The 72,089-nt window shown below is 35.7% G+C and overlaps 2 protein-coding genes across 3 annotated transcripts; one reads left to right on the top strand and one right to left on the bottom strand.

The window, feature by feature from the left end:
- The first annotated feature begins 13,142 nt into the window (after positions 1–13,142).
- FAM162B (family with sequence similarity 162 member B) lies at positions 13,143–20,527 on the top strand. The gene is made up of 4 exons (XM_049114787.1): positions 13,143–13,314; positions 13,490–13,598; positions 17,401–17,509; positions 20,340–20,527. Exons 1-4 carry the CDS (start codon positions 13,143–13,145, stop codon positions 20,436–20,438), a joined length of 489 nt encoding a protein of 162 aa, XP_048970744.1. The 3' UTR covers positions 20,439–20,527.
- Positions 20,528–27,778: 7,251 nt separating this feature from the next.
- KPNA5 (karyopherin subunit alpha 5) lies at positions 27,779–70,759 on the bottom strand. 2 transcript variants are annotated; one of them, XM_025422824.3, is made up of 14 exons: positions 70,505–70,759; positions 64,807–64,940; positions 63,298–63,399; positions 63,079–63,178; positions 61,580–61,674; positions 58,257–58,388; positions 56,507–56,595; positions 50,529–50,628; positions 41,924–42,087; positions 39,902–39,980; positions 38,011–38,136; positions 37,279–37,406; positions 34,105–34,283; positions 27,779–31,249 (listed from the first exon to the last, which is right to left on the bottom strand). In XM_025422824.3, the coding sequence occupies exons 1-14, from the start codon at positions 70,506–70,508 to the stop codon at positions 31,062–31,064; spliced, it is 1,620 nt and encodes a 539-aa protein (XP_025278609.1). In that variant the 5' UTR covers positions 70,509–70,759; the 3' UTR covers positions 27,779–31,061. The 2 variants fall into 2 exon arrangements, with proteins under 2 accessions (XP_025278609.1, XP_025278610.1); XM_025422825.3 differs by lacking the exon at positions 70,505–70,759 and adding an exon at positions 69,876–69,897.
- Between the last annotated feature and the right edge of the window lie 1,330 nt (positions 70,760–72,089).

Here is a 72,089-nt window from a genome sequence, read left to right as displayed (position 1 = left end):
AATATTCTAAAAAAGAATAATGATAAAGGTGGGAGAAGTGCCACGCATCACTAGTCCTTCCAGATAATGAATGTAACAATAATTAAATGATGCAATATTGACACAAAAACAAATCTAAGTAAATTAGAATTTTAAAACCCAGATAAGCCAATTTGTATATTATGTTTAAGTGTTCAGTGAAATAAGAATCACATAATTCAGGGTGCCTATGTGGCTCAATCAGGTAAGTCTTGATTTAGGCTCAGGTCATGATCTCAGGGTTGTGAGATCAAGCCCCATGTCAGGCTCAGCACTGGACATGAAGCCTGCTTAGGATTTTCTCTCTCCTTCTCTCTCTGTCTCTCCCCACCCCCTCTCTCCCTCTCAAAAAAAAAAAAAACACCCACATAATTTCAGGCAAGTGAATATTATTTAATAAATAGAGAGGGATAATTATAGTACAATATAGAGAAATTGATTTAGATATAAAACTTATACCCCAAGTGAACTCCCTGTCGATTATTTGGTTATAGAAATGTAGAAAGAAAAAAAAAGAAAAACATTAGTTACAAAAAATAAAGTCATGCTAACATTCCTAGAATTTCAATAAAGTATGAAGAAACATTGTAACATAAAACTCATACTTTTAAGTTTGTTTGAAATATTTCCTTAAGTCAATTTCCCAGAATAAAATTCTTGGCAAACACACACACACACACACACACACATACACATTTACATGGTTCTTGACAGGTGTTGGGAATCAAATTCAGAACATGTTTTGACAAATATGAGAGTATTTACAGATGGAATTAAACAAGATATCTGACCTCAAGCCCATCCAGAACATCACACATTCTAGAAACTACAACATATAAAGTAAATACAATCTGTATCCATCACTGAAATAAAATAAAGTATGGCATGTCTTTATAACTAAATATTAAGATACCACATAAAAGGAGAAATATAAAGATGAGACTAAAAATAAAAATGGTTTATCAAGTGAAATGATACTAATTATGAGTACTCTAATTAGAACTTTGTATACAAAGCCTACAAAGATAGATAAAGATTCTCAGAAAGCACAGAGAGGTAGAAAATATTTGTGTTGAGAATGTGAGAATATGGGATAATTTTGTGTTAACTTTCATATTATTATAAATATATATAAAATATTTAAATTATCTCATGGGGTATATCAAAATGTACAGATGATAAGAGTAAGACTGCTCCCTCCAACTTGCAGCTCTATTGCCACTAGTTAGGATGTGACTGGATGTCTTGCATATACAAAAATATCATAAATATGAGTTTCAATTGTCTAGAGGCTAAGGAATAACATGAAAAAGGCACAATGCCTAAAACCACATATATTTTTAATGGAAATACTATCACATTTACTATCTAATGTCTATTAGATTAATTTGGGGGCAAAAGAGGAGTGACACTACACTCATAATTTAATTCCAGGAATGTCACAAAACCACTTGGTAGCTCAGGCTCCCCACTAGCAAAATAGCCTCACTTTTTCTTCTAACATATGAGAATAGTCTGTATTTAAAGTTTTACTACCAAAAGAAAAAGAGACTCAAAGTACATATATTTGAGCTGCAGAACAGACCATGAGTTAGCTGAGGACAGGGACAGAATTCAATTTCTTTATATCTTCAAGAATTTAGTAGTGCCCCTACTTTGAGGATGTGTGTTTGTAGAACAATTTGACATACTCCTGCCACCTGGTGGACAATTATGTGTTTCCTTTTTATTTATAGACCATAGAGTAACTGGAACGGAGATGCTCATGAACACTTTTTTTTTTTAATTCCTACATAATTTATTCTTTTTAATGTTATTATAAATGGAATTGTTTTCTTAATTTATTTTTAATTGATTTTATGTAAATCAATTAGTTAACATATGCCATACCATTACATTCAGACGTAGAGTTCAGTAATTCATCAGTTGCATGTAACACCCATTGTCCATGACATCACATGCCTTCCTTCATGCCCATCACCCAGGTACCCCATCTTCCACTCACCTCACCTCCAGCACCCCTCAGTTTGTTTCCTATAGTTAAGACTCTCTTATGGTTTGTCTCCCTCTCTGATTTTGTCTTTGTTTTTATTTTATTTAAATTGAATTAATGTATAATGTATTATTGATTTCAGAGGTAGAGTTCAGTGATTCATCAGTCTTACATAATACTCAGTGTTCATTGCATCACATGCCTCTTTAACATTCATCACCCCGGTTATCCCGTCCTTTTCCCCTCACCACCCCCTTCTCACCATAGAACACTTTTAGATAAACATTAGTAATGATGTTTCCACTTAGACCAATACTGATTAATATAGCCATTAAACTATATATTTTAGTAATTTACCAAATATAAGTAATTAAAAAATAGTAATGTAAAGATATATTCTTAGAAGCAAAGAATTTGCTTTTAAATTGATTCTTTGAGGAAAAAATACAATTTTAAATATTGGCAGGATAATAATTCTTCATTTTCAACTTTTACACATTTTTCGTCCTTAGGGAGAAGTCGTTATAGGATTTGTCCTTTCTCCCCAAATATTCTAATTTTAATGCCTATAAACAAAGTTCGTTCTCATTGAAAAAATTTAAACTTCACCATTTATTCATGCACCATTTTCCAGTGCTTACAATATTCACCCCTGATGCAAGTAACAAGAAAATTATTTCTAAATAGTTCAAATATGTTCTATATATCATACTCTGGCTCATTGATTATTATAATAAGCATTAAACACCATCAGGTATTCCTAGCTTAACTCTGTGCTAACTCAATACTAAACTCAAGTATTTCTTTGATGCTAAAGAAGTCCTTGTGTTGTCAACATATAAACGAAACAAAATTTAAAGCAGTACAATTTTAAACAATCTTTATTAGAATTTTTTGCATCATGTAAGCTTGATTTACTGGGGTAAAGCCTTCATTGCCCCATCCTGATCATAGCTATGATTTACTTCTAGGAATTATATGAGCTGCTGGAGCATCAGAAACAAGTAAGACCTGGTGAGAAACACAAGTTTCTTTAACATCAGGCCAAAAACATGCTACAGATGCCATGGCATTGGTTACCGGGCATGGATCTACAGTTAGCCATGACCAGCATTGCTGATGATACGGACACCGCAGGAGAATCTGCAGTCTCCCAGATGCAAGCTCTGTTCTTCCTGGAGTATTGGAAGATGAGATAGATGAGGCATAGGGAATAATCAAATAGACTAAATGTGTCTGAAGTATGTATTCTCAAGTGATTTGCAGCTCAGTTCTTGGTGAGCTAAAAACATCTTACTATTTGTCCCAGACAAAAGGAGAAAAGGAGAAAACTGCTAAGTTGGACATTCATTAATCCTTATGTACTAAAGTTTAAAAGTAAAAACAAAGTAACAGTTGCTTCTTTAATGTCTGACGGGTTTTTTGCTCTATCACCTCTATTTCAAATTTCCTTTTAAGAGATATTTATATTCCTTGTCTCCAATTTCTCTCTTCTGGGGACATATATTTTATCATCCAAACAGGAACATTTTGGGAATGAAAGAAAGCACCAATAATAATTATGCAAGGACAATGGGCATCCCAGCCCCTTCAGGGATTCCCACCCTTTCCTAAACCCACTTCCGTCAGACTCTATCCCTAACCACTACACCAAAAGTGCTCTCGGTAAGGTGCCATGTCGCTAACGACTGGAATCACCAATTCTTAGTCTCTACTTTACTGACCTTCAGTAGTATTGAATACAATTGATCACACTTCCTCCTTAATACTTTCTTTACTTGGGTTCAGAAACACTGCACTCCTTTTTCCTTCTTCCAATCAAAGTAGATGCTTGTTTCACTCTCCTTTGCTGATTCTTCCTCTAATCCTTGGTCTTCTAATGTTGTCCTGCTCCAGAACACAGTCCTTGGTCCTTTTTGCTATCTACATTCACTCTCTTAGTGATCTCAACTGACCCGTGATTTGTCAGACGAGATGGGGCCCGTTCAGGGTGGTACAGCCCTAAATCTCTGATTTGTAAAACCATTCATACACTGAAAGGTCTCTCATTCATGTCCTAAACTCTAGACTTGTATGCCGACTTCTCATCTCTGCTTGTCTAATAGACATCCGTGATGGTTAATTTTATGTGTCAACTTAGCTAAGCCATGAAACCCAGGTAGTTGGCCAAACACTAGTCTAGCTTTTGCAGTAAAGGTATTTTTTAGATGAAATTAACATTTAAATCAATCGACTTTGAGTAAAGCAGGTTACTCTCCATAATGTGGATGGGCTTCATCCAAGCAGGTGATGGTCTTAAGAGAAAAAGACTGAAGTACCCTAAAGAAGATGGAACTCTGCCCCCAAGACTGTCTTTGGACTTAAGCTGCAACACCAACTCTTCCCTGGGTTTCCAGTCTACTGATCTTCCCTGCCAACTTTGAATTTGTCAGTTCCCACAATCCCATAAACCACAAGCAATTTCCTTAAAATCTGTCACTCTTTCACTTTCTCTCTGTCTGCCTCTGTCTTTCTCCATATACACATATATTTTGAGGAGACAGTAAAGATATAGATATAGATACAGAAAGATATAGATATATAGATAGAAAGAGATGCATAGATATACATTCATATGTATTTTGTTTCTCTGAAGAACTCCAATACATATTAAACTCAAAATATACAAAACTGAACTACATAATTTTTCCCTCAAACCCTTTCCAACCTACAGTCCTATATTTTTCTCCGTTTAATGACAACTATGCCTTTCAAGGTTCCTGAATTGAGTCTTTTCTTTATCTCATACTCAACCATCATTCCCTGCAGAAATGCGGTTGACTGAACATTCAAAATATATGTACCTTATATAAAATGCAATCTGTCTTCTATCCTGGTATTCTGAATCCTCCTTACATTATTTTTTTAATTTTTTTGTGCAACTTTTAACATACTAATTTTCCTATTTACAATGTTTAGTTTTTACTCTGTTTCCTCCAAACAGAGTAAGAATTTCAAAAGAGTAGAGATCTTCATTTTAGTCATTGACATTATCACGGTGCTTAGGATTGTTTTGTCACAGAGGAGACAATCAAAATATATGTTAAAATAAACAATAGAGTTGAAAAATAAGCTTGAGAAAAAATCTCTAAAAAGTAAGTTAAAAGAAAAAGAGATTGAAAATAGTAGAAAAAAATCAGAAGACTCTAAGAGACCACATCTAAATAGTTTCCAGAAATAGAGTACAGAGAAAATGATGACTGGAATTTATCAGAGAAATATTTCAAGAAATCACTCATTACTCTCATTAGTAAGTAACATGAGTTTTTGAAAACAGAATCCAAAAAATGCCAAGTGTTTTGGATGAGAAGAGATCCACGCCAAAACACCTCATTTTGAAATTTTAAATCAGTAGAGCCAGAGAGAAGATTCCAAAAAATTTTTAAGGGGGAAAAAGAAAGGGTTTACTTCTGAAGATTAAGAATCTGAATAACACCATGCTTCTCAACAGCAGTACTGGTGCCAGAGTTCAATGGAACAATATTTAAAATTGCTAATTTTTTTGGTCTTTGAATTTTATTCTCAATCAAGCTTTTAATTAAGGATGAGAATTCTTTTTAAAAATCTGCTGGTTAAATGAAATTCGTCAGTACATAATAAATAATATAACAAGCAGATTTTTTTTAACAAGCAGATTTTAATCCAAGCATCCAAAGTCTTATGATGGCATACTTATGAGAAGGAAATTTGGACACAGAGACAAACACACAGGGGAGAAGCCCATGTGAAGACAGAAACAGAGATTGCAGAGATGCATCTATAAGTCAAGGAACACCAAGCATTGATGGCACCCATCAGAAGCTAGCAGAGGCAAGGAAGGATACTTCCCTAGAGCCTTGAGAGGAGCATGAACCTACCAACACCTCAATTTAGAGTTCCTAGCCTCCAGAGCTCAGAGAACAAATTTCTGTTGTTTTAAGGCATTCAGTTTGTGGTAATTTGTTATGGGAGCCCTTGGAAACTAATACACCACCCAACCTTTAAAAAAAAAAAAAGATTTTATTTATTTATTCATGAGAGAGAGAGGCAAAGACATAGGCAGAGGGAGAATCAGGCTCCCTGGAGGGAGCCTGATGCAGAATTTGATTCCAGGACCCTGGGATCACACCCTGAGCCAAAGGCAGATGTTCAACCACTGAACCACCCAGGTATCCCTACACCATCCAAACTTTAAAGACAATTGTCTTAGTCCATTCAGGCTGCTACAACAAAAATACCATAAACTCAGTGTGTTACAAACAACAAACATTTATTTATTGTAATTCTGGGTGCTTGGAAGATCCAGTTGTTGGCAGAGTCCCTGTTTGTTAAGGGCCCGCCTCCTAGAAGACCATCTTTTCACTGTAGCCCCACATGGCAGAAAAGACAAGGGTACTTTCTTGGGCCTTTCTAAAAAAAAAGCTACTAGTTCCATTCATGAGGGCTTCACCCTAATGACCTAATGACCTCCTAAAGGCCCCACCTCATAATACTGCCACCGTGGTTGTCAGGATTTCAAGAAACGAATCTCGGGGGGATCCAGATATTTAGACCATAGCACCAATACTAGATTTCATGGTGAAAGTATTCCCATCAAAGTCAGGGACAAAATCCACTACCATGCTTTCCTATAAATGTTGTTCTGGAGGACATAGCCAATGATTACAAGGAGGGAAAGGAGTGGGAAAGAAACAACTCAAATGCCTTATTTTTTTGATAATATAACTAAATAAATAGAAAATTCAACAATATGTACAAAATTATAAATATATGTAACCCACCGAATTATAATTAAGTTCATCAGGATCAAAGGATACAGATCAGCATACAAAATTCAACAGTGGAGCACCTGGGTGGCTCAACCGGTGAAGCATCTGCCTTGGGCTCAGATTATGATCTCCGGATCCTGAGATGGAGCCCCAGATCTGGCTCCTTGCTCTGTGGGCAGCCTGCTTCTCCCTCTCCCTCTGCCTACCTGTTGAAGCGCTTTGGAATTTCCCTCATTCCCATAGGGGATTGGCAGGAGGGGGGCGGAGGAGAAATTCTTTTCTCCCACTTCAAACCCAAGGAGAGAAGTTTTGGAAGAACCTCTTGGAGAACTTGACACACGTACTCTGGAGTTTGATCCACGACTAAGACATTTAAAGACAAAAGGTTGTGACTAAAGCCATCTGTCCAGCAGCAGGGAAGAGAGGTGGCTGCATCAGGAGCAAGCCCTCACTCCACTGATACCATGGTGGGCTTGCACGTGTGTCTCAGGAACCTATAAAAAGACCCCGCCCACACCAAGAAAAAGGGTCAGCTTCTGACAGCCATCAAAGACAGAGACTGCCTACATCAGATCACAAAAATCTGTGAAACAAGACCTTTCTCTTCCCTTTCTTCTCCTCCTCCCCTTTCTCCTTTCCAGATTTGAGGGAGCCCTGGGGGACCTGTGAAGGGGATGAGAGGTAGGGCCAATTAGATGTTGAAGAGAAGCATAAAGCAGGGAGGTGATAGATAGGAAACTGACCACACACTCCCATCTTCATGGCAGTCTGCCAGCCTAAAGCAGACCTGAGCTCAGAGAGGGAGGCCAGTTTTGTTTTAAATAAATCCCAGAATATTTATCATTACATTCAATTCAACATTTAATTTCTAAAATGAGACTATTCCCAGATTCAGAAACTTCATTTCTGGTAAATACCCCAGAACAACCTATTACACATGCACCCAAGGACATGTGTCAGGAATACTCATTGCAGCATAGTTTATAATAATGAAAATGCAAAAAACAGGAGATTAGATGAAGAAATTAATGAACAAACAAAATAGCTGATTTTTCACCTCTATAACACTCTCTTAGGTTGATTATGCAGTTTCAACCTTAAAAAATTTCCCTAGATTTTGGTTCTTCAACCCAAGCCAAACCTCTTGTTGGAGAGCTCCCATAATTTAAATGATTTGTGCTAATCATCTGTAACAGGTTCTTTTGTAAATCCTTTTTATCATGATCATAAATAATAATTGTTTCCATTTGTAGATGGTGGTATACTGAGAGGTATGGAAAACAAAACAAAACCCTTAGTCCCTGCCCTTTTAATTAGCTCTGCCTAGATATGACAACTATACTTCTCACTGGAAATCAGAAATCTGTATGAGTAGCCCCAAGTAAAAAGGTTGAAAGAGAAAAAAAAAATTATTTGATAACTTGATTTTTTTATCCCTGAATAGCCAAAACACTCAAACAGGTCAGTTCACAATTTCTGAGAAAACATGACCTCATAAATCAAGAGAGAGACAAGCAGCTGAAAGGAGTTAAGATCTGTACAAATGCAAGTAGGACAAGAGGTAATTATCTTATGGGAATTTGGGGTGGCGTCATTCACATTATGATTATGAGCAGCCTTCTTTAATTGTAATCATATAGGAAAGGTATTATGCTGGACATTTATATTGGGTCTGGTTCATTCTGCAAGACCGCTTCTCTATATGTGTCTGAAGAGGGTGGTGTGGGACAGGAAGCTGGAGAAGCACTAGTAAGTCAATCTAAAATTCTAGCCAAGCCTAAGATTTGAATTACATAAAGTCATTATTGTGCCTCAAGAGGGAGAAGTCTGAAGCAGATTTAGCCCTTGGGACCATAAAATGCTAATTTTGTCACATGAGATTGTTACCAGGAATTTTGGAGTTTGAAATTGAGCACGGGGGTAGGACCAGAGGCTGCTTCCTATAAAGTGATTGGGAAATTGTGCACAACTGACACATGAAAGAGCCTTAACAGACATCGAAGTCGACTACAAAAATAACCTTTCAGCCCAAGAATGTGAGAGACGTGGCCAATGCAGATGCCCCTTCACCGTCCGGGGGGCAATCTGCACAGACTTGTACTTAATAAACACGAATGTATTTCAGATTTGCTATTTCCAGAATAAAAGCTATGTACTATTGAACAGTGCAGGAGCGGTTAATCCAACCTGCTATATTCTGAATGTATTTCTCAGACTCCTATTGAGAGCAATAGGACCCCAAACAACTCATCCAGTCAGAAGCCTGCCATGCCCTGATGAGAACTGGTTACACATACCATGCCTACCAGCCTTCCAAGCCAGAAGTAAACTGTGATGTTAACCGGTAGCTGTTGTGCCTCAGTAATAGCACACAACAATTCTATGTGACCTACCTACCTGCGGTTAGTGACATTTTAAATGTCTAGGGATATGACAAAGGCAGAGAATTTGAACCAGACTACCCAAGATATCCAAGCAGGAGACTTTCAAAGAGTCCTCCTGCCACATTAAGATTTCTTTCAGGATCATCTTCATGGAAAGGGATGTGGAGTGAAAAATTAGAGAGGGAATAGGGAAAAAATGGGGCCCACGAAAGATTTACATGATTGCATCCATGCCTTAGAAAAGCTATCTCCCAGAGGCTGGGCAGAGGAACAACAAGAGAGAGAACAGACTAGAGATGGGGAAAATGCTTTGGGGGGCCATTACAATGGCATGTTTGAGAGAGAATGAAAGATTGAACTGCTGAAATGAAAATGGGAATGAATAGGAATAACAAGAAGATCTGCACGTGGGATCCCTGGGTGGTGCAGCGGTTTGGCGCCTGCCTTTGGCCCAGGGCGCGATCCTGGAGACCCAGTATCAAGCCCCACGTCGGGCTCCTGGTGCATGGAGCCTGCTTCTCCCTCTGTCTGTGTCTCTGCCTCTCTCTCTCTCTCTGTGACTATCATAAATAAATAAAAAATTAAAAAAAAAAAGATCTGCACGTAGGAGCTCATGAATGGTTTTTCAGATCTCATTTTTAGCTTCTGCCTGTGTTGTCAACCTATGCTTCATTCCTATTGGGTGACTGGGCTGTCGCCTGGACCAGCTACTTCATTGAAGTTGCCCGAAGCAACCAATTGGAGACTACATTGAGCAGGATCGGCAGGTAAGCTGTCACCTTAGAACTTTCCCCACAGAGAGGCTAGTAGGGGATTGGAAAACAAACTAGTTAAAGTTCCCTCCCAACCCCTCTTTAGGAAGAAAGGCATTTCCTGATGACGGACTATCATCTGAGTCAGAGTGGGAGCCTCTCAGGGACAGCTCTGCAGCAATCTTGGCTTCTCCTGCCTTAGCCCAGTGGTGAGCACACAATGGCTCTTGATAATAGATAATAATAATAATAAAATAATTTAAAATTTACCCACACTTTCCACTCAGTCTATATAATAGCGTTATTTAAAATGGATTCATAGGGATGCCTGGGTGGCTCAGTAGGTTAAGCATCTGCCTTTTGCTCCGGTCATGATCTTGGTGTCCTGGGATCCAGCCCTGCATTGGGCTTCCTGTCCAGGAGGGAGTTGGCTTCTCCCTCTCTCTGCTCATTCTCTCTCTCTGTCTCTCTCAAATAAATCAATAAGATCTTTTAAAAAAAAATAAAAATTAAATAAAATGTATTCCTACTTTTAACAGTGTATCTTAAGAAGTAACTAAAGTAACCATAAGGAATGGAAACATGAATCATACTAAGAAATGGAAAGGTAAACCATGCTAATCAAAATCAAGCCTGGAAGGAACAAAACTGAAAATAGTATATACAAATCAGATGAACCATGGGATTGAAAAATAATATAATATAGTACACAATAAAACTGCCACATATTAGTAATAAGCTCTGTGAGGGGCAAAGAGTTGCATTTGCTTGCCTACTGCAACCTCAGATCCTTGAACAGTGCCCGGCATACAGGAGGCACTCAGGAAATACTTATCGAAAAAATAAATAAGCTGTCCTTGTTGGGAAAAAAAAAAAGGAAGGAAGGAAGGAATATAATTAGCTTTTTCTTCTGTTAGAAGATGATTTGAGTATTTTTTTAATTTAGTCCAATTCTAGAACTAAAGAAAACATCTCTCACGCAGCTGTACTTTTTTTATGTAGACCACTGCCAAATAGTGACATTTTAATCCCATAAGGAATAGAAAATAGAATGCAGATTGTTCTTTTTCTCATGATAGAAGCTCTTATTCAATCACATTGTCATTCTGCAACTCTAGAGAAGCTTGGGATAGAAAATCATGTGTAGATGTTTGACATTTAGTTCTTTCCAGGGAAATAAACTTACTTGGCTAGTTTAATACTCCTTGGTGAACTATTAATGATGGGCTGTTTCCCAGAGATGTTTTTCTCAGAAACATGAAGAAAAATAAAATCTTAAAAGGAAAAGGAACACATCTGAACAACAGGAGAATTTTCAAGCAGCAAATTCCTGAAACAATCAAATATTACCTATGGCAACATACTTCATCAAACAGGAATTCCTTCAGTTCATCATGTGGCACATCCTCAAATACTTCAGTCTTTTCTTAAACTAGCCCAGACCGAGTCTATTTTATTATTGAAGACTTGCACTCATTTATTCATTTAACAAATACTTATAAGGGATCTACGAAGTGTCAAATTTTTCAGCTACATCCTAAGGATACAGTGTTGAATGAAACATAACCTTTACCTTTTGGGAGGTCATAGCCTCCAACATTGCCTCCATGAGATTACACAAATTAAAATGCCCTTGCGTTTTAGGACTGCTGAAACAAAAGATGTGAAGAGAAGAAATGATAACATCTTTTGAAATGTTATTATCTGCCTGCCAGGCACAGTAAGAGGGGTATCCCTAGCTATGTTTTCTAAATAGCTTTCATTCTACCCCTGCTTCCTTTTTTTTCATCCTGCTTTTTGTCTCTTCATCTACTAACTCCCACTTGACATTGTTCAGGGCCCTATCCCCAGCTCTGAGCCGTAGCTGGCATATAGTAGGATTTTTGTAGTCTTTGCATGAAGGAACTTGAGAGGTAGGGATTCTTTTACGAATGAGACCATGATTGATGGCATAAATGATTTGCTCATGATTGTGCGACTCTTAAGTCATAAATCAGGGGTTTCAACCTTTGTATGAAGGCAAAGCCTGTGTTCTTTCTTCAACCACTCCTTTAAATGCATATTTCTATCCAGAGGTATGAATCTCTTCTTTTGCTAAACATTGTTATGTGAGAGACAGTGGAGTTACAGAGATCTTGCCTTCAAGAGCCTGACAGTCTGGTTAGGAAGAAAGAAATATCTGGAGATCCAACGAAAAGTGTAAGGCGGTGTCTGGCTATGGAAGGAACCCTACGGAAAACAACAGGAGGAGGGTGAGCTGGGCCAGGTGCCGGGTCCCAAAGAGCACTCTTACCTAGCATAAGTAAGCAGAATAAGTAAAGTCCTTCAGTGTAGACAGCTTTCCAATAAGCCCTTTCCTCAGTCCTTGTTTCCATTTGGATGTCAGAGATTAGCTGATCCCACCACTTCCTTTTTTTTTTTTTTTTTTTTTTTTTTTTGCAGAGGGAAAATGGTGGAAGGTAGAAGAAAGGCTCCTTTTGAAGAACGTTTGGAGAGTTTGTGGTCTTAGCAAGAAATGAAGAGATGGAGAGAAATAAATTGCAGCAACTGAGGTTGTTTTGCCTAGATAAGAGAAAAGGCATGGGAGTGGAGGATGCGATGAGGAGCCAGCTTCAAGAACTGCCTTCGTGGGGAATTCAGAAGTTCGTTGCATGTCTTCACACGGACGTGCAACATCTGGCGTGTCCTGCCCTTGAAGGACTGTTGGTTCTTTCCGGGGGGTTTAGATTTATTCTCTTGGAACCAAACAGTGGAGCCAAAGGGTGATAGACGGAGGGAAACGCGTTTCTACTCCATACGAAGAAAAATGCCTTTAAAAGGAGCTGCAGGGAGCAGTCTCAGGGGGTCGTGGATCTGCTCCGAGAGTTTTCCCGCAGAGGCGGGCGGGTCGCCGCTTGGGACTCGGCCCCCAGGGTCGTGCCACCCGGGGCCGGGGTCTCGGGCGCGGGGCGGAGCCGGGGAGCGAGTGCGCACGTCCAGCTGCGGGACCCGGGGTCCGGGGGCGGGGCCAGTGTGGCGAGGGGCGGGGCCGGGGCGGGGCCAGCGCGGCGAGGGGCGGGGCCGGGGCGGGGCCAGTGCTGTGAGGGGGCGGGGGCGGGCATGGCGGGGCGGGGCCGGGGCGGGGCCGGGGGGATGAGGGGCGGGGCCGAGGCGGGGCGCGGGGAGCAGTGCTCGGCCGGCGGCCGGGAGCCCGGGAAGCCCGCGCAGGATGCTCGCGGCCGTCGGGGGCCTCCTGCGCCTCCGCCTGGGGCGCATCCTCCGCGGCGCCCCGGGAGCGCGTGGAGAAGCCGCCCCGCGGCCCACGGCGCCTGTGCGGCCTCGGGGTCTGCCCCGCTACTGCAGCGGCCGGGCCCCCAGCGGCTCTGGGCCCCAGGGTCCCGGTGAGCCGGGGCTGGGAACCACCCGGGAGGGGGGCGCGGCGGGGCGGGGCGGGGCGGGGCGGCGGCCGCGGAGCCGGGGCTGGGGGGACCGAGGGAGGTGGGGGCGCGCGTGCGCTGAGCCGCCGTGCCGTCGGTCAGTCGGTTCCTCCGTCCACCCCTGTCGCTTTCGCAGCAGGAAAGGTGCACCGGGTTCCCGCCGAGCACAAGCCTTCGCAATTCGATAAGAGAATCCTGCTGTGGACCGGGCGTTTCAAAGCGATGGAGGACATCCCGCCTCGGATCCCGTAAGTGCGGCGCGGCGCGGCCCGTGCCCGGGGCATCACCTCCCCTTGGTCGGCTAAAGGTCAGATTCCTTGACGGGACAGTGGGCGTCTAAGCTTACAAGGAGAGGCTGAAGTTGAGCGAAAACCCAGAAGTTCAGGGGGCACTTCCACCCCCGGCCAGACACCTGCCCCTGAGAGCGCGGAGCCGCAAGCTGAGCCCTGAGGCCGCGCACAAGGCCTGGCCCACGCGTGCACTCCGGGTCCTGCGGGGTCCCCAGAGGGGGAGAGGCGCTCTGCCCTGGGAGCAGCTCCCTGCCCCGCCCAGCGAAGGATCCTGGCTCTTGGGAGGGCCTGAGAGTCTCTGGGAGGAATCTGCGTCCAGGGACCTCCCGTTCTGGGGCTGGAGACGCCTGGGGCTGGTTCTGCAGCCCACCGAGCACCGGGTGTCCCCGGGGCCAGGACCCTCGGAGGTCAGCATCCCTAGCCTCTTCAGCATCCCAAGCCCAAGACAGAGGGTCGCTTTAATGATAAAACTCAACGTGACGACTTCACCCCAAGGGTACATTTAACTTAGTCCAAACAAGTAAAAACTGTCTTTCTGCAGTTTCGGTTTATGCAAGCCCAAACTACTTACCAGCATTTTTTTTTTTTTAGATTTTTTATTTATTCATGATAGACATAGAGAGAGACACAGACAGAGAGAGAGGCAGAGACACAGGCAGAGGGAGAAGCAGGCTCCATGCAGGGAGCCCGACGTAGGACTCGACCCTTGCTTGGACCGCAGGATCACTCCCTGGGCCAAAGGCAGGCACCAAACCGCTGAGCCACCCGGGGATCCCACTTCCCAGCATTTTTACAAGGGAGTCAATTTTTAAGAGAGAATGAAGGAAACTAAGAAGAAAACCAATCTACTACTTTTTAAACTGATCTTTAAAAAAAATGGGGAGACTAGAACTATAATATCAAATAAGGATTTTAGATGTCCTGTATATTATTTTTATACAATATAATCAATGACTAGTAGAATGGATGATGGAAACTAGGCCTACATTTTGCTGTGCACATATTACCTACATTTTTTTGAAATTTAAATTTACATCCTTTAAATTGTAGTTGACACACAATGTTACTTCAGTAACACTTTTATTACTTTATAATGTAATAGTTACCCAAAGCATATCAAATAAATGAAAAAAATATGGGAAATGTCCACTCAATAATGAATTCTCAAACATTTTGTTCCTTTCTTGGATCAAATTATTTAATGAGGAATGGGCATGGAATTTGAAATAACAATGGATTTGAATCTGCATTCAACATTTATTCAACCACAGAGACATTTTTCAATATTATAAAACAAAGATTGTTTGTCTTAAAATGAATAGACTCTGAAACTACAGACTTAGCCCAAAGCAGAAATTATACTCAGAAAAGCTAAAACACTGTCCTTAATTTTTTGGAATTTTGAGTTTTAGTGCTATAACAGAGTAATCAATACTTCAATAATAAATCAACTGATAACTAAAAAAAAAAAAAAAGAATGTAAAGAAGCTGCAGTATTGTAAATTAATGCTCATCAAGAGACGGCAGGCCCAGGATTACATTAATATAGCTCTATGTGTGAAGAGAACCATTTTACAGAAATCATTTAATTTCCCCAGGATCACAGTCAAAAGAAGTGTTATAAACAGGAGAATTTAACTTTGAATAAGATGTCTAAGAAAGGAATTGTAGTTTGGGGTTGGAAACATTAAATAAAGTATTTGAATATTTTTCATTTTGCTGTTTTCTGTAATTTTTTAAAGCATTGTTATTTAAGAGGGATATGGCTCCTAAACTGAGTATTAGATTTACAATGTGAACAGCTTTCACTTTGTATGCTCTTAATGGACATGTAATTAACAAGTGACCTATAATTTTTTTTATCACACACTAATGATATTTAATAATAGTTGTGGTTTTTCTTGTTTTTTTTTTTTTTTTCAGTGCTAAACTAATTTGGTATAGCAGATCAAAGCCAGATGGATAGGTAGAAAAGATCATATCTTCTAGGCTCCATCTGGAACAAAACTCAGCAACAAATATAATCTAATAATGTCTTCATATTCACCTGTTTGCAACCAACATCTTAAAATGTGCATCTTAACCTGTCTCAAATCTAAGGAAAACAGGCTAGATACTGGTTTTCTGTGCTTTTTAAACTGGTGGAAAAGTTAAAGAAAACTTTATTCATTCTTAAGAGAAATCTCAACTTGTCTTTCTGAATTTTTTTCCAATGTAACTACATTCTATTTAAACTTGACTTTAGATAAGAAAGATTACTGCTGCATACATTCTCAAGAATCATTATTTAATCATGTGTATCTATAAACTTGTTGCCAATTGTTAAAGTTTATTTCAGTATAAAAGGCCCACGGGCATGATTATGTTTTTAATACTGATTTGTTAAATAGCATTGCTAAAATCTCAACTTGCCTGTAATTTTATATTAATAAATAAGTCTCCCCAGTATTCAATAAGTATATAAAATTTCAGAATAATAAGAAAACGAAAGTGACTTTTTCTTTTTCTTTGACAAATCTTTGTGATTTTGATCACTTCTTTTTAAAACTTCATGCAAAAGCCACAAAGAAAATACCTTTTCTCTCATAGTGGTCCTCACAAAATGTAAAGGACCTTTCCATTCAGGATTGGATGGGATGGGGCAAGAAGGGATTGGGAGCCTGATGAGAAAATAAAATGAGATAAATAAGTTTTTTTAAAAAACGATCTGTTTAAAACTTAAAAGGAGAGGGGAGCCTGAATGGTGCAGTCAGTTAAGCATCTCCCTTCAGCTCAGGTCTTGATCTCTGGATCCTGGGATCGAACCCACACTGGGCTTTCTGCTTAGCAGGGAGTCTGCTTCTCTCTCTCTCTCTCTCTCTCTCTCTCTCTCTTCTCTCCCCACTGCTTGTTCTCTCTCAAATAAATAATAGAAAATAAATAAATAAATAAATAAATAAATAAATAAATAAATAAATAAATAGGGAGGGGCACCTGGGTGGCTCAGTCAGTTATGTGGATGATTTTTGGTTTTCAACTCAGGTCATGATCTCAGGGTTCTAAGATGGAGCCCCAACTCATGCTCCTGGCTTAGTGGGGGTCTGCTTGAGATCGTCTCTCTCTCTCTCTCTGCCTCTGCCCCTTCCCCTTGTCCCCCTCAAAATAAATAAATAAAATATTTAAAAGACTAAACTAAAAATGAAGGGGATCCCTGGGTAGCTCAGCAGTTTAGTGCCTCCCAGGGCATGATCCTGGAGTCCCGGGATCGAGTCCCACATCGGGCTTCCTGCATGGGGAGCTGCTTCTCCCTCTGCCTGTGTCTCTGCCTCTGTGTCTGTGTGTGTGTGTGTGTGTGTGTGTGTGTCTCATGAATAAATAAATAAAATATTTTTAAAAAAACTAAAAATGAAGCTCACTTAACAATAGAGGGGCAAATGAACACGAGTCATAGACATACATAAATTCTTTACCCTGATCTATGACTAAAAAATGATGGAGAGTCAGACCATCATTTCTAGTCATTATATTTTGAACAATCAGAAACTGTACTACACTGTAGATTCATGTTGACTGACAGTAACTCAGACCTAAATATACCTGTTAATTTGAAATTGGTACAATTGGTAATGTAACAGGCTAGGTTTGGGATGTGTCTTCCACATCTGCGGTTGCCATTGAGGGAAATTTGGGGAATATTTACATAACAAATGATTATCTATCATACCAGTGAGAAAAAGCAGATTGCTCCAATATAATTAACAGAATACACATCTTGGTTTAGGCCAGAAATGATAGATGCTGCAAGAAACAAGGCTCGAGTGAAAGCTTGTTACATAATGATTGGACTCACCATTATCGCCTGTTTTGCAGTGATAGCGTCAGCCAAAAGGGTGAGTATTCTCTTTAAAATAAAGCTGTACAGGTGAATTTCAAGAAATATTATGAGTTTTGTTCTCAATTTGGGGTTTATTGTGCTGTGCTTTCAGTGTAAGCACAATTTTGTCTTCAACACCTTGAGCCACCCATAAATATCTGTCCTCCTGGAACCAATTTCTTTCATGGAAATTTGAGTCCACAAGTGCAAACTACATGGACAGGAGGAACCAAAGCTTGTTTCTGTTTATAAGATAAAAACAAAAACAAAACAGTTCATAGCCGGTTTTAAAATCTGCACAAAAAGAAGTTTGCTGTATGAAAGTTACCCAGACTAGATCGTTCTTTAAGTCATGAACTCAATCATAGGCTATCACATAGAATCATTAAATCGTTAGAAAAGGCAAACGTTGGAAGTGATCAAGGTCAACTTGTGTGTCTAATTCCTGTATGTGAACCCTTTCCTTGTCATCTCCAGTACGTGGTTTCCAGAGAGAAATTAAGAGCTGATTACTCTAATTGTGTTCTTGTTTCCCCAAATCCTTTCATCTACTGATTGCTTTTTACCATGAAGAGCAGCCCCACAAGTATTGGGAGACATCTAACACATCCTCACAAGTCTTCTCTTTTCCAGTCGTAATTCCCCTCTAACAACTTCCCTCTATTTTGAGCTCTCTTCTGAACACACTGCAGTTTATCAGTGTCCCTCTTCACTGTGGCATTTGCAGCTGGACCCATCAGAGCATGACTGTAACTTCCTTGTTGGTGAACTATGTCCTATTAGCACAGCCAGAGTTGGAACTAAGTTTTGGCTGCCGCATCATGTAGAAGGGTTTGCTTGGGCCCATACATCTTTGCTCTCTGGGCACGTGTAGCTGATTACCATTCTCCCTAGTTCTGTGACTCTTCCCCTGGGTTATTTTTTAGGTTTTTGAGAGTATCTGGGCCCAGTAATTCACATAAGGACTGAGGCTGTAAGCTTACTATGTTATGTACGTATCCATTCATTTCTATTAGCGTGGCAGAGAATGTGTGCTTTGAAATGACTCTCATCAAATGGGAAACTTCCTAAATATTTCTTAAATATTCAAACAAAAATAGAAACTTTGTCATCTCTCGTATATAGCCTCCTGTAGATAAAATGACTGTCCACCAAGGTGATAATTCTCTAGCTCCTAAATGACAGACAAGAGTCTGATACTGTCTAGACCCACCTCGTTTTATAACATCTTTGTTCATTATGCTCCATCTACACTAGTTCCTATTTTTTTTTAAATACGCTAACCCCTTTGTCACTAGGCTTTCCTTCCTTCCTCTGGTCTTGCCATAGCTGGCTTATTCTCACTCCCATCAGAGACCTTCCCTGACCACCCCCTCCAAAAAGGCCTTGCCCAGGTGCTCACTATTTTATCATCTTCCCAGCTGCTCACAAGTAAGCCATTCTACGTCAGCAATCCTGTTGACTCCACTTTAAAATATACCTACTGTTGGACCACTCCTCAACATCTCTCCTGATATCACTCTGGTCTGAGATAACCAACATCTATTTCCTAGTTGATTGCAGTCTTTTCTAAAGGGTCTCACAGCTATCCTTCTTGCCTGTCTCCAATTCATCTTTTGTTTTAAATAATTAATGCATATATTGTAACTGAGGTTGTGATAGATGGTGGTAGAGAAAAGGTTAGCAATTTGAGATATATTTGGGGAGATAGAAAGGATAGAACTTTGTGGTAAGTTTGATGTGGGAAGAGGAAAGAAAATGGAAGAAAGAAACAACCAAAAAGCCTGAGTTTTTGACTTCGGCAACAAGGTGGATGGTGCCACCATTTGTGGAGATGTGTAAAGCTGGGGAGAGAACTGATAGACACGACAGGCAAAACACACCAAGTCCTGTACTGTGGATATATTAAGTGTGAGGGGTGGATTAGGCATTCATCAATATCTATTACATTTTTTTATTCTGCTAAGGACTTTGTACACTCTTCAGTCTGAAGACCAATAGCTTCCCTCGCTTCTGAAAAAGTCTAAGCCTTCATAACTTCAAATATGGCCTCTTCGCCCATCCTAGTCTTTCCATATTATGCATGTATGTTGGAACGTCTAATTGTATTCTCCATGTCTCTTAACTTTATTTTCTATTTTTTTGTATTTGTGTCTCTGTACTGCACTTAGATTATTCCCTCAGATCTATTTTCTAGATAGAATTTTTCCATCCTAATTATGATGCTGATCATCCTTCCTTTTCTGAGCCGATTCCCCCACCCCACCCCCGCAGTAAATGCCTAGTTTCTTTGCCAGTTCCTTGGGCTAGTGTGAGGGATTGCAGTCATTTCTTTGGAGTATCTGATACTTCCAACCCCAGATCCTAACTCTGGCCTCACCTATTGGTGTAGAGATTAAACTCCCAGCCCACAGCTGTTAAAAACCCTATTTGCCCCTCTCCCTGAAGCCATTCCTCCTTATCCTGTCTTCAATCCTGCTTATGCCCTGCCTTTTGAGATCTTCCCATTCTGATTCCTAAGGATTTCCCTTTCTTGATTTTGAGCATAACTATTTGAAAATATTTTTGTTATTTTTTATCCAAAAAATATGTCTTTGTGTGCCAAGGGAGTCAGGGCCGATTTCCAATGTCAGTCATCCTGTTGACTAGAAGTCTAACAACTTAAAAACTTTTTTCTCTACCAAAGGATCATTTTTATTGGATATTATTTGTGACAGATGTCTTGAGTTAATTTTCTTCTCTTCTTGGAGTATCTCCTATATATGTCTATCTGTAAAAAGATTCTTTCCAGACAGTCACAAGGCTTTGCTTTGTTTTTTGTTTTGTTTTTGTTTGTTTGTTTTCAGGCTGCAGAACGACATGAATCCTTAACAAGTTGGAACCTGGCAAAGAAAGCTAAGTGGCGTGAAGAAGCTGCATTGGCTGCACAGGCTAAGGCTAAGTGAAATGCTAAGTGATGAAGTGTTAATCAGAGTATCATGACTATTATTACAAACAATAAAGGATAGGTAAAATAGAATATTTAGCAAAATAATTGCCATGGTTTTATTTTATAAAGAGCACAAAGTCTTTTTATCTTTACTTGTTAGCAAAATTTTGCTGAAATGGAACTACATTCAGAAAAATGCACAAAAGTGTATACAGCTTGAAACATATTTACATAGTGAACACACCTGCATAACCGCTGCCCAGGTCAAGATGGGGAACACCAGTAACACCTGAGAAACCTCCTTTGTGCCCTCTGTCAGTCATTACCCTCCAAAAATAACCATTGTTGTGACTTTTATCACCATAGATTAGTTTTGCTTGTTTTTGAACTTTATAGGAGAATTACACAATATGCATTTGTGAGGGTGGATTCTTATACTCAACATTATGTTATGAGATCCTTCCACAAATTTTGTATAGCATGAGTTTATTCATTTTAATTTTGTTTTAGTATTCCCTTGTATGAATATGCAACAGTTTATCTGGATATTTGGTCCAGTTTTTGGCTAATACAGTTAATGTTAAAATGAGCACTCTGTGTATGTCATTCACTAAGCATTCTGTAAAATCTAAACTAATTTTCAACCAAAGTTCCACTGTATTTAGGTAGGACTCTTGCATTGATCCAGAACAATGTAAAACTATCAACTTTAGCATCTAAATACATAAGAAATTGTCAGAACTACAAGGAAAAAAGTGGACAAACCCACCATTATCTGGGGAAATTAATACATCTTTCTTAGAAACTGACAAATTCCACTGATTAGTAAATATATAAAAGATGTGAGTAAATTAATAATATATACATTCTTTTTTAGCATGCATGGAACATAGCACACACATGTCCCTAAAACAGCACATACTAAACCATAAAGCACATTTCATCAACTTTCAAACTACATGCAATTATGGCACAACTTAGAAATTAATGGCATAATGTTTGTAGTCACTTATTTATTGTCATAAGATTTTTAAAATTTGAAGATTTGAAAACATTTCTATATGACTCAAAGGTCAAAGTAAGTCATAATAGAAAATTTAAAATACTTAGAACTGAATTATTAAGAAAAAGCTATATATCAAAACCTGTGGGATGTAGTTGAGTGGTAATTCAAAGTAAATTGTTAGCCTTAATATGCTTTTCTTAGAAAAGAAAGTTCTATAACAAATGTATTAAATATTTCTAAGAAATTAGAAAAAGAAATATAGAGTAAATCCAAAGGGAATAAAAGATTGGAAATTACAGAAGAGCAGAAATTGGGGGCACCTGGGTGGCTCAGTGGTTGAGCATCCGCCTTTGGCTCAGGGCATGATCCTGGGGGCCTGTGATGAGTCCCACATCAGACTCCCCACAGGGAGCCTGCTTCTCCCTCTGCCTATGTCTCTGCCTCTCTCTCTCTGTGTCTCTCATGAATAAATAAAATATTTTTAAAAAGTATCTCTCTTTGCACAACCCCTTTGCACACTCCTATCCCTTTGCACATGCCATTCCTCTCTTCCTTTGCACACCCCCATTCCTCTCTAAAAAAAAAAAAAAAAAAAAAAACTTTCAAAAATGAAGACGAAATAAAAACATATTCATTCAGGAATGCAAAAGCTGATGGAATTCACCACCAGCAAACTTAAAATACAAAAATATTAAAATCCATCATGTAAAAGGAAAATGATACCAGATGGAAATCTACATCTACACAAAGAATTGAAGACCCCCAAAAATGGAAACTATGAAGACAAATATAAAAAATTTTATTATTTTTGGGACACCTGGGTGGCTCAGCGGTTGAACATCTGCCTTCGACTCAGGGCATTATCCCGGGTTCCAGAGATCGAGGCCCACATGGGGGTCCCCGCAGTGAGCCTGCTTCTCCCTCTGCCTGTGTCTGCCTCTCTCTCTCTCTGTGTGTGTCTCTCATGAATAAATAAATGAAATCCTTTTTTTAAAAAAAGAACTTTAGAATTTTTAAAACCCCTTTTAAAAATAATAGACTAAAGCAAAAATTTATGAGAAACCATGAATATATTATGGGGTTTAGATAGAGAAGTAAAATGTATGAAAACAATAGAATAGAGGCAGAGGAGAAAATGGAAGTATTTGTATTTAAGCTGCTCATACCAGTGTTGTCAAAAGAAAAATAGTACCACAAATGAAATTTATAATTTCCTAATAGCCATATTAAAAGGTAAAACTAATCAGTAAAACGAACTTTAATGGTACTTAATCCAATATGGCCAAAATAGTATTTTAGCAAGTAATCATAATATAAACATTGTTAACAAAATAAGTTACAGTCTTTTTTCCTTTTTAAGTCTTTGGGATCCAACGTGGATTTTACATCTCAGTTCAAAGGCTAAATTCTATTTGGAAATACTTAGCCTATACTTAGACTTCATAAAATGTATAGTAAGAAAAAGATACCCATACCCAAGTTATTCCAAGTATACCAAGTATATAATGACCAAGTTATCTTGGTTTCTAATAACCAAGTTATCAGTTTTTATTTTTAACTTGATTAAAATAAAATAATACTAAAAATTCAATTTCTCAGTGATCCTAGCCACATTTCAAGTGCTCCAAAGTGAAATGTTATGTGATATTTTCTATATTATTTGAGAGTAGCCACAGTTAAAAATGCTTAAAGCCTAAAGCAACTGATAAAAAATGAAAAATATAGTTTATAGCTAATAAGTCAAAAAGGAGATGAAATGGAACCCTAAAAAATACTTAGTTAATCCAAAACTATGTTGAAAAAGAAAAAGCAGACCAAAAAAAAAAAAAGAGAGACAAAAAGCAAGATGGTAGGTCTAAACTAAATTAAATCAATAATCGTAATTGTTAATGATTTATAAACACTCCAGTTAAAATGCAAATATTGTCAAAATAAAAAAGCAAGTCCCATATGTTGCCTACAAGAAATCCACTTTATAAAGGAGCAAACTGATTACAAGTAAAAGGGTGAAAAAGATATACCATGCTAACACAAAAGTAAGTAGGAGTGGCTATAGTAATATCAAAGTAGATTTTAGAGCAAAGAATATTATCAAATCTAAAGAGGGTTATTTGATAAGGGGACAATTCATGAAAACTAAAGTGTGAAAACAACCCAAATGTCCATCAACCAATGAACGGGTAAATAAAATGTGTTATATACATACAACGGAATATTACTCATTAATAAAAAGGAATGAAATGTTGGTATATGTCACAGCATGGATAAACATTGAAAACATGCTAAATGAAAGAAGTGAGTCTCAAAATAAAATGTTCTACAATTGATTGTGGCTATAGTTACACATCCGTATGAATATAGAAACCACTGGACTGTATACTTTAAGCAGATAAACTGTACGAAATGTGGGTAAATATCTCAATAAAACTTTTTTTTTTTTTTAAAGAAAGCATGTCCTTGATACCTGAACAGGGAAAATTTAATGAAAAAAACAGTTGTAATGAAGGATTGGCTACTCTAAAGAGAAGTCTGATAAATAACAGGAAAAGCAGATGTAGGGAACAGCCACTATGTCTGAGACAAAGGGAGTATCCAAGGAAGGAATAAACCTGGATAGAGCCCTCTCCTCCAAGGTTAAGAGTCAGACCTCGTTGGTATGTAGCATCCCTAGATGGCAGCTAAATTCTTTGGGTGTCTCCAGCTGAGGCTGACAAACAGAAAACTGTCCACTGAGGTGCCAGCAAAACTCATCAGGAAGTTGCTCTCAGAGATGCTGGAGGAACTTCCTAGAATGTTGCTTGCAAGATGCTGCTTAATCTGAGAAGTTGCCCATTGGGGTCCCTGCAAGTCTCCTTACATGCCTGCTGGGGCTGCAGTGAAACTAAACTGGGAAGCCACCTACTGGGTGCCTGTGCAACTTGCTAGAAAACCAGTTGGATCACTGGGGTAATTCTCTGTAAGTCTTCTGCATGATGACTGAGCATCACAGGAACAAACACTAAGAAAAGCACACTTGGAATAAGTCAAGAAAACTTCTTCCTCTGTCAGTGTCTCTCCAGTGCCTTCTATTGACAAATCAATGCCACTTGGCAAAGGAGAAATGTTTACAGTCCAGTAAACATATCACAAAGTAGGTTGAGGAAGAGTGCATTTGGAGCTTAAAAGCAATAAAAGGATACATGACACATTGGGTATATCTTAAAATAAGTTCAATACTGGAAAGTCTTTTTTCCAGCATATTAACAATGGAAAACCATATGCTTATTCATGATGCAGAATAAACAGGGGAGGAATTTCAACTCCATTCTGGTTAAAAACAGAATAAAATTAAAACCTTACACTAGGAATGAGTACTTTTAACTTTTTAAGGCTGACAGAAACTATCTACAAAAAACCCAGTCAATTCTCATTATTCATGGGAGTTATTGTATAAAGTTGCTGCAAACACCAAAATTAGCAAGTACTAAATCATTACTCCAAGGGGAAAATCCCATATGTTTCCTGAGAGCCTCTGGTAACATTTTTGTCAACCAATCAATGTATAACCTGTTCTCTGTGTGTTTAAGACTATATATATGCTTCATTAACATTGAACTCACAGCCTACGAACTCTAACTCCTGCCTAAACAAAGCCTGGGTAACATGTTTCTGTTAAGACACATCACTGTTTTCTTGCACTTAGGAACACTAAACAGCACTTCAGCACTATACTTACAGGCCATTTTAAACAGCAAGATTACCAACAAATAAGGTGCAAGGAACGTGGCACTACGTAGATCAGGATAGTTTATAGTATGAGAGCTGAAATACGAAAGCAGAGCATTGCTTTGTTCAACCTCAGCTGGGAACATGTGCCCTGGGTGACTCCATTTTTTCACCACTCTGCACAACGTCCATAAATGACCTTGAAAATGCCCTGAATTTTGATTTTTGGAGAGTAGGCAACTTTGATAACACAGCATCTGAAAATAGCAAGAGAAACTACATCTACTACTTCATATCTGGTGGTGCAACATTAAAGGCACTAAAAAAAATAACAAGTTTAAAATGCTTGCTATTACTTCTAATCACTATTGTACTAGAGATGCTACCTAATGCAATAAGAAACAATTAAATGCCATTATTCAGTTCATATGGTCTACAAAACCACAAATCTCCTATAAATTGGAATTAACTTAGCAAGGTTATTAGACATGATTAATATAAAAATTCAATTATATTTCTATACCCCAGCAACAAGTTGGAAAATTTTAGGTGGCAAAGATAATTGTTTTTACAATGAAAAATGTAAGGGTCCTAACTTGGGGTAAATCTTTAAAAATGTGAATGATCTTTGTGAAGAAAACTGCAAAAAAATTTTTTTTGAAATGCAATAAGGAAGGTCTAGGTAAATGGTAAGCTATAACTTGTTCATGGACAGGAAGAGTTTGTCTCATAAAGATGTTAATTCCTCCAAAATTGTCCTCTAGATTAATTTCATCCCAAAACCCTATGGGGCTCTTAACAGAATTTGAAAAGTGAATTCTTTATGTGAAAATGCAATGATAATCCTGAAGAACAAGATAGAAGACGTGCCTTATAATTATGTCAGAAAATGGAATAGTATATACAGCAAAGAAAATGAAGCAGATATATACATCAATATGAATGCATCTCAAAAAAAAAAGTTAACATTGAGCTAAAAAATCATAGAATATGTGAAGTGAAATATTCCATTTTATGTATTTCGAAAACAGGGAAGTGATACTATTTTAGGGATACATAAACATGAGAAAAAACAATGAGGAAAAACATAGGAATTATTAACACAATCCAGAATAATGGTTGCAAAGAATAATTTTTTAAACTGGGTGGTGTATATGTAGGTGTTCATTTTGTTATTCAAACTTCTTACACGTTATTCTCTTTGTGTATATTTTATAATAAAACAATTTAAAAGATGGAATGCTTAGGAAATAGTGAGTCATACTGAAACTCTAAAGAGTATATTAAATTTTGTCATGCTATTTTAGCTTTTAAAAACATGTTAACCATAACTGCAAAAGAACAGGAGAGATCCCTCATGAGTAGTCTACAAGTTTAAGACATTTAATTTTTAAATAAGAAGCACTTTTCAGCATTACAAATTAAAATCCCTAAACTGCCTACTGTCTCCATATTAAAATGCTTGTGCATGAACTACTGAGCATTCCAAATTGTTTATTTGGTGGGGCTGCTCCCAATCAATATTCTAGTTCTGGTGTTGCTTTATAGCCAGTGCAATTATTTGAAGGTTTTATTTAATAACAGAATGGAAAATTGAAATGTTAAAAGTGCTATGAATAATGATATGATGTATATATATATCCTAAGACAAACTACTGAAACAAATGTAAAAATTGATATGCTAAAAGGGGGAATCGTGTGTTTACCGAATTTAGTCCTCTTCAAATACCAAAGGAAAGGAAATTAAAGAACATATATAAAATTGAGCAAAAACACATTAAAGGATGTACACTTAGTAATTTCTGGGGAGGGAATGCCACTGCATATTTAAGTCTATTGTTTGACCTCTAATTTTATTTTCATACATTTTCAGGAACTCATTTGTCACTAAAATTGCAGACTGCCTTACTGAGAGTAAGGTACCAAAAATAATTGATCCAATCACTTTCACTATTCTGTGATTAAACTTAGTTTCAAATACTGAAGGAAACAAAGCCAGGCAAAGCAAAAAATATAGTAGCAGCAGAAAAAAACAAAAATACTAGGCTAGGAGGCTTAGGCTTGGCTACAGTGTGTACCCTGTGTCCCATAGTTCATTAGTAAGTTAAATTGGATATTCTCTCTGATTTCTATTTATCACGTTTAAAACTTTACCCCTTAAGTAGTGCACTGTATTGCATTAAAATAGCAGAAAAGGAGGGCAGCCCTGGTGGCTCGGTGGTTTAGCGCCGCCTTCAGCCCAGGGCGTGATCCTGGGGACCGGGGATCGAGTCCCACATCAGGCTCCCTGCATGGAGCCTGCTTCTCCCTCTGCCTGTGTCTCTGCCTCTCTCTCTGTCTCTCATGAATAAATAAATAAAATCTTTAAAAAAAAAAAAAAAAAAGAGAGAAAAGGAAAAAGTAATCTCAAAACATGTGAATGTCTGCTAACTGCCAAAGCTTGAAATACAAAGATAAATTTGTTGTATAGCACAACATACAAGTTTTTAAATAAAAGCAACATACGGCTTTATCAGATATGCTACAAACAACAATCTGGTTTTAGAAAGTGGAGGGAATTATAGTCAATGAGAGCATCTGTTTTTGTTCCATCAGGAATACACCATCCTAAGTGAGAACAAATGAAACTGACACATTTATATAAATGCAATTGTAAAATAGTATTTTATTATTTTTAATATAGTGCTGTAACATTTCATAATATTGCATACTGCTCAATTGTTGGTTTAGTTAGGCAAGAATATCCTCCCCTCATCCCACTCCCCAATTCAGAATTTGAAGACACATTATCCTTGTAGAGCCCTAGCATATTGGCTCCTAATATGTCACATTTCATAAAACAGTAATGCTATGAACTAAAATAAGTAAAGGTTAACAATTACTTTGATTTCACAGTTTCACAAAGCAGCCAGTAGATAGCTGAATTCAGAACAGCTCACTAAGACCTTGTATTAGAGTTACCTTTTCCATAATGTTCCTTTTCAGAAAAAATATGAGGCAAAGGTAATGCTTCTTTTAGTCCTTTATTCAATAAATCAACCTTTACCTTGCAAAAAAAGTTTTACAGGTACCAAATGATGTTATTTTTGTGCCAGCAGATTTTGTTGTTTTTTTGTTTTTGTTTTTGTTTTGCTTTCTTGTTCTGGTGCAACCAGTTAAGTGAAAAAAATGACACTAAAAATTTAAGTTCTAGAAACACCTTTAAAAATAAAACTTGTTAAAAACACCAGGCTACTGAGTCAAGTACTTGCAAATACAAAACAAGTAAGCATGATTGCATAGATTAACTAGTACAAATTAAAATTTAGACAAAATAAAACAATGAATTTAAATAAATGTAAAAGGTTCTTTCAAGTGTTTTCTTGATTTTTACATTAATGTTGCATGCATTTCCCCTTTTTACAATATGTTTAAAATTTTTTTTTTGGCACAGTTTCTATTCAATTTAAATATCTCATTAGGAGAGCAAGTTTAAAAAAGAATTTTTTTTTTTCCGTAAGGGTGAATGAAGATTAATGAAATAACATTTTGGAGCTTTTTAAATATTTTATTTGAAAAGAGTAGTCATATGTAAAAAATTTTTAATAACAAAGTATTTGCTACTCTTGATTCAATTAAGTCATCAGCATGTCAATAGCTGGTCTCAACTATTAGATACTCCCTCCTGAATTCAAATCTAATTAAATTAATTACCCAAATAACAGATCTAAGAAATTAAATATAATTTTATATTTAGATGCTTAAAACATGGCCATATTCTGTATTTAGAGATACAAGATTTGTTTTACTGGCAAAATTTAAAAATTGTCCCCTCAAAAATCATTTTTTATGTGTGTGGGTGTATAGACATATATATATTATTTTTCCTTCTATAAGAACTATTTGTTTCAAAGACTTAGCTTAGATAGTTATGTGACTACAGGGTCCTCAAAATAAAAGCAGGCACAGCTGGTTAGTTTATGAATTAGTTTATGCTGCATTATCAAGTTCAATTGATTAGAAAGAGTGGAATACCCTGTTACCTGATACTTGGAACCATCTGTACCACAAAAAAATGTTTATCTCATAAATTCACCATCAATTTGGTAATCTTGGACAGAACTACCCTGTTCTTTTAAATATACATACCACAAAAAAAGCTTTTTATACTAAACTTTGTAACTTCCACTACAATAAATAGGGCACAGATACAATCCTCTACTTAACAATATATAAAAGAGGTTTGGCAGATACAGTCAGCATTATGGACACCATTTAAACCTGTATTTTAGAGCTGTAGGTTTTAAGTGTCTTGCCAAAAGCTAGTTTCATGATACATAATTTACAAAGTGTCATACAATTTAAAAGTACTCCTATATACATTTTCTTCTCGTAACATGCCTCTGATTTCCAGCAGAAACATTATAAATGCTATCATAAATGAAATCTTTCTTTACAGAATAGACTATGAATCATATCAAAAATGCTTTACCTCCCATCTTAAAACAATTGTATACTAATTTTTAAATAAGTATTTCAGGTATATAATTGGAAGTGTAAATAGCCTGCATTTAACTATAAATGAAAAGACTGAGTTTCAACAGTACCATATCTGCTTGGAAAGCTCTACCAAGTACAGCACTGTGAGAATAACACACAGACACCATATACATATGCATCTATAAATAAATATATATACTTTTTCTATTGAAACTTTTTTAAAAAGCTTCATGGTTTGAAGAGGTTTTTGCTGTTAATACATAAAACACATACATTATCTTGACCAATCTGATACAAATGTAATTTAATACACTGATTTACAACAAGCAGCAGTATGGCCCTCCGATTATTATGAAAAATGAAAAAAAAAGTCCCTAATACAGATTTCAACTATATCAAAGAATCCTTAACAATTTTCATTAGTGTCATCCTTTAGTCTCTAAGCATTAAGTCATTTATTAAAATTTAACACACAACAAGGTGATTTCTTCAGGATAATTTTGCCATTCAAGTACCTAAGTTTATCATTACACAAAAAGTGAAACTTTTCAATTACTGCTCTGAAAAAAATCAGAGAAAGAATTACAGTATTATTTTTGCTATGCAGCACTACTTTAGATTCATGATGGCATCTCTATCATGATGCTTTTTAAAATGAAGAGTGAAAAAATAATAAAACACTATTTCAAAAATGGTAGCATATTTGGTCAAAATACAAAATATACTAATATAATAGCATTTACATGTTAAAAACACAAATATTTAAATGTGTAATCATTTTAATGTGTTCAACATGAAGAACAGCTTTTCTCTTCACAATTGCCACATTTTAATTGATTATCAGTACAATACTTCTATGTTTTATAAATAAATCCTACAGGTTTTTCCTGTTGTAATTTTTTTTTTTTTTTTGCAAAGTATAACCTACAGCACAGTGATTTATAATTTAAGGTAATAGATATTTTCACATTCTAATTTAGCTTTTACACTATTTCATGCTTCTGAAGCTTTTTGTTTTTGCTTCAAGATAGAGGTAGATTTAGTAGATTGGGCATGTCAGACTTACTGCCAAAATGCAATTATCAGCTGTACTGCTAATGTGCAGTTTCCAAGATGCTAGAAAAAATTCAGAACCATTATATGTAATACTTTACCAAAGTTCTCCTTTTCAAGCTTAAGTTATTAAATAATTTCATATGTATTTAATTGCTCACGAAATAGTTACAAAAAATAGATAAAACAATAAAAACACAAATATAGGTACACTAAAATAAAAACAAAACTATAATGAAAATTGCATCTGAATGGAAATTTTGTTTTGCTTTTTAAAAGTGCATCAACTTGTTTTTCTGTTCTAAGTAAAAACACATCAAACATTCCTACTGACATTGTAACAAAGAAGTGATATCTGAAATTACCCTTTGTAGCCATTAATTTTTCCCCAACAAGTTAAAGTTGAAACCCTTCCATTGGTGCTTCCTGCTGCTGAAAAACAAACTGCTGTTGACTTTCATCCACCTGAGGTACAATGCTTGGGTCATCTTCCTCTACACCAAAGTAATGTTCAATCAAATCAAAAGCCTTTTGGTAAATTTCCTGATTTTCATGGCTTTGCAAAAATTCGATTTTATCCAGACCTGTTATACAAAACATATATATTTATATATATGTATACACACACACACACACACACACACACACACATATATATATACAAAGAAAATTGTTATCCAAGTTTCATCAAATATTTGAACCAAAATACTGAACCAATAGGATCTGTCAGTCCATCAGCAATGGGGGTTGTTATTTTTATCAAATCTCTGCATATGCTGATAGACAATACCACTTATGTTTTAAATTTCAAGAATGAGAACATAAGGCAGTGAGGTATGAGGGAGTAACACAGGCTTGGGAATAAAAAGATCAAAGACTCCACCTTGCTATGTGATTTTGCCCAAATAAGTTTGGTTTCTCTAAAAAAGTTTAGAGAATGACAATTTCAGATTCTGTACTCCACAGGTCCTTTCCAGATTGATTTTGCTCTTTATAAAAACCACAAAAAGGGAAAGCATCAAAACAAAATGAAGAAACTAAAAAGTGAGCAAAAAACACACACATTCTCTCAGAGAATGAGCCAGAGGAGATCAGTATGGAATAGAGTACTATTTACAAATCCAATGAAGCTACTGTATAATATACCAAAAGTACAAACTATAAGTGAAACTATTTTTATAAGATAAGCAGAATTTAGAGCACTCACTCTATTTTATTGCTTACAAGAAGAAAAATCTACACTAAGTCTGGGTGATGCTGAAAATATTTTTCATTTAATTACAGATAAACCTCTTCAATTGTATTATAGCAGAATAGTACTGGAAGTTCTAGCCAGAGCAATTAGGCTGTAAAAAGAAATAAAAGGCATCTAGTTTAAAAAAGAAGTATCACCATTTGCAGATGACATGGTATTACATATAGAAAATCCTAAAGACTCCACCAAAAAACTTAAAACCAATCAGTCAATTCAGTAAAGGAGGATACAAAATTAGTACAAAAATCTATTGCATTTCTATACACCAATAACTATCAGAAAGAGAGATTAAAAATAATCCCATTTACAAGTGCATCAAAAAGAATAAAATACCTAGGAATAAATTTAACAAAGGAGGTGAAACACTTGCACACTGAAAACTATAAAAAGGAAGGAATTGAAGATGATACAAATAGTGCTCGCTTCGGCAGCACATATACTAAAATTGGAAGATGATACAAATAAATGGAAAGATACTCTGTGCTCATGGAATGGAAGAATTAATATTGCTAAAATGTCTGAACTACCCGAAGCAATCTTTAGATCCAATATAATCCTTATCAAAAAACGAATGGCATTTTTCACAGAAACAGAACAAACAATCCTAAAATTTATATTGAACCACATAAAACCCCAAATAGCCAAAAGCAATCTTAAGAAAAAAACAATGCTGGAGGCATCATACTCTCTGATTTCAAACTATATTACAAAGCTAGAATTCTCAAAACTTACTGGCAAAACCAGTAAAACTAGCTTTGTAATATAGTAAAATCAATTTACTGCCAGTAAGTTTTGAGAATTCTAGCTTTGCAATTTAGTAAAATCAATTTACTACAAAGGAGCAAAGAATGTAACATACAATAGGTAAAGGGCAGTGTCTTCAATAAATGGTGCTGGGAAAACTGGACAGCCACATACAAAAGAGAAACTGGGCCACTATCTTATACTGTACACAAAAACATGCCCTGAATGGATTACCTGAACTTAAGATCTGAAACCACAAAAGTACAAGAAAACATTGGTGATAAACTATTTGACACTGGTCTTGAAATTTGAATTTGACACCAAAAGACAACAAAAGTAAAAATAAACAAGTAGGATTACATCAAAGTAAAAAGCTTCTGCACAGCAAAGGAACCCATCAACAAAATGAACAGGCAATTTACAGAAAAGGAGACAATATTTGCAAATCATATATCTTAAGGTGTTTATACCCAAAATATATAAAAGAACTCATACAACTCTATACCAAAAACAAGCAATCTGGTTAAAAAATGGGTAGAGGATCTGTAGACATTTTCCCAAAGAAGACAGATATCCAACAGGTACCTGAGAAGGTGTTCAAATCAGTAATCATTAGGGAAATTTAAATCAAAACCACAATGAAATAATCACCTCACCGCTGTTAGGATGACTATTATCAAAAAGACTAGAAATAAGAAGTGTAGATGTGGAGCACAGGGGACCCTGGTGCATTGTTGGTAGGAATATAAATTGGTAAAGCCACTGTGGTAGACAGTATAGAAGTTCTTCAAAAAATTAAACTACTCAAAAAAACCAGAACTACCATGTAAATTAGAAATTCCATTTCTGGATATTTATCCAGAGAAAACAAAAATACTAACTAGAAAAGACATCTGCATCCCCATGTTCATTGCAGCACTATTTACAGTGGCATTTAAGGTATGTAAGCAACCATAAGTGTTTACTGACAGATGAATGGATTTAAAAAACTAGTATATATGAATATAATAAAATATTATTCAGCCATAAAAAAGAATGAAATATTGCCATTTGTGACAACATGGATGGACCTTGAGGGCATTACACTAAATAAAATAAGCCACACAGAGAAAGGCAAATACTATATAATATCACCTATATGTGAAATCCAAAAACAAAAAAAATACCAAATTCATAGATACAGAGAACAGACTCGTGGTTGCCAGTGGGGGAAGTTGGCAAAATGTGTGAAGGAGGTCAAAAGGTACAAACTTCTAGTTATAAATAAGTCATGGGGATAGAATGTACTGGACGGGGACTATGATGGTGATCCTGATCCTTTCACAATATATACAAACACTGAATCATTATGTTGTACACCTGAGACCAACTTGTAATGCTATATGTCAATTAAAAACAAAAAGACTTACTTATATGATACATTTTGAACTCACTGCTTACCATATGCTTCTTCAATGAGAGCACAGTATGGATTAATACCTATCCCATTCTGCTTAGATTCTTGTTCTCCAAGACGTAAAATATTTTCAAGTCCATTTAAAGCCACTTGGACTATTTTAGAGTCCATAACAGTCAACAGGTCACAAAGTGGTTTAATGCAACCTAAAGCTACCAAATACCTTCAGAGTAATTGAAAAAAAAGCAGAGAGAGAGAGAGAAAAAAAAAAAACACAATTAGAAAGACTTAAATGTTATTTATAGCAAATATTCTTCAGTGATGTTATATAAACAATTAAGAAAAATATTCTTATACAAACTCAAACATTAAAACATTTAATTTGCACTTACATAAGAACAAGAAAACTTTTTACTCTCCTATTCTCATTTACCACAATTAGCAATAAGTAATATTACAAATATTACAAAAATACACATGCAAGCAAACTGGTACTTGGGCCTGTTTTTGCACAGCATATGAATACTATGAATAGTGGCTTCAAGGTGCTTTCTTTTTTAAAATGTGAGCCTATGCACACACATTGGGGTCATATGGGAGGAGGGAGAAATAGGGAGAAGTGACATCGAAGTCAAATTTCCCACAAAAACAATCATAGCTGATGCTCTAAAATATCTCCTGTTTTTAGAAGCATACAGTAGGCTTCTAGGAGCAAAACAGTCTATGTTGTGAGTAATTTTAATAAACAATGCTCACAAAAGTTACTCCACTCATTTTTTTTAAGATTTTATTTATTTATTCATGAGACACAGAGAGGCACAGAGACACAGGCAGAGGGAGAAGCAGGCTCCCTGCAGGGAGCCCGATGTGGGACTTGATTCCAAGACCCTGGGATCACGCCTTGAGCCGAAGGCACATGCTCAACTGCTGAGCCACCCAGGCATCCCTTCCACTCATTTTTTAATACTCTGTTCTTTTATAGTTTTTAGCACTTCTTTTCCATTCTCTATAACATAAATAAAGTAACTGATTTATTTACTTGGCAAAAAGTCCATTAAGGCTAAAGGAAAAAAACATGTACTAAAGCCAGACTGCATGCAAGTTCCAATTGCATTCCTTATTAATTGTATGACTTTGAGTGTTCTGTGCCTCAATTTCTCCATCTTAAAAATGGGGGTAATAACAGTACCAAGCTCAGAGGGTTGCTGTAAAAATACAGTTAAGCGTTCAAAAGTCAGTTTCCACTCTTCTTTTCTTAAAAAAAAAGTATATACCTTCATTAGAGTATTCACTTGCTATATACTTTAATCAATATATTTGTTGAATAAATCTCACAGAGGTATGGAGTTAAAGGACAAAAAGTATATGAAAGTATCTGATATTCTCCAGGCACTCAATAACTGAAATGAATTAGTACAACTGGCAATATCAGACATTCAACAAATATTATTGGTATGCATGCTGAAATTAATCTAAGATCAAGATTTCCTTCCATATATGTAGAATTAATGAAATGGCAAAAATGGCTAGAAAAAATAATGATCTCATTTTGGACACCTGACACACACCAATAAATTTAGGTAATAATATATGAACTAGACATAATAATGAAAACAAATTGAAAAAATACAACTATTTGTAGATGAACAAAGAAACTTTCGTTCACAAAGCAGATAAATATTAGTTTATAAAAAATGCAAACTAGAACAAAGGGAATATCTTGTTTTATTACTCCTTATATTCATAATATGAGATTGAAATGTAATGGAAAGAAAGTGGAAAATAAAAAGCAGAAAAGATGTAATCAATATATAGAAATATAAATCTAAGACATCAAGATAATAGTATAAATGAAGGCAAGAAGACAAAGATCTCTCAACAGGTATATTTCAAAATCCTCTCAGTGATTTGTAAAATAGCTAGTAGCTTGACTTCTTGTTTTATAAATTATGACATAAATTAAACACTCATTAGAAAATACCCTCTACAGTCACTTCCAGAAACTTAAAAAGTCCTGAGTTTCAGACAAATCCATAGAAGAAGATTCTGTAGGAAGTCAGACTTTTATATAAGTGCAAAGTAGAACCTTGCTATGGGGGAAAAGAGAGTAAAAGTACAAGATAAAAAGAAATTTAGGAATCAACTCTGGTCATAAAAGTTGATGATGATAACAAATAATAATGATAATAGCAGCTAAACTCAGTAGAGAACTTAATGTTCAGGCATCATGTTAGGCACTTTCAATATATGAATTCCATTTAATTATTAAGAAACTACCATAACTGATTATCCATTAACCAAATTCATTTGAAAATGTGACGAAACTGTGGATGATGAGACAGGTAAAATTACTTTGTCAAGGTCACACAACTTTTATTCAGGGAACAGGATTTGAAAGCAGCCTGACTTCAAAGCCCCTGTACCTACTACTTACGTTGTCAGTAAAAGAAACAAGTAAACAAATAACAAAAGACCTAGATTCAAAAACCAACTGTAAAAAAGAAAAAAGAAAAAAAGAAAACTAGTATAGAGAAAAAAAGATACCATCTGCAGGTAAGGCTAACAACCAACTAGGAGAACATCACTATACAAACAAATGTCTATTTCAGTATTATTTTTAATTTTATTTTTAATAATTACTTAAGTAAGTGGATGTTCATACCAGCCATTCCTATATAATAAAGTTATATGTATGTGACTCTAATGGTATACAAAATATTTAATGTCCATTATAGTATATTTTTTAAATTAATACAGACTGTTCTTTTTCAGATTTTTAATCTGAAATAGTCTGCCAAGGCAAGTGATGTTAATTATCCTTTACTGCTGAAAAAAAGAAAAAAACCCTACTATGAATGAATAATATAACTGATGTAACAAAATGCTTTCATTTCACATTAAAAATGCACATTAAGGGACACCTGGGTGGCTCAGTGGTTGAGCATCTGCCTTCTGCTCAGGGCATGATCCTGGGTCTGGGGATCAAGTCCCACATCAGGCTCTAGGGAGCTTGCTTCTCCCTCTGTCTGTATCTCTGCATCTCTATCTGTGTCTCTCATGAATAAATAAATAACATCTTTAAAAAAATAAAAATAAATAAAAATGCATACTAAACGGACTTAGAAATAATGTTTTAGTTTCAGCAACAAATAAAAAGTATGTAGTACTTCATTTTGTTCTGTTCACATTTGAAATCGAATAAAAAAACTGTATCACACCTTATTTGTTCTGGAGTGCCTCCTGATGTTGCATTAGTTATAGCCCAAGCTGCTTCTTTTCTGGTGCGAAACTCTGCTTTCTGAAGAATCTCAATCAAAACAGGAAAAATATTTGCATCTATAACAGCCTGAGAAGGAAAAATGATACAGCATAAACAATGCCAATGCTGTTTTAAAAATGTTAATAAGTAGAGAAATAATAAGACCCGTTGGCTTTAAAAGAGTTTTTTGAAAACACCTTTGGAAATCCTTCTAATCTTTCAATAAACTTTCATATACTTTCAAGATTGGAAAATATATTAATAGAATATAAACTTAAAAGGATGATAAAAGTACAAGGCAGATAACTTGATCAAAATGGATAAGTAATTTTTGATTCAAGTAGCCTAATAAGACCCTAAAAAATCATCACTTAAAAGCTTTGAGAGGAATATTATTACCTAACTTACTTAAAACTAATAAAAACCAATCTCTTTTTAAGACTAGTCATATGTATCTAGCACTGTGGGCAATTTTATACATACACACATCACACGATTCCTTACCAAACTACTATAAATAAATCTTATTATTTTGGAGGAGAAAAGGCCATGTTCTGTAAAATACTTTTCAAGAATCTTTTTGAGTAACACTAAAAAAAAAAAAAAAAAAAAAATCACTGATAATATGGTAACTTTTGTCCAAACTGACTTATGAGATCTTCCTGTTTTCTTAGATCTGAAAGATATTTACCTGAATCTGAGCTCTATTTCCAGCAGTGATATTAGAAACAGTCCAGCAGGCTTCTTTTCTTATTGATTCCTTAGGGCTACTCAACAAATGTAAGAGACATGGTAATGCAGAACAATTCAAGATTACCTGAAACAAAAATCAGAAATGGAAACAAAGTTTCATAGCAAAAAACTACAAAAAGATAGACTAATTTAGAAATACAAATATCGCTCATGAAAAACTAAATTAAGAAAAAAGAACTTCCTTTCAAAGTAAAACTTAGGTACTTGCTATCTTCTACTCTCCCATCTTGCCAAAACTTGTTGCAGTAAAGTGCTGTCAAACCACTAAAATGCAAATAAGCAGGACACTCAGAAGTGTGTCCTTCAAGTTTACAAATATACTTAAGAATTCAATTGATACAAGAATTTCAAGATAGATTTAGTGACTGGTCAGAATCCAACTTCTAGTTTTACCAAATGAAATGATGAAAAAAAAAATAGTTTGAAAGTACCTAATTCCATAACTGGTAAGACCTCAATGTGTAGAATAAGTACATTACTTTTCATTAAAATTTTTTACTGTTCCACTTTTCTTTTGTAAAGAAATCTGTATTGCCTTGTCCCTTTACATTCTCCATGGCATAATTATGTTCCTATTTTCGGAATACCTGCAATGATTTACATTAAATTTACTTGCTGAAGAATGTATGAAGCAGTACACCAAAATTCTGCTGGAAAATGTTATGTTTAGAAGAGTATTCTTGTTTAAAGAGCTATTTTAAATTAATAACTATCAATTACCAAGGATGAACTACTTAACTAATATATCTAAATAGAACTTGAAAAGATTAAACCTGAAAAATAATATGTAAATTAGAATAAATTTATGGTGGCAAATGAAAATTTAACATCAGAGTTTAAGTTCCTATCTTCAAGAAAGATTGCCCCAGACCTAAGGTCAATCTTGATATCATATCTTTTCTAGTATCTCACCATCCTCCAAAACACAGATAGAAAGACACACGGTTACTAACCCAGAAAATGTTTCCTTGCCATCCTTCCTTCCATTCTCTGAATTCACTGAAGTAGGTCTTCAATCTACTATAAAAAGCGCTCCTCCTTCCAACCAACTCCACATTAAAACTATTATCAATCAACCCTACCAGTTCCTTCTCCAGTCAGGCTTAATGTTTCTTAAATACAAATCATACATGTCTGCCTCTGTACCTATGTTCACATAAATCTCTTCTAGTTTACTTAAGTTCTTCTCCACCTTTAAAATATAGTTTTAATTACAATTCTTTTATGGAATCTACAAAGATTTCTCATTCTCAGCACAGTGATCTCTTTTTTAAACTTCTATAGCGTTTACTGACCAATCAGCTCTCAGCAAACTTTCATTAACCTGGGTAATTTGTTTTGCTTTAATACATATTTTCCCATCAATTTTATTATAAATCCCTTGAGACCCAACCTCTTATCTTGTACTTCTTTATATTGATATAGATCTAGGATAGTGCTTTCACATACAGATATTTGAGGTTGATCACTTCTTATCGAGAATATGCTTACTGACACATTATACATGCCTATATAGTTATGGTAATGCTCAAGTCTTGATTAATATGTAACCAATAGTATGAAACTAGATAAATTTCTTAAAATCTATTATGTTAACAATTTATATTAAAGTCTGAACTCGGGATCCCTGGGTGGCGCAGCGGTTTGGCGCCTGCCTTTGGCCCAGGGCGCGATCCTGGAGACCCGGGATCGAATCCCACGTCGGGCTCCCGGTGCATGGAGCCTGCTTCTCCTTCTGCCTATGTCTCTGCCTCTCTCTCTCTCTCTCTGTGTGTGACTATCATAAATAAATAAATAAAAAAAAAAAAAAAAATAAAGTCTGAACTCACCTGTGTTTGAATATCATCACCAGTCACAATATTACCAACTGCTCTTAATGCAGGTGATACAACTTTATAATCATTGTGCCTAAAAATAAAAATATGAACTTACATACAATATAAGAGTTACAATTTACAAAAAATTTGCAAAAATAGTACAAAATATTCCTATATACTCTTTACCCAGAGAGCCCACTCAAGTTTCACTAATTTTGCCAGTAATACCTCTGTAATAAGGAATCTAATCCAGGATTATGTATTACACCCAGTTGTCATGTCTCTAGTCTTTTTAAATTCAAAACAATTCCCAATTTTTCCTTTATTTCATGATCTTGACATTTATGCTAATCATAAGCCAATTATTAGGTTTTGTCCAAAGCTTCCTCATGATTAAGACACAAATTATATGTTTAGCTGGGATATCATAAATGCTATCACCTTCATTACATTATATAGCATCTGATACCTGTTTTGTCCACAATAGTAGAACCAAACTCCAGTCACTTATGATGGTGTCTGTCAGATTTCTCTATTTTAATATTACTGTTTTTCCCTTTATACTTAATATTTTTGAGAGGATATACTTTTAGACTATATAAAATCTCATTCCTTACCCCACTTGCACCAGCACCACTATTTTCACCACCCCTTGATGTGTACTGTCTGAATTATTATTAATGTTGATGCCAATAAACATTTTATAATACCATCATTCCAACTATATGCTTTTTTTCAGTCTATTAATCTACCTACTTATTTTAGTGTGGACTCCCAGATTTCTATTGTTATATTATTGTAATTTACTTTAATGCTCAAATCATCCGAATTTTGGAAGTTTACATAGGAGTTCCCTCAAGTGGGTCTGTGTCCTTTTGACATTTCTCCATTCTTTGAGCACTTACTACTTTCTGGGTTCATCTTAATTTTTCTCAGTCCCAGCCCTAGAATCAGCCATTTATCCAAGAACTTTGGTTCCTGTTAATGAAGAGTAGTGTTTAAAAACCAAGATTTGGTGTATTTGGCTTTTTAGTACAGATGTGTCACTACCTCCCACACCCTTTAAGAGGACACACACACACACATACACACTTATTTCTACATCTATCTCTTTATGTTCAAAGCTGTGAGTTCACATTGGTATCTCTAATTCTAATCTAATACCACGGGATTATTCTGTATTTCCTCCTTTCCATATTTGTACCTCCATTCTTTTAGAATAAGAAACTGGCTTCTTTTATCATAACCCCCCTATAAATGACCAATTTTCTGATCCAACTAGGTTGTTATCTATCATGTGTTGCTCCATCCAGCCTGCTTGCTATTCTGCTCTGTGGGTGCCAACCTCAAGCTTGAGCCCTGATCCCCCATTGGACCTGCCTGCCTAGGCAGATGTTGTCTTTGTACTAGAGCTCTTTTCTTCATACCATCTGCCTTGTTTGAGCCTACCTAATGGTTTTTTGATAAAAGGAAAGGTATAATAAAATTTTAAGAAAATGATAATCTTTTTAAAACAAATTCTCTTACAGGTTTTTAACTTCTTTTATAAAAAATATGTTCTTTTTTAAAAAGGTAGCAATAGTAGCCTAGCAAGTGAAATACTAGAACAAATGAAATACAACAAAATGTTTTCACTACATGGGCTTTTACAAATTGGTTACTGTAACAATTAACTGGATTACTGGTTCTGTGAGAGCAGATGCCATGTTCTATACTTCATTAACAATATGTTGTACAACACTCTAGCAAGTAACAGGCATTCTATACCTAACTGTTGAATTAAGTCCCTACCACTTATAAAAAGATTAAAACTGATGAAACACATTCACAAAATGAGTAGTTCCAACTAGAAAATGAGATACAACTTTAAAAAAGATCAACTTTTCAGCATGATAGCTGTTCTGAAAAGTGGGGTTGATAGCTCTTCAATCATTCCTAAAAATAGTACCTCTTGAGAGATTATTATAAGGCAATTACTCTAACTGCTAGATTTAATACACAATCATACAATTATTAATCATAAATCATAGTTACATCAAAAGTTCCACCAATCTTCGACAGACTCCAGAATCAATGACTGCTTGAATTTTATCATTGGGTCCATCAGAGAGATAAGAAAGGGCCCAGCACACATCTGCTAATACATCTGGGTCGCTGCTAAACAACAATCGTGACAAGACATTTAAGCAAGGTGAAACCTAGAAGAAAAGAGCCAATATTAACTATTTTATCTAAGATCGAGTTTCCTGAGGAAAATCTAGAACTTCATTTTATGTTTTTTAGAACCTCATTTTAAAACAAAAATTTAATGCTACAAAAATAACAGAGAAATTAAAACATTCTATTGTTTTAAAATTATGATCATATATATGAACATGTAACTGATTATTTCCAATTAATCTTTTTTTAAAAGACTTATTTATTTTAAAGAAAGAGAGTGCATAAGCTGGGGAAGAGACAGAGGGGGAAAGAGAGGGGAGGCAGACTCCCCACTGAGTGGGGAGCACAATGCAGGGCTTGATCTCAGGACCCTGAGATCACCACCTGAGCGGAAACCAGGAATCGGGACGCTTAACTGACTCAGCCACACAGGTGCCCCTCCAATTAATCTTACATTAAATATGTGGTAATTTTAAGTTTTTAAGAGTACTGAATTACATATTTGAGATCCCCTATATTTAAATCACACACATAATGCACCCATAAAAGGCATACCAAAACTAACAGAAGTAAAAATGTTTTAGTTAAGTGTTTAATACAATGCTCATGAAATATGATCCAACTGAAATAAACCTCAACCTACTTATTACATGTACACTACTGGAAATAAATCTAATAGTCAGTTGAGGACTAAAGGTAGAGAAAATACAATAAGAAACCTGAAGTCACTAATAAGCTGTACTTTTTAATGTACTGAAAACCCTGAATCTTCAGTTACAAAAAAAAGAAAAACCACACACATAGCAAGAGACTTTAATCTTTCATATTAATATTACAACTAATCAGTTGTGAAATAAACCTATCACTTCACCTGAGACTCAGTTTCCAATTCTATGAAACAAAGCCATAATTAGACAAATTCTATGATCCTTCCTTTCTCAAATCAGACAGACCTAGATTCACTAGATGTAGGACCATGGGTAAATTACTTAATATCTCTAAAACCCATTTCTTCATTTATAAAACAGGGATACAATAGCACTGTTAAGGGCACCTGGGTGGCTCAGTAGGTTAAGTGTCTGCCTATAGCTCAGTCATGATCCCAGAGTCCTGGGATCCAGCCCTGCACTAGGCTCCCTGATCAGCAGGGACTCTACTTCTCCTTCGGCCCCTTCCTCTGCTTGTGCTTGCCCAATCTTGCTCTCTCCCTCTCCCTATCCTCCCCCTTACTCATGAGAGCAAATAAATAATCTTTAAAAAAAAAAAAAAAAAACAGTACTCTTAAATTAGTAACAATGTATGAGGCATCTTAGAACAGTAACTAGCACAGAGATGATTGCTCTTTTTATTGCCATGATCAGTACTGATTCTATACTCAAAGTTTTATCAGTAACCTAAAGTATCCCTTAGTCTATTCTCAGACAAGAGCTATATACTAAATCTAGATATGCCACAAATAAAGAATAGTTACAGCTTTTGAAAGGTTCTAGTACTTTAGAAAAAATTTCAAAGAAATTATAAAACCTCAGGTAGATAATTTGCTGGGTCCATAAAAAAGCTAACACCTATACAGAAAAATTCCATATAAAGATAAGAGCAAAAAACAAATTCTTGAGAATATAAAATGATTGTGAAAATAATTTTTTTAAGTGTCAATGATAAAATCTCTCATAGAAAAAATCACAGAAAATCTACCCAATGAGTCTTAAGCCCTATTAATATGAATTATACTGTAAGTTTGGAATACATAAGGAAACAAAAAGAGACAAAGACTCCTAACTCTAAGGAGTTTATTTCAGTGGAAGAAAGATATTTTATTTAAATAAGTAATAAATTTTTAAAACCATGTATTATGTTAAAAGATGTTGAAAAAAATGTGGAGTAAAATGTGGAGGTGGGTCAATGGCTGGGGTATTGAGAGATTACATTATTATGAAGGGTAGTCAGAGTAGAGCTTATGGAAAAATTGCTTAAAAGCAAGCAATTAAAGAAGATTGTAATTAAGCAAGCAATTAAAGAATTATGTAATTAAGCAGATATTTAGCATTAAGTTGTAGGCCGATGGTTCTCAAAGTGTGGTCCATGGACCCCTGCAGGATTCTTGAAACCTTTGGGAGAAGCAATCTTTAATGTAAAAGCCATTTTCATAATTATACTAACACATAATTGGTCTTTTGTTGACATTTGCACTTAAAGCCACAAAAGCAATGGTGGGTAAAAGTCAGCATATATTAAGGCAGCAGTACCAAAATATACCACAGAACTTTGTATTCTTTACACCCACACACTTGCCAGGAGAGGGGGGAATGCCAGTTCATTTAAGAATTACCTTGTAGAAGCAGTAAAAATTACAAATTTTATTAAATCTCAATTCTTGAATACATGGGAAAATGAGATAAAATGGGAAATATGCATACATATGTATGTGTATATATGCACATAAAATATATTTTAAAAATATATTTACTGGCCTATTTGGGAACACACTGCAGATATTATCATACTTCACCCCTCAATCCTTTAGCATGTATCTCCTAAGAAAAATGGCATTTACTGGCCTATTTGGGAACCAACTGCAGATATTATCATACTTCCCCCCCCCCGAATCCTTTAGCATGTATCTCCTAAGAAAAATGGTATTTCTTTACATTCTCCTATCACAACATAACTGTTATCGAAAAATCGAAACATCGAAAAATTTTTCATTGCTACAATAATATTATCTAAGGTCTAAAGCAAATTTAAATCTTTTAAACTAAAACTTAATTTCAATCCATGATCTAATCAGTAATTAAATGTTGCATATACCTGTTATAGCTCACAAGTGTCATAAAAAAAATCAAGTTTGAAGTATAAAGTAAAAATAATAGTTAGGTGTACAGTTCTATCGAGAGTTTTGGCAAAAACATTCAGTTGTACAGCTACCACCCAATCAAGATATAGAATATTTCTATCATCCCTAAAACTACCCTCTCTGTCCCTTTCAGGTAATCACTGATCTGATTTTTTGTTTCTATAGTTTTGTCTTTTCCAAAATATTATATTAATGAAATCATACAAGATGCAGCATTTGTGTGTGGCTTCTTTCATTTAGCTTAATGCTTGTGAGATTCACTCATGTTGTTGCATGCACCAATAGTTTCTTCCTTTTTATTGTGGAGTTGTATTCCACCTTATGAATGAAATTATTTATCCATACACCAGCTGATATACGTTTGGGCTGTTTTCCAATTTCTGATGATTATGAATAAAGCTCTTGTAAACATTTATATACAGGTCTTTTTGTAGACATACTATTTCTTATTTCCTGGTAAGTACCATATTGCTAAATAGCATAGTAAGAAATTGTCTTCTTACTAAAATGTATGCCATTTTACATTCTATCAGCAATGTGTGAGAATTTCAGTTGCTATCCATTATCTCGTCAGCACTTGGTATTATTAGTTCTTTAGATTTTAACCATCCCAATAGGTCTGCCTTTACTGTCTTAATCATGAATAGCTCCTCATCCTATTTGTGTGCTTTCACACTGCTGATATTCTTAGAGTCTAGGACATTTATTTCACAAACCATTCCTCAATTCTGATTGGTCTTCCTGTTTCCTCGTTATTAGATTCAGGTTAAACATTTCTAGCAAGAGTGTTACATAGGTCATGATGTGTTATTTTTAGTCATGTCACATCAGAAGGCACATAATGTCAGTTTTCCCTTCTTAGCAATGTTAAATTTAATCATTTGGTTAAGGTGACAAGAGTCCACTAGAATTATCAACAGTAAACAAAACTCCCTCCTATGCCCTTTGTAATTATTATTTTTTAAAAGATTTTATTTACTTATTCATGAGAGACACACAGAGAGAGGCAGAGACATAGTCAGAGACGGAAGCAGGCTCCTCATGGAACCTGATGCAGGACTCAATCCCCAAACCTGGATCACGCCCTGAGCCAAAGGCAGACGCTCAACTGCTGAGCCACCCAGGCGTACTCCCTACTTTGTAATTAATACTCTGTAGGACAATACTTTCCAACCATATAAATATTCTGTTCCCCAGCAATATTTCACTTAAGTGTCTTAGAACTCACTGATGATCCCTGCCCAAATCAATTATTAGCATGGTGGCTGACTTTTCTAATACAAAGTCCTTCTACATGTATTAATTGGCATTCTTCTGTAAAAAAGAGCTTTCCTTTCCCGATTTTTAGTATTAGGATAGACTCACAGATTCTTTTTATTCAATGTTAAAACTATTTCCTTTCCTTATCATCTTGATCCTCAAGCAAGGATCAAATTTGGCTACAAGAACCCCTACCTGAATGTTCTTCAGGAGAGGCAACAGAATTTACTGATGGAATGAATGCAGAGTATGAGATAAAAGAGAAAGCAGGTAAAAATGTTAAAGTACTTCATTTAAATAATAGAAGATGAAAATTTTATTAATGGGTCTGAAAAACTTAGCACAGAAGGTTCTGGGCAAAAGAACAGGAATTGTATTTTAAATATGTTAAATTTGAGATGTCTATTAGATAGCCAAATAAAAATGCTAAGTTTGGAGTTAGAAAAAAAGATCTGAGTCAAACACTGAAATTTGGAAGTTGCTGGCATGTGGATGACATTTAAAGTCACATAATGGGTAATATCAATAAAGAACCGGATGCAGATAAATATAAGGAACAGCCAAAACCATTCACTTTGTACTCTCAACTTTAGGAGGTAAAAGAGGAGGAACTACTATATGAAACTGTAAAGGAGCAATCATTGAGGTAGAAGGAAAACTTAAAGTAGTGGCTTGAAAACTAAGTGAAAAAAAAAAAATTACAGTGGTTGACAGCGTCTGCCTTCGGTTCAGGTCATGATCCTGGGCTTCTGAGATCAAGTCCCACATCAGGCTCCCCACAGGGATTCTGCTTCTCCCTCTGCCTAAGTCTCTGCTTCTCTCTGTGTCTCTCTTGAGTAACTAAACAAAATCTTAAAAAAAAAAAAAAAAAAAATACACAGGAGGAAGAAGTGACCAAGTGTATCATGTGAAGGCAATAGATCAGGTAACATGAAGACTGAGGAATCACCACTGTGATGTATGTAGCAAGTCATTTAAGAAAAGGTCTAAACATTAACCCTTGAATGTCACAATGTAAAGACACTCAGGACCTTAGTGAAAGTAAATTCAGTGCAGTGACTGAGGGAAAATTCTGATTGGAGGATGCAATGAGAATGAAAGGAGAGAGAACAGACAATGAGAACAGACAAATGAGGAATTCTGCTATAAAAAGAAGCAAAGAAATGGGGTGGCAGTAAACAGGGAAACTAATAGGGCTTTCAGGGACTAAAAAAAGATTTAACATGAGAGAAATAACAGTATCTTTAAATTATTAGAAGGAAAGAAGTGATGTACCCGGAGCGATGAAGACAGAAATCTACAAAGTGTACAAACAGATGAATTAAGTTTATAAAGAACCATGGTTAAAGTAACCAACGATGATAGGAATGCATAGCGATACAGATGGTGACAGTAATAACCTATGAAGTTTGCTTCAGAGTGCTTCAATTTTCTCAGTGAAGAAGCTGAGTCATTAATTGAGAGTGAGGATGGAAACAGAGTATAGTATAGGTAGGACAGAAGAGAAAATAAGCAACAGTCTCTACCAGCTATTAAATAATATCTATTCACCATTATAAATGTGAATTGGCCTGTAATTCAGGTAACCACATGGCTTCTCAAGATTCATAGAACTTCTCAAAGTCTTAATATTCCATGAGATGTTTCATACAGGCAATCATTTTAAAAAGAAAGCTCAAGGGATCCCTGGGTGGCGCAGCGGTTTAGCGCCTGCCTTTGGCCCAGGGCGCGATCCTGGGGACCCGGGATCGAGTCCCACGTCGGGCTCCCGGTGCATGGAGCCTGCTTCTCCCTCTGTCTGTGTCTCTGCCCCTCTCTCTCTCTCTCTCTGTGGCTATCATAAATAAATAAATAAATAAAATTAAAATTTTTTTAAAAATAAAAAATAAAAAGAAAGCTCAAATATGTGGTTTAGACTATCAGTTTTATAAATTATAAATTCATAAACTTTGAAAGTATCTTTCAAATAAGCAAATTCTTCAGGAAAAGCATCTCTATGAGAAAACTTTTTTTTTTTTTTTTTTTTTTAAAGATTTTATTCATTTATTCATGAGAGACACAGAGAGAGAGGGGAAGAGACACAGGCAGAAGGAGAAGCAGGTTCCATGCAGGGAGCCCGATGTGGGACTTGATCGCCGGACTCTGGGACCCGGCCCTGAGCCGAAGGCAGACGCTCAACCACAGAGCCACCCATGTGTCCCTGAGAAAAACTTTTTAAAAATGAGTTCTTTATATTAGATACCTGTTATTACAAAAATTTTTTTAAATCTTTACTGCTTGTCTATGGCTGAAGAACTCTTAAAAACCATGTAATACAATTAGAACACAAAAAGATCGCAAAATGTAAACAGTACTTAAAAAAAAGAATCCAATACTGTTACTAAGCAGGAAAAATGGAAAAAAATGAAACATAGGATTTTAAACTAGCTATACGTTTACAACCATTACTGCATAATTATCATCTTAACATATACACATACAGATGCATACTATTTCAAAAGCTAAGGGGAAAAAAACTACAAACTCTTAAGAGGAAAGTATTTTACAGAAAAACTTAAAATGAAAAACAATGCAAAAAACTCAATCAAAATACAGTTATCCCATACCATTTTTTAAAAGGTAAATTTTAAAAATTACTGATTGTTATGTTCAAACCATGAATATATAATTAGCAAGCCAATTCTACATATGCACATCTAAACCTACAAATAGCTGAAGGATTCATCACCATCAGTTGAATTGATCCTTATTATCTCCTCAAAATACAAACATTTTTTTCAATTCTATAATAATCATTGCCAAATGATGTTTTTATGTATAATGCATTTGTTTTTTAAAAAGGTCATTTACTAGGTACTTGTGTACCATATATTCTTTTCCTTGTATTATACTCAGTTCAAATACTCATCCCTTATGGTATTTCTACTCAAAGAAATACTTCTACAATAAAGTGAAAATTATAAAAAATCCTTTTAACTAATTAAGGCCATTGCTACATTATTTCATAACTTGTTTCCTTGAGGAACTGTGGTATAGCTTACACAAAACTTTTCTAAGATACATATTAAACCAAATTTCTAATTAGAATAATAATTTAGGGGGCACCTGGGTGGCTCAGAGATAAAGCATCTGCCTTTGGCTCAGGGTGTGATCCCAGAGTCCTGAGATGGAGTCCCATATTGGGCTCCCCGCAGGGAGCCTGCTTCCCTGTGTCTCTGCCTTTCTCTGTGTGTCTCTCATGAATAAGTAAATAAAATCTCTTCAAAAAATTTTTTAAAAATAAAACCAAATAATTTTGGGGATCCCTGGGTGGCTCAGCAGGTTAGGCATCTAACTCTCAATTTTGGCTCAGGTCATAATCTCACGTGTCATGAAATCAAGCCCTGCATTGGGCCCTGTGCTCAGTGGGAGTCAGCTTGAGATTCTTTCCCTCCACTCCTTCCCCATGTTGAGTGTGTGCCCTTTCTCTTTCAAATAAATAAATAAAAATTAAAAAAAAAAGTAATAATTTTGTTCCTCATTTTATTTGTAGCATACTTTACAATGCCTTAAACCAGCTTTAGTCATATTACATACTTGTCAATATATGTGGAATATGATTTGGAAAAATTTTATGGATGTTTATGGATAGTAATGGAAACATTTTATGAACTATGATTGAACCTCTAACATGCTATGGAGTGTGCTAAAAGATCAATAAATGATGGTACCAATGAGATTTTAAAGTTATGTTGGTGGTTCAGATGAAATGTGGCTAAATCTTAAATTTCAAATTGGAATGATAAAAGTATAAATGAGAAGGCATACCAACTCATGCATATTTTTGAATTAGGAATTTATTATTTTTTGCCCCCAGAAACTTTAACACTAAATCCTCACCAGATTTTAAGCTCTTCTTAGTGCTATAGTCAATGTTCCCCTTTCACTCATGGATACTGAATTCAAAAGAAGTGTAATAATAGCCCAGAAATTTATCTACGTTCTGTCTTTTTAACAATATCTTATTGGTAAGAAAATAGAACTAAAAATGGAGATTTGCTAATAATCTATTCTTGTAGCAGAATATGAACAGATGGGGAAAAAGATATTCTAAACAGATAAAAAGTACATTGGGAAAACACAAGCCACTGTGGACTTTTACTTTTCCAATTTTACAACTAATAGTGGACCTGGATGAATTACTTTAACCTTTTGGGGGATTTCAATTTCCTATACATGAGAACAAAACTAGAAGATTTGTAAGGTCAACACTAACATACATAAATATCAAGTGACAAATGGTGGCTGAGAGGCAATCACATATATTATAAACAAACTTAAAAGTTTATGTAGATAGATTCCTTAATTTGTATATTTTACTCATACCTTACTAAAGTTTGGAGGAGGGTTTTTGCCTCTACATAAATTTGAGAGGGCCCATACAGCATTTCTGGTTGTTGTAAGTCTGTTTGAATTTGTTAATAACCTGCCAAAAAAAAAAAAAAAAAAAGAAAGAAAAAAGAAAATTGTCACTTTACATTCATTTTTCCTCTTTAGCTATTTTATATCAGAAACTATGAAAATTCTCAGTATACTTTATAATGTAGTCAGTCTAATGTGGTAAAATTGGAAAAAGAAATTTAAAAAATCATTATATTTCTGGAAATAAAAATAAATATACCACTTTACTTTTAAAATTCTGAATCTATGATCTGAATAGGTCCTTACAAGACATAAAACATGTTCAAAATAAAGGATGTTATGGAAAATTGACTTACTTCTATATACTTTATTTTTTTAAAACTTTGATAGATTTATTATTTTGAGTCACAATATAAAGTAATAAATAATACAATTTTGAAGATTAAATCTTTTTACTGGGATTTTAGAGGACCAGAAAAGGGAATGCATAAAGTCTTACCAAGAGTAGCCTAACCATTATAAATTAAGGTCAAATCATCTTAGTAAAAAAAAAAAAAAAAAAGCAAAATATTTGGTCTGGTGCTTAAGTAAAATTATTTCTATATACTTTAAAAAAAAGTATTACCTTTTTTTTAGAACTATGAAAATAATACATTATACAATTTCAAGAAGCAAGGAATACAGGGTCAAACTGAATGAAGATCAGCTATTGAGAAGGCATGTTTGTTTTAAAAAGATTGTCTATTAGTATTCTCGAAGACAACCAAAAGTTGATAGTAACCAAGAAAACTTTTAGCTAGGAAAGGGCTGCAATGTGGTAGGAGAGATTTCAGGCAGTCTGACATATCCTTGCCCAACTCTTCCCCAGTCTGGCAGCAGTCTGAAGAAGAAAGCTAGTTCCCACTGTGAGTTCCTGATTCGAAAAGGGAGCTAAGGAGACCTGTTTCCAAGGAATAGTGTTTGTCTGTTTTGATCTGTGTAGGTGCCGTCTGAAGGACTGATACAAGGGGCATGCCTTTGCTTTGTCTAACTGGGAACTCTTTCATGAAGTTCAACAGGTAAATTTTCATCAAAAACCATGGAAGACAGAAGGCAGTGAGATTATATATTTAAACTGCTAAAAGAGGGACACCTGAGTGGCTCAGTGTTTGAGCATCTGCCTTTGGCTCAGGGCGTAATCCCAGAGTCCTGGGATCGAGTCCCACATCAGGCTTCCTGCATGGAGTCTGCTTCTCCCTCTGCCTATGTCTCTGCCTCTCTCTCTCTGTGTCTCTCATGAATAAATAAAATCTTTTAAAAATTTTAAAAAATAAAAAATAAACTGCTAAAAGAAAAAACTGTCACCTAAGAATTCTGTATCCTGCAAAACTAGCCTTCAAAATAATCAAAGAGAAAGTAAGATTCCCAGAACAACAAAAGCTAAGAAAACTCATCACCAGTAGATCTGCTTTACAAGAATAACTGAAAGGAGTCCTTTAGGCTGAAGTGAAAGGACAATAAACCATAACTCAAAACCAGAAGAAAAAATAAAGAATAAAAATAATCACATAGATAAGTATAAAAGGTGGTAAGTTTGAATTGTAATTTTTCTATATGATTTAAAAGACAAACACATAAAGCAATAATTATAAATCTACTTTAATTGCCATACAAGAGATAATGTAATTTTTCATGATGACTTAAAGGGGATGGGGCAGAGATGTACAGAAGCTGTTTTTTCATAGTATCACAACTAAATTGGTATTAATTCCAACAAGTACTGTAAGTTTAAGATATTAACTGTGCTCCCTGGATTAATCATTAATAGAATAGCTAAAAAATATACAGAAAAGGAAATGAGAATGGAATACAATCTCTTACCCCCAAAAATTAAACACAAAAGGTAGCAATAAGGAATTGAGAAACAAAAAGGATATAAAATATACAGAAAACAATAAAATGGCAGAAGTCCTTTCTTGTCAGTAATTATACTGAACGTAAACGGATCAAATTATTGAATTAAAAGGCAGTGACTGGCAGAATAACATTTTGTAAAAACTCAAAAACAAACAACAATCTATGAGTCATCTATAATACACTCTACAGATAATCACTTTATTTTTTTTAAGATTTATTTTAGAGAGAGGGAGAGAGCGTGTGCGTGAGCAGGGGAGGAGGAGATGGAGAGGTAGAGAATCTCAAGCGGACTCACTGAGCAGAGACCCCGATGTGGGGCTCAATCCCACAACCCATGAGATCATGATCTGAGTCGAAATTAAGAGTCAGACGCTTAGCTGTCTGAGCCACCCAGGCACCCCAAAAGCTAAAACAATCTTGACCAAAAATTGAAAATTGAAGGACTCACATGTTCTGATTTCAAAATTTACCACAAAGGTAATCAAAACAATATACACCATTCAATGAATAAAGAATATTCTCTTCAACAAATTATGCTGTGATAAGTGAATGTCCCCTTACACCCCACATCATATAAAAAAGTTAACTTGAAACGGATCAAAGATGAAAACACAGGGGTGCCTGGGTGGTTCAACTGGTTAAGCATCTGCCTTCAGCTCAGGTCATGATCCCAGGGTCCTGGGATCGAACTCCATGTTGAGCTCTCTGCTCAGCAGAGAGCCTGCTTTTCCCTCTCCCTCTCCCTGATGCTCCCCCCACTTGTGCTCTCTCTCTCTCTCTCTGTCAAATAAATAAAATCTTTAAAAAGATGAAAATATAAAAGGTAACACTATAAGACTCTTAGAAGAAAACATAAGAGCAAATATTCATGACCTCTGATTTGGCAATGGTTTCTTATATACACCAAAAACATAAACGACAAAACGAAAAAATATGTAAACTGGATTTCATCAAAATTAAAAACTTTTGTGACTCAATGGACACTATCAAGAGTGAAGATAACCCTGAGAATGAAGATAACCTTGCTGCTATGGAAAATAGTTTGGTGGTTCCCAAGAAGTTAGAGTTACCGTATGACCCAGCAATTCTATCCATAGGTATACCTAAAAAGAATTGAAAACTACCATTCTAACAAAATCTTGTATAAGAGTATTTAGAATACTATTTAATCCAAAAGTCGAAAAAAAAAAAATGACCATCAACTGATGAATGGGTGAACAAATGTGGTAGTACATCCATACAATAGAATATTATACAGCCATAAAAATAATACTGATAAAAAAATTACTGATATACTGTAATATGAACTGTGAAAACAATACGCTATGTGAAAAAAGCCAGATACAAAAGGTGACACAATGTATGATTCCATTTATATGAAATAGCCAAAACAGGCAAATCCATAAATAGCATATTAGTGGTTTCCAAGAGCTGAGGCTAGGAGGAAACAGAATATGACAGCTTACCGGATATAGGGTTTCTCCTTGGGGTGCTAAAAGTTCTGGAACTAGATAGTGGTGATAGGTACAAAACACTCTTTAATGCCACAACTGTACATTTTAAAATAGTTAAAATGATAAATTTTATGTTATGTATATATTACTATATATTAAAAAAATAATCTGTTGTACAGGTTTCCCTAATTGTCTTCTAAAACCATTACTCATTTAGAAATAAAAAAAATTACACTGACTTTTTAAATCAGGAGCTGAGAAACTTTTTCAGTAAATATTTTAGACTTTCCAGGCCTTTCTCTGTGGCAACCATTCAACTCTGCTGATGCAGCACAAAAGCAATTGTAGATATAAAGTGAGCAAATGGAATGATTGTGCTCCAATAAAACTTAATTTACAAAACAGGAAGCAGGCCAGATTTGGCCTGAGGCCTGTAGTTGGCTAAACTCTGTTATATATGTTTTTCTTTATCTGTATTAATGGAATTATTATACAAATTAAAGTTAAAACAACAAATGTGTCAGTATATGAAATCTACAGTAATAAAAGATTTACATTTGCTGAAAGGTTTATGGTTACTGCAAAGTTACGCTTACTGTTAAACAAATGAAGTAGAATAAAACAAAACTCAAACAGAATTGATAAAACCGTACATTAATAGAAGTTTTACATTTACTTAAACATTAACTAAAATGTGAATTTCAATATGAACAGATAATCCATAATCTTAATAAAAGCCAATCACTTCCTTCCTTTTGCCCAACTAAAGTGGGAGCATCTAGTAGCTGAGGTGACATAATTACTCTTTCACTACTTTTCTCAATTTTTTAATGAACTTGAAACTTTCTGATTTTTTAAGCCTACTCCTGTTCTGAAATTTATTATGTTTATAACCAGCACTACATACCTGGGTACTTTTTCTCCATTAGAGCTTTATTTTTTAGTTTGGTTTCTTTGGTCATGATTAGAAGCTCCTTAGAACATTTAAAGGAATTAAAACTAAGAAATGCTTACTTACTATTTCATAAACCATTGCCAACTTGAGATATTAACAAATAAGAAAACAAGACAGAGAGCAAAAGTAAAAAGAAATAAAGTGCTTAATCTATGAACCATATTATCAGGCCAAAAAAATCTCAAATTGAAAATTTAAGAGATACTTTTGATAGTATGAATTTCAAAATAACTGATATTGAACTCTAAATCACTATTTTCTTTCATAGCTCAGTTAAATTCCCAAAACTTTGGATTAATTTTGAATAAGTCCAAAGTTAATGACATAATGACATCGTAGCAAGTGGTTCAGTAGCCTGCACATAGGTAAGTATTCAATGTTGAGTGAAATACTGTGAAATCACTCGGTCTATGGAAATTTACTCTCTCTAAAGGAATAACATATCTTTTGCAAACTAGTAACTAAAAATTTATTCTTCCTATTCAATTCTTCAGCTTGGAAAATATGGCTAATAACACAGAAATGATAAAATTTTTCCTTTCAACCATCTCCTCAGTTTTTCCTTTTTCACCACCTGCAGGTGGCATCAAACCAAAACAAAAAAAACAAAACAAAACAAAAAAAAAGTCCACTTAGTAAATAATAATAACCAAGATTAATAAAGGAATCTACCCCTCAAATAATTTTATGTGGGACACCTGGGTGGCTCAGCAATTTAGTGCCTACCTTCAGTCCAGGGCTTGATCCTGGAGTCCTGGGATCGAGTCCCACCCATATTGGGCTCCCTACATGGAGCCTACATCTCCCTCTGCCTGTGTCTCTGTGTCTCTGATGAATAAATAAAATCTTTTAAAAAAATTTTTTTATGTAATTTCTGTAAAGATCCTTACATTATAGGGTAATTGCTTTTCTAAAAAGTGTATAATGTATTTGAAAAAGAAACCAGTAGATAAATCATTTAAGTAAATTCTAATTTTGAAAGAAAAATCTCTTATGATCTTTGATCTCTGAACATTTCAACATCAAATATAAAAACCTGATATCCTAAATACATCATCTGTTCATGTACTAAAGATGCCCTTCTTTAGCAAAATTTAAATTTTTATTGTACTAAAAATTACTACATACTCTTATTTTGTATAATTATTATTTCAACACAGTAAGCATCAATACACAATAAACACTGTTAGTGGCACCTGAGTGGCTCGGTCAAGTAAGTATCTGCTTCTGGCTCCAGAAACCTGGGACTGAGCCCTGTGTCAGGCTCCCTGCTCAGTGCCTGCTTCTCCCTCTCCCTCTGCCGCTCCTCCTGCTTGTGCTCTCTCACTCTCCTCTCTCTCTCTCAAATAAATAAATAAAATCAAAAAAATAAAAAATAAATAAAACACTGTTAAGTATAACTTAAGTACAGCTTAAGAGGATATAAAAGAAAAAAAAAAAGAGGATATAAAAGAAATGATAAATTTGGAATTTTTTGTTTGTTTTACCTACGTTTAAGCTATTGCTCTTGCAAATACAGCTAACCATATACCAAATTGAAAAGCATCACTGAAGAACATAATTATGTATGTAGAATATAATGTAGAATATAGTTTTCTATTCTGAAACTAGTATTAATTTGTGATAGAGGTACTTACTCTAAAAGAGGTGGAAGTATTTCACAATTCAAAACAAAATCTCTACATTCTGCATTGTCACCAGCAATATTACCAAGTGCCCAAACAGCCTTAGGAAAATGAGAAAAAAATATTCTGTTACAATATCTTAAATGAGATACTCTCTCTACAGAATGAACAAATAGTTTACAAATTGTTAAAAAAAAAATGAAAACATGCTAATAGGACAGTAAAGAACGTTTAAAAGTACCATTTATTAACAATATTTTTAATCAACCGAAGAAGAACAGGGCATTAACATTTTTTAATTACACTAGTGAAATTATCATTATTCTGTTCAACGAAGGGAAAGTCTGTCTATGCTGAATCTACATGGAGACAAAATATATCAATTTAGTGAAATTTGCAATTACCTATACCTATGCCAAGGAATCCACTCACTGGGTAAGGACAAATTTGTAAAAGGGAAGGAGAGACAAAATATAGAAAAGTGAAGTAAAGATACTACAAGAATTGGCTTGGATTGATCTTTGAAAATAAGTTTAGAATTAGTCCAGGTTCATTCTAATTTTTTAAATAATTAGAAGTAGAAGATCAAATTATTCACTTATTAAATTTCAATTAAATGAATTATGCAAATGCAACTTATCATTTCATTACATTCTCACTTCAAATTTTTAAAGTCAGTTCAAAAGTAGACATAAGTTACTTTTTCAATTGGGAAAATTTTAATACCTAAAACATGGGTCAAAAATATTTTTAACATTTACTCTAGACCTAAATTTATTTTCTATTTTTTAACAAAAATTTTTATTTTTGTTAAAGGCACTTTAACCAAGGCACTTTAACCAACTAAGCCATAGAACCACCTTAAGAAAAAATTTTTGAAGTAAAGAGATTTTTCACCCTGAAGTCTAATATTCTGTTGGTGGGGAAATCAGTATATGTAACTTCTTCAAAGGTCAACTTTGAAATATTAAGAATTTAAAAAATTTTTCATTTGCCAGGGTTAAATCATTTTGCCTAATGAAATAATCAAGACACACATACAAACTGAAATATAATGATATTCATTATAATATTAATATTAATTAGTTGAAAATAATTTTAATATATAATAAAAGGTAACAAATTATGGTACATACCTGACTAGATAATGTGTAATGAGTAAAATTTTCTTGGAAGAATAGTTCATGTCATTAGAAAAGGCTCCCAATATCAGTTAAGTGGGGATAAAAAACCATATATATAAAAAACTAAACAGATGAATGGAATGGTGGACCAACAGATCGATTTGCAATAAAAATAGTTCAAAAACAGAAATTTCAAAACATTTTATTTTCTTTCATTGGTACAAAGTATATGTGATTAAATTTTCCCTCTTTACGACTCTGAGAATTTACTTATAAATGTTTATTTAAAAATAGTTCCATTAAAAATAATGTGGTATTTTAAAAAGACACAACAAAATAATTCTATGTACATGCAAAAAATACAGAGTCAGACTAGCTCAGGTTTAAAACTTGGTTCAGCAATTTACTGTGACTGGGTAAATTACTAATTCTGAGTTCCAGTATGCTGTTTTATACTCAGGAATAGTAATTTCTGATACCTGAGATCACACTTAGAGAGAACCCAGGATTATGCCTGAGACAGTTCATTCTGCCTTCTTTCTAAATTGACACTGAACAAAAATTACTACATTTTAACAAATGCAAGGCACCTGCAACTCTCTAGAGGACATTAAAATCTAGTAAATATAAAAACATACCTGCTCTTGCACATCTTCATGCTCTGAATTAAGAAGTTTAATAAATATTGGAACAGCCCCAGTTTCAATCACTACCTTGGTATGCAGAAAAGTTCCAGATGCTATATTAGTTAATGCCCATGCAGCTTCAAACTAAGGAAATAAATGAAAGCACCAAAGAAATGTCAGAAAGAAAGGAAGAAGAGAGGGAGTAAAGAGTTAGCTGGACAAGCCTGTATGATTTATGATTATAGAAGATTAATCAGATTTCATAAATAAAACCCTTAGTTTTAAAAAAGGATTCAATTTGGAAAAACAAAAACTGAGAAGAACATAATGAAAGATTTCAAAATCGTGAATACATGAACACATGTGAAATTATAATTCACAAAACTCCTAATGGTTACTATTCAGAGAGCCAGGTGTCCTAAAGCAAGCAGTTCAAAAATCAATGAGACACTACTTAATAAAGCAAAAGTATTTTTATGGAACTTAGAATCCTAAAAGGTACTTTTGTTTCCTTAGGGATGGATCATCTAGTTCCAACCTCCCCATTTTAAGAAATTAAGAAACTTAGAATTCCAGAGACTTAGCTGACTTGTTCAAAGTCAGAGTTCACTATGAGCAGATCCACAAGCAGGGCTCATAGTACTCCTATGAGCAACAGAACCTCTGAGAAGTCACTCATATCAATCCTACTTAAATTCTGATATACTAAAAAAAATAAAAAATAAATTCTGATATACTTAAATGAGATAGATTTGTAACAAAACAGAAAATTCAATCCATGGTTCCCAATACACAATTAACTAGTGAATTACTGAAAATGATCTACAAATTAACAAACTAAGGAGTGACTATAACTTTAAAAATATTTGGCATAGACAACTTTTCACATGAAAGGTACCTATCACTATGATTAATAGAATGAAAACTCATCCAAAAGTATTATTAAAAGGTATGAAAATAGTTACTATCATGTGTAAGTCTAAATTTCTAAGGGAGGAATTTATATTGGAAAAATATAATCCTAGTCCTAATCCATACTCCTAACCAATTCTAAACAAACAAAGAACAATTAAAAAGTTACCCCCTAATATTCTACTAGGTATACCCAGGAGAAAGCATTAAAGACTGCTGAATTCACAAGTTGACAAAATAGATAATTAACAATAAAAGAACAATAAAAGGAGTGATATGACTAAGCAGGGAATTATAGCAAACTGGAGAGCATAATTATGGTATTTCTAAAAAGAAGGGGAAAAAAATAACTTTATTGAAAAAAATAACTTTATTAAAAAAAAAATAGGGTGGGCCCAGGTCCTATTCAGGTCCACTAGATCTTTACTAAGTGGCAGGAATGCCATCTCTTCTGATTTGTCAAAAGAAGCCAAAAATCTAGATTTTCATATGAAATTCCCAACGTTTTAAAGGCTAATATCTAAATGTGAATACATTTTTAAAACACATGCAGGACAAACAAAACTTGTTTGTAGGCCAACATGGCTTGTAGCCCTCCACTGGAAAACCTTTTCAACAGACCAATAATCAGAATTAGCATATTTCATATGATCTTGGGTAATAGAACAAAGCTACAGCTATCCCAAGCCCATATTGCTGAATTTTGTTAAGTCTTAACTGCAATGATTAATACATGCCAAACTCCCCAATGTTCTTCTTGAATACTCTACGCTTTTTGGAGCTGTTCCCACAACCTGGTAATAACTTTCTTCTTTTTGGGTTGCCAACTCTCGTTCATCCTTGAGACTAGCCACACAATACTACCTTTGTGAAGTCTTCTTTAACTTCCCTTACACAGATGAGTAATTATGTTCTGTGCTCCTAAAACACTTTGTTTATAGTTCTGATATAGCACTAAGTATACTACGGCATCAAAAATCTGTTTACATGTTTGTCTTCCCCAAAAAAGAGTGAAGAATTTCTGCAGAGAGGGACAATATTTTAATTTTGTAATACAAAGACTTACAATATACGGCTAAAACTAGCACGCACTCAGTTTTATTTATACATATTTACTCATTTCCTCTTTCATTCATTTAGAATTAAAATGCCAAATAATAAGCTATATAAATCCTGCAACTCTTGGGTGGCTCAGTGGTTGAGCATCTGCCTTCGGCTCAGGGCATGATCACAGAGTCCCAGGATCAAGTCCCACATTGGGCTCTTTGTGTGGAGCCTGCTTCTCCCTCTGCCTGTGTCTCTGCCCCTCTCTCTCTGTCATGAATAAATAAATAAAATCTTTAAAAAAAAATAAGCTATGTATCGGGAGACTTGGGTTTTAGTATGGAGTTGGGGCTTAGACATAAAACAAATGGACTAGAAGTCATGACCTTTAGTCCTTACAGCGCTAACACCCAAAGACTTTGAAAACTAATGCACAGTATGACTATATATAATACCAAGTGGCTTTTTCCTCAGGCATCCTTATTGTAAACACTCTCAAAATTTTTCAGCATAAAAGTCATGATAGGTAACGTTCACATGTGCAACACATTCCTTTGCTTATTATCTAAAATGTGAAGAGCTTTTCTAAGTTACTCAGATAAGTGGAACACTATTTTAAGTTGCAATTTCAACAACTCTTACTCAAATAAATACCAGTAACAATCTTCTACTACTGACAATAGCACAGATAAACTAGGTGCAGGTCTTGTGCAATTCCTGATAGATTAGATTCCACACTGTACTCCTACATAAGAATATATATAGCAATGAAGTCAGGAAAAGCAATCTTTCTTAAAAAAACAGTAAAACACTTGCAAACTTCAGTAATTTACTATTAGCAGCCAATTACCTGGAAGATATCTTACAACTGTCACTACAATATAACTGAGAAGCAATGCTCATTTAGAGAAACCTAACTTTGGTCATGTTTTTAGTTGATTATATTCATTTCATTTTTTTCAAAAAAAAAAAATTAATCAAATAAAAATATTTTAAGAGGTAAAAGTGTTTATACTAAAAAGTTACAACCCTAAATAACTAAGAGCCAAAAAAAAAAAAAAATTATTCATTAACATTTTAATTTGAGGTTTTCTAAAATGAAAAAGTTATTAAAGGTTGACATGTACAAAATTTTTATTACCATTAGGAATCATTTTATATAGTTTTCCCAAATATTTTAAATAAAATAACAGTCCCAAGAAGAAACCAGCAATCATAACATGACCAAGGCAAGACAGGTGGCAGGCACTACCTCTTCCTTTAATTACCAAGTATTTCCTGAATGCTTACAATATATTTAGCATTGCAGAGGTTCACTAGAAACTTTCATTGTATGTTATTTCTCAAAGGACATTAAGAAAGAAAACTTTAGAACTCACCTGTAAAGTACAATTTTCATTTCTTTCAAGAAATTTCACAAATCTCTGTACAACTCCCGGTTTCTGTATAACCTGATCTATTGGTGGGTTAGGTTCTAAAAATTAAATAAGAATTAAGTTATTACACAGACACAAAAAGACAATAACCTGGTCCCTGTGTCAATTTACAGGATGCACAAAATAACTCTTTCCTAGGTTTTACTGACCAAGTTTAAAACCCTTAGGTGGACTTAACGGAAGTAAACAAATATTCTAATAATTGCAGTGCTACTGGAAAGCAAATTCTTATTCATTAATTATAGTAAGAGAAATTTTAAAATATTTTCTACACAAAAATTTAAATTTTTTAAGTTGAAGACTGTTTGTTAGAAGGTTACCTTCACAACATGGAGTATTACAGCCTAACACTCAAAACACCAACTGATAGATAATGTTCCTGCTAATTCTTTATAAGCATACCCCAGGCAATGTCTCCTCCTCCCCTACCAACCATTTTCTAATGTTTCTCAGCCAAATGATACTCTATTTCATCAGTTATCATTCATTATTCACAGAAATGCTACTGGATTATGTAGGATTCTTTATCAATTTTCATGAAATGCAGAAGGCTTTTAAGAATCATAAAATCTCTAGGAAATTTTAAAACAAAGATATGCAAAATTAAAATCAAGATATTTCAGCTATTGGCAATCTAAGTACTAACAACTCTTTTTTTTTTTTTTTTAAGATTTTATTCATTCATTCATGAGAGACACAGAGAAAAAGAGAGACAGAGAGACAGAGAGGCAGGGACACAAGCAGAGGGAGAAGCAGGTTCCATGAAAGGAGCCTGATGTGGGACTTGATCCCGGGTCTCCAGGATCACACCCTGGGTTGAAGGCTGGTGCCAAACCGCTGAGCCACCCAGGGATCCAGTACTAACAACTCTTTCTCCCTCCCTTGGCTTCAACATAAAATATACTCTCGTGATTCTCCAGAAACTTGTCTGTTAATGTTCCCTATATATAAAACAAAAAGGATTAAAAAATACTTCCTTTAGGGTTCCCTGACTGGCTCTGTCATTACAGCAAGTGATTCTTGATTTTGAAGTTGTGAGTTTAAGACTCACATTGGCCATGGAGCTTATTTAAATAAACTTTATTTAAAAAAATAGATCTATTTACATGTACATTTTATTTTATTTTTTTAAAGATTTTATTTATTCATTCATGCGAGACAGAGAGAGAGAGGCAGAGATACAGGCAGAGGGAGAAACAGGCTCTCTGCAGGAAGCCCGACGTGGGACTTGATCCTGGGACTCCAGGATCACACCCTGGGCTGAAGGCAGGCGCTAAACCGCTGAGCCACCCAGGGACCCCCTACAAATACATTTTAAAGAAGAATTAAGAACTAATGACCTACTGACAAGGAAAATGCCTTAAAATAAAAAATATCTAATAAGTAAAACTCTATTACAGAATCTTATAATATCAAATAAGCAAATTGAAAACAATTCTTGCCTTTAGAAAGTAGCTTTCTAAATTTCTGAGTTGCTGTTAGCTGTTGATCAGCATTGTTAGAAAATATCATCTGAACCATATCTGTGGTGATAACTTCTTCCTAAAACAAAGAAAATATACTTTATCACTTAAATATTTTACATGAATAATCACTGCTATATTCAGTAGCTCTGAAACATTGATGAAGTATAATTTGAAAAACATGTTTATAATACCTACCTCTGGAATGGGTACAGTGGAACTGATATCTGGATCCTGGATAGGACTTTCTAGCATAGATTCATCATTTCTGGGCAGAGAGACATTTCTTCGTTTGAACAACTGTAATAAAAAGAAATCACTTTATACACTGGGCTTTCCATAAAACACTGAATTCCCATAGAATTATATTTTTTATTTAAGTGAACAAAACAAACTGATGATTTAAAATTCTAAATAGTATTTCTCAATCACTGTACCATGATAACCTAAATTATCTTTGAAAAGTTAGAACTTTCCAAAGAGCTTGGTTAGCTCTTATCCTGCAGACAGACTGCTTTGGGTCGTTCTTAACCTCAGGTCTTCTACCAATGGCCGGTCCCATAAGTGGAGTACACATTTACATTTTACAGCATTCAAAAAGCACATATGCTCACACTGATATATGAGATGTCTAAGAGTTTTTCCAAGAAAATATTAATAAAAAAGCAAATTAGTTACATAGGAAAAATAATGCGATATATTAACAAACATATAGCAGATTACTAAGGAATAGAGAACACCTCTCAACGAAATATGGCCCTATCCTTATTATTTCAAGAATGAATAAAAATAAAGAAAAAAAAGAGGAATGAGGCATAGTGAGGTCACTGAGGGGGATATATGGATCATTTCCTATATCAAAATATACAAAAAAAATCTGGTATATTCTTTTTGATAGCTGAAGAAATACTGCTCTTCTTTAACCAGTATACATTTCTTTCTAATCATTTACTCAACAGACTTTTTTTGAGTCTTTACTATATTATAGCAGGGACTGATAGTAAGGACTGTGTTAGATACTATAGATAGGGAGATGATAAATCGTATATCTAAAAGAGGAGGACTTTCCCTACTTTTTATTATTTGCTAGTCCTTCCTATACATTAATTTTAATTCATGCACGTGAGGACTAAACCCTCTTAATTACTTATATATACTTCTAAATTTAAGTATATCTTGGAATGAAAAATGTTGAGATATACTCTTTTAAATGATTTGTCCGTTCCTTATGTCACATATACAAAGTTCAAAACACAGAAGGCTAGGAGAGCTAGCTGGCTAATGAGACTATAGAAGGAACAGTATGAGTGGCATAGGAAGAAGACTGTAATTAACTTAGGAGCAAGAACTGTGAAAATCACAAAGCAACAAATGAAAGTAATGTTTTTGTCAAATTTTATAATGACAAATGGAAGTGATCTAAATAGGCTCAAGAGTAAGAAATTCCTTAACACTGGGATAAAACATGATGAACATAAAATGTTTATCAATAAAACAGAAAAGCTATTCCTCTCAGTGATTAAAAATAGCATAGGATTCTGATTCATGAATTATTCCTGTAGTCTAATAAAGAATAGATTTATTCAATCTCCTAAAAATATTTTTTCATTTTAAGTTATCTAAAAATAAGCAATAATAATGTAACTTCTAAAATCTATATAATGACGTTTCTGTGTTACACAGAATTAAATATTTTAAGACACCTACCTGCTCTTCCCTTTTTTGTTTTCGAAGTTGTATTCCTTCTTCTTCTCTTCGTCTACGCATCTCTTGGGGATTTAGGGCTTTATTCTTATAACTTTTCATCCTATAGTTATCTTTCCCTGGACTAGCCATGGCATCTTAAGGGTAGGAGAGAAGAAAAAACATACTGACAATTCTCAAAACAACATGAGATGTCTACTCAAGGAAAACTAAGTTCATGCTTACGGCTTAAATAGACAGACAAAATTAATTCTTAAAATTATGTATAAAGAATATGTTCCCTCATTCCCATATCAAAATGGAAACAAAAAGATCAAAATATTTTTGGACTAAACTATCAAATAATGGATTTTGGTTTTAATACAGATAAAGTCATTGACCCTAACTTCACTGATTTTAAGATGCACTCCCCAGTGCCTGGTGTTTTGATCTTTCTGAAGTGGGACGCATCTTAACATCATTGTCAGCTAGGATATAATCAATCATGAAATAGTTGGGTAGAAAGCTTCTATACTACAGCTCCTGGCAAGATCTTATTTTCAATGGAATATGGTATTAGGCTTCAATAAGCAGACCTCAAACATTTTGGGGGGTCTGGCTGCTTTCGTTTACTTCAGAACTAAGGCTCCATGGGTCATGAATTCAGTCATGACTGCAATACTAATTTGCAGTACTACTGTATAATTACTTCTTTTTAAATACTGAAATACTTGTATACTTTATTTTTAAGTAGTTTTAATATAAATGTATTTTAAAACATTAACATTTACATAAACTTCCTTACAAGTATGTTTACAATACTTTATATAACATTTTCCATTTAAAATAACGTGATAGGCACGCCTGAGTGGCTCAGTCAGTTAAGCATCTGCCTTCGGCTCGGGTCATGACCCAGGGTCCTGGGATCAACCCCTACATCAGCCTCTCTGCTTCGAGGGGAACCTACTTCTCCCTCCCTCTGCTTGTGCTCTCTGTCAAATACAATCTTTACAAAAATAAAAAAATAAAATAATGTGATAATTTTACTTTTGGAAACCAGAGAGAATGTTCGTGATCAATTAATGCTTATAAAATAAACAGAAGAAAAGGCTGGCATTTATCTGCCATTTCTGATGTTGAAGATAAACTAATTATACAATAAAACATATGCATTAAATCCTGTAAGAGCACAGAAGATATAGCAACTAATTAAGGAGCTAAAGGAGCTCTGAAATTTATCTTAAAAGAGCAAGAATTTGCCAGAGAAGAGGATGAAGAGAGAAAAGGGAAGGAATAAGCATTTCAAGCAGAGGGAATATATGCAAAGGCAGCATTCTTACAGAAGACTGGCATAAACATAAAACGGTAAGAAATTAAGTATGCCTGAACAAAAAAGATTTGTGGGAGAAAAGGCAGGAGATAAAGCTAGATAGAAAGGTAACTAACAACACATATGGTTCCTGAAATCAAGTTGAGAAATTTGGACTTGATCCTGAGTAAAGAAATTTTAAAAATTAAAGAGATTGTTTCAAACTTTGATGATAAAGAACTGAACTAAAACAGTAGCTTAACTGGAAATGTAGAAGACTGGCTGATTACAGAAACATTGCAGAACTGATTCAATAAGAATCAGAGACCAAATAAATGTAAGGAATATGTGGTGAAGAAGAAAAAGTAGCTTAGAATGACTCCATGGTTTTTAGCTTGAGATATTTCAGTACAGCAACAAAATAAGACAGGGAATAAAGATGGAGTATCAGAGCGATGGTTTTGTTTGATTGCTTACTTGTTTTTGAGCTTGTTTTGAGATGAAAGCAAAAAATTGTTTTATTTTTTTAATTTATATACAGTAAAAATATCACTCTTTTGGTATAAAGTTCTATGAGTTTGACAAATGCACAGGCAATAAAGATACAGAATAGCTCCATGTTCCCTAAAAAACCTGGTTGCTGCTCCTATTAACCCTTCTCCCACCCTTAACACCTGGTAACCACTGATTGGGTTCTCCATCTTCAGTGTTCTGACTTTTCCTGAATTTCACATAAATGGATTAATAACAGAAGTCTTACTTTGGCTTAAATTAGCGAAATTGGAAATGCAAAATGTTCTTAAATTGGCTTATTTTATTTAGCACAGTGTATTTGTGTGATCCATACTGTTGGCATATATTGACAATTTATTCCTTCTTATAGTTGAGTAGTACCTTATTGCATAGATATTCCAGTTTATCCACTCATTAGTTGAAGGACATTTAGGTTGTTTCTAGTTTAGTGCAGTTATGAAGAAATCTGTTATAAATATTTACATGCAGGTTTTTGTGTAAATATAGGTTTTCATTTCTCTTCAGGTAAATATTTAGAAGTAGGATTGATAGATAATATGGCAAGTGTATGCTTCATTTTTTATAAGAAATTGCAGAGTATTGTACCATTCTGCATTTCCACCAGCAATGTATAAGACTTCCTGTTGCTCTGTGTTCTGTCTACACTTGGTATTGTCAGAATTTTGTTGTTAATTGTAGCCATTCTACTAGATGTATAGTAATTTTCATTTTAAAGATGTTATAATTATATACTTATTAATACTTAGGGCACATACAGGAGATTAAGACCTATAGATGGTTAAAAAATAGGGTCAAAACTGATGAAGAGTCCAACTGATCACCCAAGATCATGCAGAGCTATAAAAGAGAGATGGCCAAGGGAGAAATCTTGAGAACGTTTACCTTCTATTGGGAAAAGGAAAGAGCAAAGGAAACCAAAAGAAATAGGTCAGAGGAATAAGATAATCAGAAGTAAGAGTCCTGAAAGAGAAGGGAATTCAAAAGACAAAGGAGTATTTCATTTGTAGTAGCACTAAAAATAAGTCACTCAATTTATTCATTCATTGATTCATTGAACGAATACAAGTTCCAACAATAAGCTAAATACCACATGAGGCAAAAGATGTGATAATTAGGTCACTGGTAAAGACAGAAAAATTTCATTATAGGTGGAGCTAAAAGTAGAATGGAATAGGCTGAGCACTTCAGAATGATTTAAGAGGTACTCTCTGTCTTTGAACCTATCACATGTATATTCTAGCAATTAAAGTGCATTTATAATTGACGAAAATCCTTCTTTCAAAGGATTTAATGAATGGATTGCAACAATACTGTGGACCTACAAATACTTATCATTAGAAACAGCTCAATCTAACTTTATTAATAATAACAATGTTCAGCATTATTCTCTAAGCATTTCATATATAAAAATTGTTTTATTAATAAGAGTTTAGGCTCTGGGAAGAGAAAAACAGAGATAAGTTCACTGCAGAGCAAACTGGGCTTCAACATTACTTGTTGCATTACGCTCAATAAGTATAAAACATTTTAGCAAAATGAAATGTTCACAGCAATAAGCATCTTAGTATTTATCACCTACAACATTAGGCTTTTCCAGGTCACTGGCCTCTAATTTTTTTTTTAATTTTTTTTTTATTTATGACAGTCACACAGAGAGAGAGAGAGGCAGAGACACAGGCAGAGGGAGAGGGAGAAGCAGGCTCCATGCACCGGGAGCCCGACGTGGGATTCGATCCCGGGTCTCCAGGATCGCGCCCTGGGCCAAAGGCAGGCGCCAAACCGCTGCGCCACCCAGGGATCCCCTCTAATTGTTTTTGATCACATATCCTCATGTATGCAAAATATATTAGTGCATTCATCCCCACATTTATTTATATACAAGTATTTCTAGGCTAAAATTCCATCCCATTATAAAATTAACAAAAGTTTTTTTAAAAAGGGAATAGTTTTAAAAGGTAAAGAAACAATTTCTAATATCTTCTCCCCACATTTGATTCAATCACCTTGTGCCTCCCCAACCTACACACTCAACACTAGTACTTCTAAGACCATTATTCTAGGTGACCACAATTAAAACCATGAATATACATTTGGGGAATATAAAAAATAGTGAAAGGGAATAAAGAGGAAAGGAGAAAAAAAGAGTGGGAAATATCAGAGAGGGAGACAGAACATGAGAGACTCCTAACTCTGGGAAACGAACGAGGGGTGGTGGAAGGGGAGGTGAGGTGGGGGGGGAGGTGGTGGTGACTGGGTGACCAGCACTGAGGGGGGCACTTGATGGGATGAGCACTGGATGTTATTCTGTATGTTGGCAAATTGAACACCAATAAAAAATAAATTTATAAAAAAAATAAAACCTTGAATATAAATATGTCAACCAAATAAAATCTACTCCCAACAACTCATGAATCATTGGTTTCCTTTTCGGATATAGTACTAACTTCTTACTGAACACCTGCATCCTCACTGCAGTTGCTTTAAACCGGACAAGTCCAAGAAAAGTCATCTCTTAAAGGTGCCTGGCCCAACAGGATTGTTCCCTTTTCTATCTTTGCTATCTCATACAAATTATTTTTTAAAAAGATTTTATTTATTCATGAGAGACACAGAGAGGGAGAAGCAGGCTCCCTGCAGGGAGCCCGATGGGGGTGGGGGGCTGGATCCCAAGGACCCCTGGATCACGCCCTGAGCCCAAGGCGCTCAACCACTGAGCCACCCAGGTGCCCCTCATACAACTGATTTCAAAAAGAAAAAATGACATTCACATACTTCGAGGTTGCACAAAGGATTTCCTTTTATTTTCAGTCATAAGCTTATTTTTTTTCTTCACTTAGCTCTTTGAAAATACTGGCTTGAGGCTGGGAAAGTAACTGGAATTTGAACTTCTTCTATTTATCAACCGAATTTCTCATGCCCCTAAAAAAAAGCCTCCATTCCTACGGGTTTGGGTGCCTAGCAGCAAAAAAAAAAAAAAAAAAAATATTTAACATCGGCACAAGACGGGGAGCCTGCCTGCCGACTAGAGCCCCGACAACCGAACAGGCAGCGAAGACGAGACACAGCTGAACCTTGTTTACCAAGAAAAGTCGCTTCCCTACAGAATAAGAATCACCGAGCGTTGTAATTAAGAGACACCAGGTCAGAGGTCCGTTCTCTTGGGGAGAAAAAAAAAAAAAAAATGTTTTAAAAGCCTAAGTGTAAATGCCGATGTCCTAGTCTTTTGAAGCATCACATAGTGATGCTATACCGTTTCATAGCTTTCGGATCCTTCATCTCCTAGGCACCGCCGAGGAAAACACCTATTAAATTTCCATCTTGGGAGGGGAGGCAGATGACAGGCCATCAGAGAGAAGCATGTAACCCACCCACCCTTGCCGGCGTGGACAGGAGCCCCCCCCCCCCCCCGCCCCGGGGCACCTGCACCTGCACCTGGCGCGCCGCGACCGTGCGGCAAGTAGGCCCCCGGGGCCACCACCCGGGCCGGATTCCGGGCCCCGGGGAACTCGTAACGCGCTGCCTGAGCCACGCAGACGCCGCGTCCCGGGAGCGAGCGACGTCCGACCAGCCCTCGTACCGAGAATCGGGGCCCAGGCCCGGGGCGGCGGCACCGGCTCGGCCCGCAGGGCTCCTCCCGCCTGCGAGGCTCTGCGTTCCCGCACCTTCGCGGCAGCGAACACCGGGTCCGGCGGCCACGCCCCCGCGGTCTCCCCGCGGTACACCGGGGGGCGGGGGGGAACCCCGATACCCGGCAGCACGGCCTGTCCTCGAGCCTCCGCCAGCAAAGGGGCAAGTAACGGTGGCCCCTGGACCCTGTAACTCCCAAAGGGACCTGGCCCGGGGTTCTCACCCAACCTGGCCTGCCCGCCCCCGACTTACCCATTAACGTGGCACTCTAGCCGGCGTCTTAACTGCCCAGTTCCCGGCGGCGGCGTCCGCTGCAGGTAACCGCGGGGCCGCGGGGCCGCCACTCGGTCCCCAGCGTCCAGCGCAGCGACCAAGCCGGCAGCTCAAGATGGCGGCTCCCGGCGCCCCTTCCCCGAGACCCCGAGGCTCGGCTCCCAGAAGCCCTTGCACGCAAGCGAGCGGCCTAGCTCCACCCCTCAAGGGGCGTGGCCCGCATCTGCCCCGCCCTCGCCCCACCTCCCGGGTGTCAGCCGGGAGCGCGCGCGGTGGCAGCCGCGTGTCCTCCCGACCTCGTCCTCCGCGCGAGCTCCCCTCCATTCACACTCAAGCGTGGGTTGCGTTTGCAGATTCAGTCATTCATCCTTCAAGGTGGTGTGGATGGGGAGCCTAAGCGGCGCCGGGCGCTGTCACCGAATAGTAGAGCCGCGCTGGGGGTGCACGACGGAAAATGCAACCTCGTGGGGCTCCACCGGGGAGGCTCGGCGGCTTCAGCTGCATTAACCGCTTCCTGTGCGTCCTGCTCGTTCACGGGTTTCAATTTTGCCGTTTAAACTTCGGATTCTATGACATCTGTGAATTCTGGCAAAAAGATAGTCCCTGACGGATGAATAGTTGCAAATAAGGAATTCTAAATTAGTGTGACACAGAAACTTTGTAATCCAGCCTGGGGTTCAACAGCATTGAAAGAGACTTTTCCAGATGCGATTCTGGGCACGGAATATAGAAGATAAAGAACACATCATTTCTGCCCCTATGAAGATCCTGTTTTCTATCTTGTTCTGTTTGCTGAAAAATTTGTTGGCTTATCTTCCAGCTCTGGATTGAAATAGAGATAGATAGATAGATAGATAGATAGATAGATAGATAGATAGAGGTAGATTGAGATAGATAGATTGAGAGGTAGATAGATAGATTCTGCTATTGTATTATTAAATTCTGCTATTGTATTTTTAATCCCAAGAGCTATTTCCTATTTTTGAATCATGAATTAAATATCTTTTTTTTTGGTCTCTCTGAAGATATTAAATGTGGTTTCCTTAAAGTACTTTTTTCTTTTTCATTCATTGTCTCTGATTCTTCACAGTTTTTTCTTTTCTTTTTAAAGATTTTATTTATTTATTCATGAGAGACAGAGAGAGAGAGAGAGAGGCGGAGACACAGGCAGAGGGAGAAGCAGGCTCCATGCAGGGAACCCGACGTGGGACTCGATCCCGAGGCTCCAGGATCAGGCCCTGGCCAAAGGCAGCGCTAAGCCGCTGAGCCACCTGGGCTGCCCAGTTCTCCTTTATGATCGTATTGGGTTTCATCTTTGCTGCCACCACCATACACTAATGCTTGGTGATCGTTGAGCATCTATTCATATTTAAGAGTGAGACACTAAAGAAAACTACTGTAAACTTGGTTATCAGACGAGGGTTTACTTGCCCATTATTGGCCTCCCTACAGAGTAATAACATGAGACTTTGGCTGTTTCATTGGAGAACTATCTAAAAGCCTTTATCTGTAGATCTTTTCTCTCAGACCAGTGATTTTCCCTGGAGAAGAATCTTTTAATTTC

This window comes from Canis lupus, chromosome 1 (genome assembly GCF_003254725.2).
Source record: "Canis lupus dingo isolate Sandy chromosome 1, ASM325472v2, whole genome shotgun sequence".
NCBI lineage: Eukaryota > Metazoa > Chordata > Mammalia > Carnivora > Canidae > Canis > Canis lupus.
This window is presented reverse-complemented; position numbering and strand designations above follow the sequence as displayed.

Coding starts and splice junctions, on each gene's coding strand:
- FAM162B (XM_049114787.1), top strand. CDS start 13,143: ATGCTCGCGGCCGTCGGGGGCCTCCTGCGCCTCCGCCTGGGGCGCATC. Junction 13,315..13,489: donor CTCTGGGCCCCAGGGTCCCG/GTGAGCCGGGGC, acceptor CTTTCGCAGCAG/GAAAGGTGCACCGGGTTCCC. Junction 17,510..20,339: donor TGATAGCGTCAGCCAAAAGG/GTGAGTATTCTC, acceptor GTTTGTTTTCAG/GCTGCAGAACGACATGAATC.
- KPNA5 (XM_025422824.3), bottom strand. Junction 56,596..58,256: donor ATGAAGATGTGCAAGAGCAG/GTATGTTTTTAT, acceptor CATTTTCCTAAG/GCTGTTTGGGCACTTGGTAA. Junction 39,981..41,923: donor AGATTGGTGGAACTTTTGAT/GTAACTATGATT, acceptor TTTTATTTTTAG/GCACAATGATTATAAAGTTG.